The 72,089-nt window shown below is 36.9% G+C and overlaps 2 protein-coding genes and 3 non-coding genes across 5 annotated transcripts; 4 read left to right on the top strand and 1 right to left on the bottom strand.

Annotated features, from left to right (window-relative positions):
- Positions 1–15,009: 15,009 nt before the first annotated feature.
- Positions 15,010–15,113, top strand: LOC130971217 (small nucleolar RNA R71). The gene has a single exon (XR_009082449.1). It is a non-coding gene; the product is annotated as a small nucleolar RNA R71 (small nucleolar RNA).
- A 17,231-nt stretch (positions 15,114–32,344) lies between these two features.
- On the top strand, positions 32,345–35,910 carry LOC130965231 (GATA transcription factor 1). Its single transcript, XM_057889965.1, has 3 exons — positions 32,345–32,764; positions 34,217–34,386; positions 35,050–35,910. The coding sequence occupies exons 2-3, from the start codon at positions 34,219–34,221 to the stop codon at positions 35,608–35,610; spliced, it is 729 nt and encodes a 242-aa protein (XP_057745948.1). The 5' UTR covers positions 32,345–32,764; positions 34,217–34,218; the 3' UTR covers positions 35,611–35,910.
- Positions 35,911–39,579: 3,669 nt separating this feature from the next.
- On the top strand, positions 39,580–43,449 carry LOC130966757 (uncharacterized). The gene is made up of 4 exons (XM_057891581.1): positions 39,580–39,775; positions 40,268–40,335; positions 40,508–42,023; positions 42,812–43,449. The coding sequence occupies exons 1-4, from the start codon at positions 39,601–39,603 to the stop codon at positions 43,447–43,449; spliced, it is 2,397 nt and encodes a 798-aa protein (XP_057747564.1). The 5' UTR covers positions 39,580–39,600.
- Positions 43,450–58,163: 14,714 nt separating this feature from the next.
- On the top strand, positions 58,164–58,271 carry LOC130971400 (small nucleolar RNA R71). Its single transcript, XR_009082621.1, has one exon. It is a non-coding gene; the product is annotated as a small nucleolar RNA R71 (small nucleolar RNA).
- A 9,486-nt stretch (positions 58,272–67,757) lies between these two features.
- LOC130971454 (small nucleolar RNA R71) lies at positions 67,758–67,865 on the bottom strand. Its single transcript, XR_009082673.1, has one exon. It is a non-coding gene; the product is annotated as a small nucleolar RNA R71 (small nucleolar RNA).
- Between the last annotated feature and the right edge of the window lie 4,224 nt (positions 67,866–72,089).

The following is a 72,089-nucleotide window of genomic DNA, read 5'->3' as shown; positions in this document are numbered from 1 at the left end:
CTGTATTACTTGGAAGAGTACTTGGAGGGAGTTCAGTAATTTTCTTGCTCAGCTGTCCCACTTGTGCTTCCAAATTCCTAATGGAAGACCTTGTTTCAGTCATGAAACTTTGAGTGGTTTTGATTAGATCAGAGACCATGGTTGCTAAGTCAGAGTGGTTCTGCTTAGAATTCTCTGTCTGTTGCTGAGAGGATGATGGAAAAGGCTTGCCATTGCTAAACCTGTTTCTTCCACCATTGTTGTTGTTGAAATCTTGTTGAGGTTTCTCTTGATTCTTCCATGAGAGATTTGGGTGATTTCTCCATGAAGAATTATAGGTGTTCCCATAGGGCTCTCCTAGGTAATTCACCTCTTCCATTGAAGGGTTCTCAGGATCATAGGCTTCTTCCTTAGATGAAGCATCCTTAGTACTGCCAGGTGCATTTTGCATTCCAGAAAGACTTTGAGAAATCAAATTGACTTGCTGAGTCAATATCTTATTCTGAGCCAGTATGGCATTCAGAGTATCAATCTCAAGAACTCCTTTCTTCTGACTAGTCCCATTGTTCACAGGATTCCCTTCAGAAGTGTACATGAGTTGGTTATTTGCAACCATTTCAATGAGCTCTTGAGCCTCTGTAGGCGTCTTCTTCAGATGAAGAGATCCTCCAGCAGAGCTATCCAAAGACATCTTGGATAGTTCAGAGAGACCATCATAGAAAATACCTATGATGCTCCATTCAGAAAGCATGTCTGAGGGACACTTTCTGATTAATTGTTTGTATCTTTCCCAAGCTTCATAGAGGGATTCTCCATCCTTCTGTCTGAAGGTTTGGATTCCACTCTAAGCTTACTCCATTTTTGAGGTGGAAAGAACTTTGCCAAGAAGGCATTGACTAGCTTTTCCCAAGAATCCAGGCTTTCTTTAGGTTGTGAGTCCAACCATATTCTAGCTCTGTCTCTTACAGCAAAAGGGAATAGCATCAGTCTATAGACCTCAGGGTCAACCCCATTAGTCTTGACTGTGTCACAGATTTGCAAGAATTCAGCTAAAAACTGATGAGGATCTTCCATTTGAAGTCCATGGAACTTGCAATTCTGTTGCATTAGAGAAACTAATTGAGGCTTAAGCTCAAAGTTGTTTGCTCCAATGGCAGGGATAGAGATGCTTCTCCCATAGAAGTCGGGAGTAGGTGCAGTAAAGTCACCCAGCACCTTCCTTGCATTGTTGGCATTGTTGTTGTTTTCGGCTGCCATGTCTTCTTCTTCTTTGAAGAATTCGGTCAGGTCCTCTACAGAGAGTTGTGCCTTAGCTTCTCTTAGCTTTCGCTTCAAGGTCCTTTCAGGTTCAGGGTCAGCTTCAACAAGAATGCCTTTGTTTCTGCTCCTGCTCATATGAAAGAGAAGAGAACAAGAAACTGTGGAATCCTCTATGTCACAGTATAGAGATTCCTTGAGGTGTCAGAGGAAAAGAAAGGTAGAAGACAGAAGTAGAAAATTTGAACTTGTCCAAGAAGAGGGAGTTCGAATTTTTACATGAAGGAATAGTGTTAGTCCATAAATAGAAGGATGTGAGAAGAAGGGAAGTAATTTTCGAAAATTAAGTAAAAGATTTTGAAAACATTTTGAAAAACACTTAATTGATTTTCGAAAATAAGAGTGGAAAAGAAATCAAGTGATTTTTAAAAAAGATTTTGAAATTAGAAGTTAAAAAGATATGATTGAAAACTATTTGAAAAGATGTGATTAAAAAGATATGATTGAAAAGTTATGCTTTTAAAAAGATGTGATTGAGAAGATATGATTTGAAAAACATTTTAAAAAAAGATTTGATTTGAAAACAATTTTAAAAGATATGATTTTAAAGATTAATGACTTGCCTAACAAGAAAAGATATGATTCAAACATTAAAACCTCTCTCAACAGAAAAGGCAACATACTTAAAATGTTCAATCAAATCATTAATTGTTAGCAAGTATCTTTGAAAAAGGAAAGAAATTGATTTTGAAAACATTTGATTGAAAAGATTTGATTTGAAAAAGATTTGATTTTGAAAAACTTTGAAAATTTGAAAAAAATTTGATTTGAAAAACAAAATCTTCCCCCTTGTGCCATCCTGGCGTTAAACGCCCAGAATGGTGCACATTCTGGCGTTTAACGCCCAAAACTCTACCCTTTTGGGCGTTAAACGCCCAACCAGGTACCCTGGCTGGCGTTTAAACGCCAGTCTGTCTTCTTCACTGGGCATTTTTGAATGCCCAGCTTTTCTGTGTGATTCCTCTGCAGTATGTTCTAAATCTTCAATTCTCTGTGTTATTGACTTGAAAAGACACAAATTAAAAATATTTTTGGATTTTTAATAATGAGGAATAATCAAAATGCAAATAAAATCAAATAACAATGCATGCAAGACACCAAACTTAGCAGTTTGTATACTACTGACACTAGCAAAATGAGAATGCATATGAGAAACAACAAAACACTCAAGTCAATAGAATTCAAAGATCAAAACAAGGAAATCATCAAGAACAACTTGAAGATCAATGAGGACACATGCATGAATGCAATAAGAATAGAAACATGCAATTGATACTAAACTTAAGATGAGACTCTAGACTCAAACAAGACATATTTTTGGATTTTATGATTTTATAATTTTTTTGTGCTTTTTCGAAAATTAAGTGAAAAGGAAAATAAAGGTATCAAAATTCTTAATGAGAATTCCAGGAATCATGCAATGTTAGTCTAAAGCTTTAGTCTAAAGAAATTAGACATGGCCGGCCAAGCTTCAGCAGGACATTGCATTCAAGAGCTAAATTGATGAGAATCAATCAGCCTTGGTGATGATAAGAACATCACCTTGAAACACTAGAATTCATTCTTAAGAACTCTGAAGAAAAATGCCTAATCTAAGCAACAAGATGAACCGTCAGTTGTCCATACACAAGAACAATCCCCGGCAACGGCGCCAAAAACTTGGTGCGCGAAATTGTGATCACTACAACTTCGCACAACTAACCAGCAAGTGCACTGGGTCGTCCAAGTAATACCTTACGTGAGTAAGGGTCGATCCCACGGAGATTGTTGATATGAAGCAAGCTATGGTCACCTTGTAAATCTCAGTCAGGCAGACTCAATTGGGTATGGTGATAAACGAATAAAGCATAAAGATAAAGATAGAGATACTTATGTAACTCATTGGTAGGAACTTCAGATAAGCGTATGAAGATGCCTTCCCTTCCGTCTCTCTGCTTTCCTACTGTCTTCATCCAATCCTTCTTACTCCTTTCCATGGCAAGCTTATACAAGGGTTTCACCGTTGTCAGTGGCTACCTCCCATCCTCTCATTGGAAATGTTCAACGCACCCTGTCACGGCACGGCTATCCATCTGTCGGTTCTCAATCAGGCCGGAATAGAATCCAGTGATCCTTTTGCGTCTGTCACTAACGCCCCGCCCTCAGGAGTTTGAAGCACGTCACAGTCATTCAATCATTAAATCCTACTCAGAATACCACAGACAAGGTTAGACCTTCCGGATTCTCTTGAATGCCGCCATCAGTTCTCGCCTATACCACGAAGATTCCGATTAAAGAATCCAAGAGATAAACACTAGAGCCTCGTATGCTTGTAGAGCAAGAGTGGTTGTCAGTCACTTTGTTCATGAGTGAGAATGATGATGAGTGTCAATCATCACCTTCATCAAGTTGAAGAACAAGTGATATCTTGGACAAAGAACAAGCGGAATTGAATAGAAGAACAATAGTAATTGCATTAATACTCGAGGTACAGCAGAGCTCCACACCTTAATCTATGGTGTGTAGAAACTCCACCGTTGAAAATACATAAGAACAAGGTCTAGGCATGGCCGAATGGCCAGCCTCCCAAGGAGGGTTCAATCATCAAAGCATGATCAAAAGATGAAAATACAATAGTAAAAGGTCCTATTTATAGGAAACTAGTAGCCTAGGGTGTACAGAGATGAGTAAATGACATAAAAATCCACTTCCGGGCCCACTTGGTGTGTGCTTGGGCTGAGCAATGAAGCATTTTCGTGTAGAGACTCTTCTTGGAGTTAAACGCCAGCTTTTATGCCAGTTTGGGCGTTTAACTCCCAATTAGGTGCCAGTTCCGGCGTTTAACGCTGGAATTTCTTGAGGTGACTTTGAACGCCGGTTTGGGCCATCAAATCTTGGGCAAAGTATGGACTATCATATATTGCTGGAAAGCCCAGGATGTCTACTTTCCAACGCCGTTGAGAGCGCGCCAATTGAGCTTCTGTAGCTCCAGAAAATCCACTTCGAGTGCAGGGAGGTCAGAATCCAACAGCATCTGCAGTCCTTTTCAGTCTCAGAATCAGATTTTTGCTCAGATCCCTCAATTTCAGCCAGAAAATACCTGAAATCACAGAAAAACACACAAACTCATAGTAAAGTCCAGAAAAGTGAATTTTAACTAAAAACTAATAAAAATATACTAAGAACTCAACTAAAACTACCAAAAACATACTAAAAACAATGCCAAAAAGCGTACAAATTATCCGCTCATCACACAGCACCAGTCATCTCTGCACCAGACTGGACATTACCTTTTGAACTGATGTGTGATGCCAGTGACCATGCCATTGGTGCAATGTTAGGACAAAGGCATGACAAGCTTCTGCACGTCATTTACTATGCCAGTCGTGTTCTAAATGACGCACAGAAGAATTACACAACCACAGAAAAAGAGCTACTTGCAGTGGTTTATGCCATTGACAAGTTCAGATCCTATTTAGTAGGATCAAAAGTGATTGTGTACACTGACCATGCTGCTCTTAAATATCTACTCACAAAGCAGGATTCAAAACCCAAACTCATAAGATGGGTGTTGCTTCTGCAAGAGTTTGATATAGAAATAAGAGACAGAAAAGGGACAGAGAATCAAGTAACAGATCACCTGTTCCGAATAGAACCAGTAGAAGGGGCGTCCCTCCCTCTTACTGAAATCTCTGAAAACTTTCTGAATGAGCAACTCTTTGCCATCCAGGAAATGCCATGGTTTGCAGACATTGCAAACTACAAGGCAGTGAGATTCATACCCAAAGAGTACAGTGGGCAGCAATCAAAGAAATTGATCACAGATGCAAAGTACTATCTTTGGGATGAACCATATCTCTTCAAGAGATGTGCAGACGGAGTAATCCGTAGATGTGTGCCTAAATAAGAAGCACAGAGGATCCTCTGGCACTGCCATGGATCACAATATGGAGGACATTTTGGAAGTGAGCGAACAGCCACAAGAGTCCTCCAATGTGGCTTCTACTGGCCTACTCTCTATAAAGATTCCCGAGTGTTTGTACTTTATTGTGACAGTTGCCAAAGATCTGGTAATCTGCCTCACAGTTATGCCATGCCTCAACAAGGGATCTTGGAGATTGAGTTGTTTGATGTATGGGGTATTGACTTCATGGGGCCTTTCCCACCATCATACTCAAACACTTATATTTTGGTGGCAGTGGATTATTTATCCAAATGGGTGGAAGCTATTGCAACACCCACTAATGACACTAAGACAGTGTTAAAATTCCTCCAGAAACACATCTTCAGCAGATTTGGTACCCCTAGAGTATTAATCAGTGATGGGGGCACTCATTTCTATAACAAACAGCTTTACTCTGCTTTGGTTCGTTATGGAGTTAGCCACAGGGTGGCCACTCCATATCATCCACAGACAAATGGGCAAGCTGAAGTCTCAAATAGAGAACTTAAAAGAATCCTGGAACGAACTGTAATTAACCGTAGAAAGGATTGGGCAAGAAGCTTGGATGATGCTCTATGGGCATACAGAACAGCATTCATGACCCCTATAGGGACCTCTCCATACCAGCTTGTGTATGGAAAGGCATGTCACTTGCCAGTGGAACTGGAACATAAGGCCTACTGGGCAACCAGATTCCTGAACCTTGATGCCAAGTTAGCTGGAGAAAAACGATTGCTCCAGTTAAATGAGCTAGAGGAATTTAGACTCAATGCTTTCGAGAATGCAAAAATTTATAAAGAGAAAGCAAAAAGATGGAATGATAACAAATTGTCATCCAGAGTCTTTGAGCCAGGGCAGAAAGTTCTGCTATTTAATTCTAGGCTCAGATTATTCCCCGGAAAATTAAAGTCCCGGTGGAGAGGACCATATATGATTACAAGTGTGTCACCATACGGATACGTAGGACTCCAGGATAATGATTCTAACAAAAAGTTCATTGTTAATGGACAAAGAGTCAAACATTATCTTGACAGCAATTTTGAGCAAGAATGCTCAAAACTGAGACTTAACTAAAGCTCAGTAATAGTCCAGCTAAAGACAATAAAGAAGCGCTTTCTGGGAGGCAACCTGTTGCTGCATAAACTTGATATGCTACGATTTTAGGAAATTGCACGAACGGCAAAATTCCTTCCAGCAAGTGCACCGGTTATCGTCAAGTAAAAACTCACAATAGAGTGAGGTCGAATCCCACAAGGATTGGTTGAATGAGCAATTCGAATTAGAAGTTTGTTTAGTTGAGCGGAATCAACTTTTGGATGTGAATTGCATAAAGTAAATGTGGCAGGAAACGTAAATTGCAAGTAATTGAAATTTGCATAAACTTAAATTGCAAGAATTAAGGTGCGAGAAAGTAAATTGCTGAAATTAAAAGGGAATTGGGGTGATTGCATGAATTGAAATTTGCAAAATGTAAATAGAAAGTGTAGATCAGAAAGAGGGGTTCATTGGGGTCAGGAGATATTGAAATCTCCGAATCAAAAAAATTTTCATCTCTTCCTCAACCAATGCATTCATTGAATCTTGCTTGGCAATCTTATATGATTGGATCCCAATTCCTTGGCTCACCAATTCTCTCTAAAAACAAACAAATTCCCAATCCCTTGGTTTAAATGTTCGTAAGAAGAGATGATGCTTGATCACTGATTATACCACACAGTTTCATGAACCACAATTTGGTAGGATTACATGTCACAATATCCATCCAAACCCCAATCCAATTCACTGTGAGAAAGCTTCTCTAGCATGAATCCATCATTCCTTTCCCAAGGTTCCGAAGGATTCCAATTATGGGTATTTTCTTTCCCAAGACAACTACCCAATGGAATTAGATCGAGAAGCTTTCTAACAAAATTCAAGAGAAAAGATTGAAGAAGAAGATAAAAACTATTTTTGATTCATTGAATTACAATAGAGCTCCCTAACCCAATGAAAGGGGTTTAGTGAGTCATAGCTCTGAATTCAATTACAAAGTATGAAAAATAGCAAAATGATCAAAAGTTCTAAAGTGTCAAAAAGTCCCTTCTAACTTAAATTCTATCCTATTTATACACTTTCTACATTGAGCTTCTGTTGTGTTTCTTGGGCTTTGAGGCTTTTCCTTGATTTCCTTTTGCTTTGGGTTTATGGTCCATAATCCTGATGAGGCTGTGATCCCATTCTGTAACATTCATTGAGCAAACTTAGTGATAAACACATAATGACACAAGACTCAACAATTTGAAGTTCCAGACTCATCAATTCTTCAGGCCCAATCCCATAAACCATGATATTCCATTGGGTTTCATACCATAATATGTTTAAGTTAATATTTGTGCTCAAATGCTAACTTAAACTTCAATATATTTGGCCCAGAAACCCTTTCAAAATGTGGATTTTAAGTTGAAGTTTAAGTTTCAGTTTAAGGTTAAACTGAAACTTAAACGTGGAAATGGAAGAAAGCAACTATGGGTTGTGGTATGGTCGAACACGTTTAAGCTTTAGTTTAAGGTTAAACTAAAGCTTAAACGTGGAATTGAAGAAAGCAACCCTGGAGGCAATTTGTGGTCGAACACGTTTAACCTCCAGTTTAAGGTTAAACTGGAGGTTAAACGTGGGAATGAAGAAACTAGCCCAGGAGTGTGAATGGGTCGAACACGTTTAACCTCCAGTTTAAGGTTAAACTGGAGGTTAAACGTGGGAATGAAGAAGATAGCCCAGGAGTGTGAATGTCGAACACGTTTAAGCTCCAGTTTGAGGTCAAACTGGAGCTTAAACGTGGAAATGGCTTCCTGGTGCATAATGTGGTTCGAACACGTTTAACCTCCAGTTTGAGGTCAAACTGGAGGTTAAACGTGGAAATACTCCCTTGGTGCCATTCTCATTCTGGCGTTTAACCTTCAGTTTAAGGTCAAACTGGAGGTTAAACGCCAGTTTCCTCTTTTCTCAGCTTTCATGATTCTGGCGTTTAACCTTCAGTTTAACCTTAAACTGAAGGTTAAACGCCACTTTCAGCCTTGATGCATTTCTTATTCTGGCGTTTAACTTCCAGTTTAAGGTTAAACTGGAGGTTAAACGCCACTTTCAGATTCTCCACATGTGATCTTCAAGCTTCCTTTATTGATTTTGTTGCTTCCTTGCCTAGCCTCTTCTTCCCTGAAATCATCCAAACAATTGCATCAAAGTCTTGCAAAATTTCATGAGAAATCTTCCATTCATAGCATTCAAGTAATATAACTAAAACTCATGGAATTTGCATCAAAATTATACATGTTTGGATGATTCATTACTTTGTTGTTCATTTAACCATTCTTGGTTACTTTAAGCTCAAGAAAATGCATAAAACAACTAAAACTAACAGAAAAATGCTAGTGAAACTAGCCTAAGATGCCTTGGCATCACAACACCAAACTTAATACTTGCTTGTCCCTAAGCAAGTCCTTAGTTATTTGAGAAGAAAGTATGAAACAGAAAGCAATTACATTGGCTATATTAGCAAGCATTTGAAGTTCATCAGAAGGGTTTTATGCAGAAAGTTGCAGCATCACTTTTTCATTCTTATCAGGTAGGATTATCACTTTTTCATTGCATCCATCAAACACTGCTATGGCCTCTTGTTATTCTTATGTCCTTGGCACTTTTTCTTTCTTTGTTTTTCTTTTTCTTAGAGCTCCTTTGCTCTTTGTTTGCTCAGTGTCATGTGTTGCACAAGCCTTTGGCATTTTCTTTTTCTTATCAGTGCAGTACACATATCCACTACAGGCATTTTAGTTCACATTTCTTTTTGAGACATTGGTGCCCAGCACCTCTTTGTGTAACTAAATGTTTTGTAGCTAGGTTGCTCTTGATAATGGACTTTTGGTTGATAATCCCGGGTTAATTAACCCAAGTTACCAAGTGTTGAAACACTCCACAGAACCTATTCATCCAAGCAGATCCTGGTACATAAACACCACAGGCATATGTCTCAAAAGTTCAAACCATTGATGCCTAGCTTTATTTTCTTAATTCTTTTGCTTTTTGGTTGCCCTTTTTCAGTGGCTTTTCTTCTTCTTTTTCTTTCTTTTTCATGGCCAAAGACATTTATTCATCAAGATCCATAGACATTATTCAACTTCTACACAAAAAAAATGATAATTCTACACTCAATTTCCAGTGAGCTAACTAAACAATCAAGCATGCATACCACCACTTAATTCTACTTGATTTGTCACTAATTGAGCCAAGTTACTTTTGTTCAAACTTTTCTTTTAATTTTTGGAAACAGAACAAGCATGGCAAGCATTTGTTTAAGAAGGTGGAGTTATATCCAAACATCTAAGCATTCACTTTATTCAAAGCAATAAACAGACAAACATACTAAAAACTTCACATTCCAGAAAGATTCAACAATTTCAGTTTAAACCAGAACACGCATGCTTTTGTTTGCCTTTTAGAGAAAGGTCAAGTAACAACACCACCTTGTGAAATTTCTTGTTTTCTCTTTGTTGCCAGGAAACAATTTGATTTCTCCTTCTTCTACTAGTTGTTGCATCATGTTCTTTCTAAGATCCTTGTTTCCCTTCCTGCAAAGAGTGATGAAGTTGCTTGTTTCTCAAGCACTTGAATGGTTAGCTCACTATATATGGGCAAGTGTCTGAGTCTTAAGTTGGTGTGTGAACACCAAACTTATTCTCCTACTTACTCCTCTGCTCTTTGAATCCTTGAATTCTCCTTGGAATGAAGTTGCTGCTAAGGATTTTAAGCATTTCTGTGATTGCTTAGAATGGTTGTTCCTTTCATATAATTCAAAGGTTGTTGTGTTCAGTTAATATGTATGGTGGAACACCAAACTTAGAGTCACACATTCCCCTTTGAATTATTGATCCACAAATTCATTGTTTGGTGTGAAACACCAAACTTAATTCTTTGCAATGCACAGAAACTACTTCACCTTTTTATTGAAACAAATAAAAGAAACAGTAAAGGAGTATTACCTCAGGTTGGGTTGCCTCCCAACAAGCGCTTCTTTAACGTCACTAGCTTGACGGTTGTCTTCCTCAGTTGAGGTGATATTTAACCTTGTCCTTCTCCTCCACATCTCCCAAGTAATGTTTGAGTCTTTGACCATTCACAGTGAAGGTTCGTTGTGACTTTTCTTCCATGATTTCTACTTGTCCATATTGGGAGACCTTGGTGACAAGGAATGGTCCAGACCACCTTGATTTTAGCTTCCCTGGGAATAGCTTCAGCCTAGAATTGTAGAGCAATACTTTTTGTCCTTCTTCAAATTTCCTTGGGGCTATGTTGCTGTCATGCTTCTTCTTTGCTCTTTCTTTGTAAATTTTGGCATTCTCATAAGCTTCAGCTCTGAATTCTTCCAACTCTTGAATTTGCAACATCCTTCTTTCTCCAGCAGCTTTGCTGTCCAAGTTCAAGAGTTTCAAGGCCCAGAATGCCTTGTGTTCCAACTCCAGTGGCAAATGGCAAGCTTTTCCATATACTAGTTGGTAAGGAGACATTCCAATTGGTGTTTTGAAAGCTGTCCTATATGCCCAAAGGGCATCATCTAGCTTAATCGACCAATCCTTCCTTGAAGTGCCCACAGTCTTTTCCAGGATTCTTTTGAGTTCCCTATTAGATATTTCGGCTTGCCCACTTGTCTGTGGATGGTATGGTGTGGCTACCTTGTGTTTGACTCCATATTTTAGAAGCAATGCCTCTAATGGTTTGTTGCAGAAGTGGCTTCCTCCATCACTGATGATTGCTCTTGGAACCCCAAAACGGCAAAAAATTTGTTTTCTGAGGAAGTTCAGGACTACCTTGTTATCATTGGTTGGAGTTGCTATTGCTTCAACCCATTTGGAGACATAATCTACTGCCACAAGAATGTAATTATTTGAGTATGAGGTGGGAAAGGGTCCCATAAAATCTATTCCCCATACATCAAACAATTCAAGTTCCAGAATGAATTGTTGTGGCATTTCATTTCTTCTTGGCAGGTTTCCCGCTTTCTGGCATTCATGACAGTGTTTCACTAGTTCCTTTGCATCTTTGAAGATAGTAGGCCAATAAAAACCACACTGCAACACCTTAGCTGCTGTTCTTTCCCCTGCAAAATATCCTCCATAAGTGGATCCATGGCAGTCCCATAAGACTTCCCTTCCTTCTTCCTCTGATATGCATCTTCTGAGTATGCCATCCGAACATTTTTTGAACAAGTATGGTTCGTCCCAGATGAAGTATTTGGCATCATTTACCAATTTCTTCCTTTGATGCTTGTTAAATTCCAACGGCATGCTCCCAGTGGCCTTGAAGTATGCTATGTCTGCAAACCAGGGTGCTTTGTGAATTACCATGAGTTGTTCATCAGGAAAACACTCATTTATATGTGTGCTTTGTGTGCTTCCTTCTTCACATGGTATCCTTGATAAATGGTCTGCCACCTTGTTCTCTACACCCTTCTTGTCTTTGATTTCAATATCAAATTCCTGCAACAAAAGAACCCATCTAATAAGTCTTGGTTTGGATTCTTGTTTAGCAAGTAAGTATTTTAAAGCTGAATGATCAGTGAAGACAATGACTTTAGATCCAATGAGATAGGATCTAAATTTGTCAAATGCAAAAACTATTGCCAAGAGTTCTTTTTCAGTGGTTGTGTAATTCCTTTGGTTATCATTCAAGACTTTACTGGCATAATAAATCACATGTACCAAATTGTCTTTCCTTTGTCCTAACACTGCCCCAATAGCAAGGTCTGATGCATCACACATCAGTTCAAAAGGTAGGTTCCAATCAGGTGGGGCAATGATAGGTGCAGAGGAAAGTTTTTTGCTTCAAAAGTTCATAGGCTAGCATGCAATTTTTATCAAATACAAAGGGTGTATCAGAGACAAGTAAGTTACTCAAAGGTTTGGCTATTTTAGAAAAGTCTCTAATAAACCTTCTGTAAAAGCCAGCGTGTCCCAAAAAACTCCTAACTGCCTTGACATTACTTGGTGGAGGTAGTTTTTCAATGAGTTCCACCTTAGCTCTGTCCACCTCAATGCCTCTATTGGAGACTTTGTGGCCAAGGACTATTCCTTCTGTGACCATGAAATGACACTTTTTCCAGTTTAATACTAGGTTGGTCTCTTGGCATCTCTTAAGCACCAAGGCAAGGTGGTGTAGGCAGCTAGGAAAAGAATTTCCAAACACAGAAAAATCATCCATGAAAACTTCAATAAACTTTTCGATCATGTCCGAAAAGATGGACAACATGCACCTTTGGAAAGTTGCAGGTGCATTGCACAATCCAAAAGGCATGCGTCTATACGCAAACACTCCATATGGACAAACAAATGATGTTTTCTCTTGATCTCTTGGATCAACTACTATCTGATTATAGCCTGAGTATCCATCCAGGAAGCAATAGTAAGCATGTCCTGCAAGCCTTTCAAGCATCTGATCCATGAATGGAAGTGGGAAATGATCTTTTCTGGTGGCTTCATTGAGCTTCCTGTAGTCTATGCACATCCTCCACCCAGTAACAGTTCTTGTGGGTATGAGTTCGTTCCTCTCATTTGGCACCACAGTTATGCCACCTTTCTTGGGAACTACATGGATGGGACTAACCCATGGGCTATCCGAAATGGGGTAGATTACCCCTGCCTGCCATAACTTCATGACCTCCTTTTGTACCACTTCTTTCATGACGGGATTCAATCTTCTCTGAGCTTGAATGGAAGGTCTAGCATCCTCTTCTAACAAGATTTTATGCATGCATATGGATGAACTTATCCCCTTCAAATCAGCTAGGGTCCATCCAATGGCATCTTGATGAGTTTGTAGCACCTTGATCAATTCTTCTTCCTGTTCTTGGCTCAGGGCAGAGCTAATGATAACAGGATGGCTCTCATCACTACCCAAGTATGCATACTTGAGATTAGGGGGTAATGCTTTGAGCTCAGGTTTTGGTGCTTCCTTTTCTTCTTTCACTCTCTCTGGCATGCTTGGCATGGTTGTTTCAGCAGCCTTGATGTCACTAAATTCAATATCCTTGGTGAACTCCTCCTCTGCCACTTCCTTTGTTGTTTCCTCAAAGGTTTCTTGTACTGCAATGTCCACTACATCCACCCTCATGCATTCCTTTAGTGATTCTGATGGATAGCTCATTGCCTTGAATACGTTAAACACCAATTTCTCATCATGTAGTCTAAGAGTGAGTTCACCCTTTTGGACATCTATGATGGCTCCAGCAGTAGCCAGGAAGGGTCTTCCCAGGATTATCGAAGCTTTGGTTTCTTCCTCCATATCTAACACCACAAAATCGGCAGGGAATATAAAATCTCCCACTTTCACCAACAAATCCTCAACTATTCCATGAGGGAATTTAAAAGTTCGATCTGCTAATTGGAGGGCCATTCTTGTTGGTTTAGCTTCCTCGATCTTCATTCTTCTCATCATTGTTAGAGACATCAAATTGATACTTGCCCCTAAGTCACACAAGGCCTTCTCCACCATGACTTCTCCTATGATGCAGGGGATTTGGAAACTGCCTGGATCCTTCAATTTCTGAGGCAATTTGTGTTGAATGATGGCACTGCATTCTTCAGTTAACAACACAGTTTCCTCATTTCTCCAGCTTCTCTTCTTGGTCATTAATTCCTTTAAGAATTTTGCATAGAGTGGCATTTGCTCTATTGCCTCAGCAAACGGAATGTTGATTTGAAGCTTCTTGAAAATCTCCAAAAATCTGGAGAATTGGCCATCCTTTTCTCTTTTCATCAAACGTTGAGGATATGGTGCTTTGGGTGTGTAAGGCTTCAGGACCTCTTTTTCTTTTTCTTTTGTTGCAGACGGTGTAGAAGATTGTCCCTGTTCCTTGTCTCTCACATTTTCTTTTTCTTCATCCTCTGTGGTTTCCTTTGAGATCTCCTTCAGCTTCGTTCCACTTCTGAGGGTTATGGCCTTACATTCTTCCCTTGCAATAGCCTTGGCAGCATGAGAAACGCTTGGCCCAGGAGTTTGCTTAGACAAGTACTCAATTTGATTTTCTAGCTTCTGGATGGCAGCTCCTTGGTTTTGCAAGTTGGAATTTACTTCTTCCTTAAAGGCTTTTAATTCGGTTATGTCTTGACTCATGGTTGCAAGCATTCTTTCTATCCTGTTTAATTGATCTTGAAATTGTTGGTTCGGATTAGATTGGGCAGGTTGGTTATTTTGGCCATGATATGGTGGTTGGGAGTAAGTGTTTTGTGTGGCTTGGTATGATCTTTGGTTGGAGTTTTGGTATGTGGAATTGTTGTGTTGGTTGTGGTTGTAAGGTTTGTGGTTTTGTGGTTGGGTTTGCAGGTTTCCCCACCCAAAGTTTGGGTGGTTTTTCCATCCTGGGTTGTAAGTGTTGGAATGTGGATCATATGATTGTTTTTGTTGGTTTCCCACATAGTTGACCTCTTCCCAATCACCTCCTTCAATGCTTACTTCCTCTTGATCTTGTGTGTGTATTGCAGCCACTTGCTTTGTGTCTAATTTCCTGGTGAGCTCTGTTAGTTGCTTGGCAAACACCTTGCTTTGGGCTAGAATTGTATCAACATGGTTCAGCTCCATGACTCCCTTTGTTGTGCCTCTCTGAAGCATAGTAGTACTCATTCTCAGCCACTGTCTCAATCACTTCAATGGCTTCTTCCACAGTCTTTTTCCTGTTCAATGAACCTCCTGATGAATGGTCTACAGCCTTCCTTGATTCATAAGAAAGTCCATCATAGAAAATATGCAATTGCACCCAGTCAGGGAACATGTTTGGTGGGCATTTCCTTGTCAACTCTTTGAACCTCTCCCATGCCTCGTAGAGTGTCTCACCATCTTGTTGTCTAAAAGTCTGAACCTCAGATCGAAGCCTATTGACCTTTTGTGGGGGGTAGAAACGTGCCAGAAACTTTCTCTCCACCTCATCCCAGGTTGTTAGGCTGTCCCTTGGGAATGATTCCAGCCACTTAGCTGCCTTGTCCCTAAGTGAAAATGGAAACAAGAGTAGTTTATAGGCATCTTCCTGGACTCCATTGGACTTCACAGTGTCGCAAATTCTCAGGAATTTTGTGAGATGTTGGTTTGGGTCTTCATTAACACTCCCACCAAATGAACAATGGTTCTCCACCAGTGATATTAACTGTGGTTTGAGTTCAAAATTATTGGCCTGAATGGGTGGTTTCTGAATGCTGCTACCACAATTCCCAGAGGTTGGGTTTATGTATGAACCAAGAACCCTCCTCTCAGGAATGGCATTGTTTCCATCAACCCTCTCATGGTTGTGAAATTCTCTATCCATGTTGAGATCTAGAGCTTCCTCAAAGTTGTCCTCAGATTCTCCTTCAGATTCTTCTTCTCTCAGTACTCTCTTCCCTCTTGCTTCCCTTCTAAGTCTATGAAGGGTCCTCTCTGGTTCGGTATATGGAGGAGTTGATATTTCTCCTCTCCTACCTGTCATACAAGAACACACCACAAGCAACAAACAAGTGGAATACTCTTGGTTAATGGAAGAATATTGTTAGAGCAGTTGCGGAATTAATTCAAATAGTTAGTGGGTCAGTGAGTTAGTTGCTTGAATTTAAAGGCATAAAGAAAGAAAGCAAATAACAGAGTGCAGAAACTAAAATTCAACGAGTAACTTGAACTGAATTAACAAAACAAGAAAAATGCTCAATCTAGTTAACTTCCAATTTGAGAATTGTCAATCGAAAACCAATCCCCGGCAACGGCGCCATAAACTTGTTGCTGCATAAACTTGATATGCTACGATTTTAGGAAATTGCACGAACGGCAAAATTCCTTCCGGCAAGTGCACCGGTTATCGTCAAGTAAAAACTCACAATAGAGTGAGGTCGAATCCCACAAGGATTGGTTGAATGAGCAATTCGAATTAGAAGTTTGTTTAGTTGAGCGGAATCAACTTTTGGATGTGAATTGCATAAAGTAAATGTGGCAGGAAACGTAAATTGCAAGTAATTGAAATTTGCATAAACTTAAATTGCAAGAATTAAGGTGCGAGAAAGTAAATTGCTGAAATTAAAAGGGAATTGGGGTGATTGCATGAATTGAAATTTGCAAAATGTAAATAGAAAGTGTAGATCAGAAAGAGGGGTTCATTGGGGTCAGGAGATATTGAAATCTCCGAATCAAAAAAATTTTCATCTCTTCCTCAACCAATGCATTCATTGAATCTTGCTTGGCAATCTTATATGATTGGATCCCAATTCCTTGGCTCACCAATTCTCTCTAAAAACAAACAAATTCCCAATCCCTTGGTTTAAATGTTCGTAAGAAGAGATGATGCTTGATCACTGATTATACCACACAGTTTCATGAACCACAATTTGGTAGGATTACATGTCACAATATCCATCCAAACCCCAATCCAATTCACTGTGAGAAAGCTTCTCTAGCATGAATCCATCATTCCTTTCCCAAGGTTCCGAAGGATTCCAATTATGGGTATTTTCTTTCCCAAGACAACTACCCAATGGAATTAGATCGAGAAGCTTTCTAACAAAATTCAAGAGAAAAGATTGAAGAAGAAGATAAAAACTATTTTTGATTCATTGAATTACAATAGAGCTCCCTAACCCAATGAAAGGGGTTTAGTGAGTCATAGCTCTGAATTCAATTACAAAGTATGAAAAATAGCAAAATGATCAAAAGTTCTAAAGTGTCAAAAAGTCCCTTCTAACTTAAATTCTATCCTATTTATACACTTTCTACATTGAGCTTCTGTTGTGTTTCTTGGGCTTTGAGGCTTTTCCTTGATTTCCTTTTGCTTTGGGTTTATGGTCCATAATCCTGATGAGGCTGTGATCCCATTCTGTAACATTCATTGAGCAAACTTAGTGATAAACACATAATGACACAAGACTCAACAATTTGAAGTTCCAGACTCATCAATTCTTCAGGCCCAATCCCATAAACCATGATATTCCATTGGGTTTCATACCATAATATGTTTAAGTTAATATTTGTGCTCAAATGCTAACTTAAACTTCAATATATTTGGCCCAGAAACCCTTTCAAAATGTGGATTTTAAGTTGAAGTTTAAGTTTCAGTTTAAGGTTAAACTGAAACTTAAACGTGGAAATGGAAGAAAGCAACTATGGGTTGTGGTATGGTTGAACACGTTTAAGCTTTAGTTTAAGGTTAAACTAAAGCTTAAACGTGGAATTGAAGAAAGCAACCCTGGAGGCAATTTGTGGTCGAACACGTTTAACCTCCAGTTTAAGGTTAAACTGGAGGTTAAACGTGGGAATGAAGAAACTAGCCCAGGAGTGTGAATGGGTCGAACACGTTTAACCTCCAGTTTAAGGTTAAACTGGAGGTTAAACGTGGGAATGAAGAAGATAGCCCAGGAGTGTGAATGTCGAACACGTTTAAGCTCCAGTTTGAGGTCAAACTGGAGCTTAAACGTGGAAATGGCTTCCTGGTGCATAATGTGGTTCGAACACGTTTAACCTCCAGTTTGAGGTCAAACTGGAGGTTAAACGTGGAAATACTCCCTTGGTGCCATTCTCATTCTGGCGTTTAACCTTCAGTTTAAGGTCAAACTGGAGGTTAAACGCCAGTTTCCTCTTTTCTCAGCTTTCATGATTCTGGCGTTTAACCTTCAGTTTAACCTTAAACTGAAGGTTAAACGCCACTTTCAGCCTTGATGCATTTCTTATTCTGGCGTTTAACTTCCAGTTTAAGGTTAAACTGGAGGTTAAACGCCACTTTCAGATTCTCCACATGTGATCTTCAAGCTTCCTTTATTGATTTTGTTGCTTCCTTGCCTAGCCTCTTCTTCCCTGAAATCATCCAAACAATTGCATCAAAGTCTTGCAAAATTTCATGAGAAATCTTCCATTCATAGCATTCAAGTAATATAACTAAAACTCATGGAATTTGCATCAAAATTATACATGTTTGGATGATTCATTACTTTGTTGTTCATTTAACCATTCTTGGTTACTTTAAGCTCAAGAAAATGCATAAAACAACTAAAACTAACAGAAAAATGCTAGTGAAACTAGCCTAAGATGCCTTGGCATCACAACCCAGCCATTTACAAAGCTTATTTGTTAATTAATTGATTTTTACAGGTATATGTCAAGTATCTTCAAGGTAAAATAGCAACTGCTTAAGCTCACAGAGTTACAGAAGGATTCAAAGGATAAAACAGCAAAAAAGAAAGCTCACTGGTGCGAAAAAGCCAGTAAAAGCTGTTTTGGGCGTTGAACGCCCAAAAGAAGCACCTACTGGGCGTTCAACGCCAGTAAGGATAGCCATCTGGGCGTTAAACGCCAGAAAGGAGCATCTTCTGGGCGTTGAACACCAGAAAGAAGCACCTTCTGGGCGTTCAACGCCAGATTTACAGCGTCCTGGGCGTTCAGAAAAATGCCCAGTGACAAAGGAGTTCCTGGCGTTCAACGCCAGAAAGAAGCAACAGCTGGGCGTTGAACGCCCAGGAGAAGCTGCACATGGGCATTAAACGCCCAAAACATGCAGCGTTTGGCCGTTTAATGCCAGGATGGTGGGGAGAAGGTAAATTCATTTTTATTTCACATTTTTTTAATTTTTTTTATGTTTCAATTCATGATTTCTTGCATAAACATGTTACAAACTCTCATTCTTCAATTCCAAAAATTTTAATCCTAATTTCTAAAATCCCTTTTTTTAAAAAAATATCAAATGTATCTTAATCCATAAACACAAATCTTTTTCCAATCCAATCCAACTCTTTTTCAAATCTTTTTCAACTCATCATATCTTTTGAATTTCGAAATTGCCTCTCCTTCTATTCCTCTCCTTTCCTTTCTTTTGCTTGAGGACAAGCAAACCTATAAGTTTGGTGTGATTTGCCATGATCACTGAGCTAAAACTCATCAAGATCATGGCACCTAAGGGAATAGGAAGAGCAAGGATGTAACTTGAAGGAACTAAAGAGTCAGAAATTATCTCTTGAAGGACCAAGCACCCCACAGACTAGAGGAACATCCACTTCCTAAAATAAAGGTTATTGAGTCCTAATCTTTGCCTTAAGTCTGTGATAATTGTTCTTATTATGAATTTACCTTAGAAGTTATATATTAGTAGTAGTAATTAGTATCTCTATTTTGATTTTATTTCCAATTAAGTTATAATTTATTTTTCTCATCATCATCAAACATGAATAAAATAGTAGATTTTTAGAATAAAGAGGCAATTTAATTTTTTCGAGTTCTTAATAAGAAAAATTCTAATTATTTATATGTGGTGGCAATACTTTTTGTCTTCTGAATGAATGCTTGAACAGTGCATATTTTTTTATATTGAATTTTTTTGAATGTTAAAATTTTTCCTCCTGAAAGAATGATGAACAAGAGAAATGTTATTGATGATCTGAAAAATCATGAAATTGATTCCTGAAGCAAGAAAAAGCAGTGAAAAAAAAACAAGCTTGTGAAAAAAAAAAGCAAGAGGTAGAAAAAGCCAATAGCCCTTTAAACCAAAAGGCAAGGGTGAAAAGGATCCAAGGCTTTGAGCATCAATGGATAGGAGGGCCCAAGGAAATAAATCCAGGCCTAAGCGGCTAAATCAAGCTGTCCCTAACCATGTGCTTGTGGCATGCAGGTCCAAGTGAAAAGCTTGAGACTGAGTGGTTAAAGTCGTGATCCAAGACAAAAGAGTGTGCTTAGGAACTCTGGACACCTCTAATTGGGGACTTGAATAAAGCTAAGTCACAATCTAAAAAGGTTCACCCAATTATGTGTCTGTGGCATTTATGTATCCGGTGGTAATATTGGAAAACAAAGTGCTTAGGACCACGGCCAAGACTCATAAAGTAGCTGTGTTCAAGAATCAACATACTAAACTAGGAGAATCAATAATACTATCTGAATTCTGAGTTCCTATGGATGCCAATCACTCTTAATTTCAAAGGATAAAGTGAGATGCCAAAACTATTTGGAAGCAAAAAGCTACTAGCCCCGCTCATCTAATTAGAATCTGAGCTTCACTTAAAACTCTGAGATATTATTGCTTCTTGATTTCTTTCTATCCTCTTTTATTTATCTAGTTTCTTGAGGACAAGCAACAGTTTAAGTTTGGTGTTGTGATGAGCGGATATTTTATACGCTTTTTGGGGGTAATTTCATATAGATTTTAGCATGTTTTAATTAGTTTTTAATAGAATTTTATTAGTTTTTAAGCAAAAATCATATTTCTGGACTTTACTATGACTTTGTGTGTTTTTCTGTGATTTCAGGTATTTTCTGACTGAAATTGAGGGAGCTGAGCAAAAATCTGATTTAAGCTGAAAAAGGACTGCTGATGCTGTTGGATTCTGACCTCCCTGCACTCGGAATGGATTTTTTGGAGCTACAGGAATCCCATTGGCGCGCTCTCAATTGGGTTGGAAAGTAGACATCCAGGGCTTTCCATCAATATATAATAGTCCATACTTTGAGCAAAGATAGACGACGTAAACTGGCGTTCAACGCCAGTTCCATGTTGCAGTCTGGCGTCCAACGCCAGAAACAGGTTACAAGTTAGAGTTCAACGCCAAAAACACATTACAACCTGGCGTTCAACTCTAGAAACAGCCCAGACACGTGAGAAGCTTAAGTCTCAGTCCCAGCACACATCAAGTGGGCCCCAGAAGTGGATTTCTACACCAATTATCTTACTTTACTCATTTTTTGTAAACCTAGGTTACTAGTTTAGTATTTAAACAACTTTTAGAGACTTATTTTGTATCTCATGACATTTTTAGATCTGAATTTTATACTCTTTGACGGCATGAGTCTCTAAACTCCATTGTTGGGGGTGAGGAGCTCTGCAGCGTCTTGATGAATTAATGCAATTATTTCTGTTTTTCCATTCAAACATGCGTGTTCCTATCTAAGATGTTCATTCGTGCTTAACTATGGAGAAGGTGGTGATTTGTGACACTCATCGCCTTCCTCAATCCATGAACGTGTGTCTGACAACCACCTCCGTTCTACATCATATTGAATGAGTATCTCTTAGATTCCTTAATCAGAATCTTCGTGGTATAAGCTAGAATTGATGGCAGCATTCATGAGAATCCGGAAAGTCTAAACCTTGTCTGTGGTATTTCGAGTAGGATTCTGGGATTGGATGACTGTGACGAGCTTCAAACTCGCGAGTGTTGGGCGTGATGACAAACGCAAAAGAATCAATGGATTTTATTCCGACATGATCGAGAACCAACAGCTGATTAGCCGTGCTGTGACAGAGCATTTGGACCATTTTCACCGAGAGGATGGGAAGTAGCCTTTGACAACGGTGACACCCTACATAGAGCTTGCCATGGAAGGAACTTTGCGCTTTTGCATCAGAGGAATATTATGTTACAGGAATTCAGAAGACAAAGCATCTCCAAAACTCCAACATATTCTCCATTATTGCACAACAAGTAATTATTTCGCGCTCTTTTATTTTTTTTTAGTAATTCAAACTGATAATTATAATTAATCTCCTGACTAAGAATAATAAAATAAACATAGCTTGCTTCAAACCAACAATCTCCTGGGATTCGACCCTTACTCACGTAAGGTATTACTTGGACGACCCAGTGCACTTGCTGGTTAGTTGTGCGGATTGCAAAAGTGTGATTGTAATTTCGTGCACCAATATCACACCAGAGAATGGAGTGCTCCTTCGGTGGATGTCTCATTGCTTCTTGCAAGTTGAACTTGACCAACTTCAAAAGAATATGTGTCGGTAAAGGCATCCAACTTGAACTTTGAGTTCTTTAGGAAAGGTCTTCCAAGTAATACATAGGAGGAATTCCCTTATCTGTTAGAGGCATTTCAAGGATGTAAAAATCAACCGGGAACACCAAATCTTTGATCATTACAAGTACATCTTCTGCTATCCCTACTACGGTGATAACACTTTTGTCGGCTAAAACAAATTTAGCGGCCTACCTCTTCAAAGGTGCTAGTTTCAACCTTACAAACACGGAAAGGGGCATGATACTCACACACGCTTTTAAATCATACATACAATCATAAAAAGCAATGCCTCCAATCCAACAAGAAACCAAACATGGCCCAGGGTCACTACATTTCTCAGGAATGGAGTTCATCAATGACGATATAGAACTACCCAAAGACAAAATTTCAAGCTCATCATTCCTATCCTTGTATGTGCATAAATCTTTCAAGAACTTAGCATACTTGAGAATTTGTTGAATAACATCAAGGAGTGGGATGGTTACCTCGAGCTTTTTGACTTGCAATATATTGAGGTCAAATTCTGGAGTTTTCTTGGCTTTCACCATGGAAGGAAAGGGAATAGGGATAGATTCATCCATCACGGCCTTCCTCTTAGACTCCTTGAGACTCACTTCATCTTTCTCTCGCCTTGTTTCCTCCTTATCATCTTCAATTTGAGCTTCAACAACCACCTCCTCCTCATGGATATCCTCCATGGTCTTAAGAGTTACTTCTTCCAGCATAGTTCCGAACCTTAGAATGGTGGCATTAAGGCCACCGTACCCCTTGGGTTAGGAAGAGGTTGGGAAGAAAGGCTAGAACAACTAGAAGCTTGGGAGGTGTTGCTAGTGTTGGTGGGAGGAGGCAAGGACATTCTAATGAGCATCTCAGCTCTAGAAGCCATTTGGGTTTCTTGTCCCTCCACCATAGATCAGATTCTTTCTTGTTCTTGGTGGAATGGATGAAGAGATTCTTCAATAGATGGTTGGATTGTGGAAGAAGAAGGTTGATTGGCGGGAGCTTGTTGTCTTTGGTGGGGTGGTTGATATCTTTGATTGTTAGATTGGTTTTGTTGTGAATGTTGATATGGTTGATTATGGTGATTTTGGTTGCCTTGGTAAGAATTATTGTGGAATGGTGGTTGAGAAGAAGAGTAGTAGTTGTTTTGGTATTGAGAAGTGGGATGACTGAGATGATCGCGAAGACCGGACTTGAGTAGGAGGCAGATGACTTTACACTGACCCTAACCAACAAGTATTTGTACATCCCACATGGCAATTGGCTGAAAGACTACCCAGGTTTTGGTGATAGGAAGAAGAAGAAGAGAAAAGTAACCACTAGAGAATCAAGCCAACCACCAGCAGCATCATCATCCGGTCTTCATGGCCCTATGACTCAAGAGCTAGGTCTCAAGATTTTGGAGCGTTTAGAGCAACTGGATCGCCACATAAATAGGCGCTACAGGAATACAAAGCAGCAAAATAGGGATTGGGACTCGTTGCTAGATGAATTGGACACACCTGAGGAGCTGTCAGAGGAGGAGGATGCAGCTCAGGGAGATGGCGTTGAGGTATCTCCGCCGCTCGAGCACAAGACTAAAACTGGAGCCATTGGTTTTGAGGTATCTCCACTGACCCACCAGCAACCTGCTGACCAGCCTTCATCATCACCTCAAGGAGCCGAGGGCATTGAGGTATCTTCGCCGGCGCAGCTGTCCACTGGTCGCCCTACTTCCCTCTCTCATGGAGCTTCTAGCTGAGCACTGAGGACGGTATAGTTTTCAAAGTGTGGAGAGATCTTCTGATCGGCATTTTTTTTGTTTTGTGTGACTAAATTTCATGCATAACTCAATTTTAATTTCTACCTATGCTTTATTTGATGCTTTATCGGCTTTTGAGTATTTTAGATGCTTTAGTAGTTTGAATTGCTTTAGGTACATTTTGATGTTTAGTGCACTTTTTTTAACTCTTGTATATATGCCTTTCAGTTTATTATGTCTCTAGTTTAATTGTGGATTGTGATGAGAACTAGTTGATTGCACCTAGTTGAATTCCTAGATGTGTGATGAAGTGGTATTGTTTGGAAATAGGAATTTAACTTAAAATTTTAGAAAACTTGCATCCAATCAAAATTGCATACATATACATATTCAGGAATAAGCTTGATCAAATTAAAGACATTTTCAGGAGCATATTATTAAAAAACCTTATTTTCCAAAAAAAAAATTGTACATATAGAAGTACATATATATAAATTTTATTTTCTTTAGAATAATCCAGAAATTTGATTTGAGTTTGAGTTAAAGAAAATTTTCTTATGGAAACTTGCTTGGAAATATATATTTTGTGAAGTGTATTTGATGAGCTAAAACACATTAACATGTGAGTTTTGAGTCTTATTGCATGTGATTGCATTATACAATCACTAATTCATTTCTTGTGTGTTTCTCTCTCTATAATTGTGATCTTTAATTTGTTCGATTCTAAATGTCCATTGTTTCATGTACACATATATTTATATGATTGAGACCCTCTTTTCAGTCAACCTACTTACCCAAATGGCCACACTTCTTCTCTACCCTTGCTAACCAATTTGAGCCTTAATGACCCTTTTGATTCTTAATTTAGCACATTACCAACTTTAAGTGAAAAACCATTATATATGCACCTAATCTGGATTTTGATTGATTTAAGTTGGTGAGGTTGTGTAAATAGATAAATGTGAAAAATTAAGCACATTAGTAGATAGAAGTGGTTTTTGATCTCTCATTGTAAAAATCTTGGAATTTGGTATAAGTCATGCTTTCAAGGATTGAATCATATGCATTAGCATATATATATATATATATATATATATATATATATATATATATATATTATTCCATATTTAAAAAAAAGTATACAAAAAGGAAACAAAGAACCCTAACAAGAAAATTGACAGTAGCAATGCATATAGATCTCGGATTGGAAAGAGAGGATAAAGGGGTGAATTGTTTTGACATTGTATATTTTGTGTATGAGTTTTGTGACAGCTTAAGTCAATCAAAAGATTCAAATCTTAGCTCACTTGGTCATATACATTCCCACCTTAACCTTAACCCTGTTACAACCGTTAGAAAGACCTCATGATAATTGTATGCATGCATGGAATAATTGTTGATTGTTAGATGAAGAACAAATTTTAGAGAGCATGATTAGAGGAGAGTCGAGTGAATTGACCCTATACATTTGAGCGATTAGAGAGTATAACATCCGGTGAGGGTTCGATTACTCGATTTTATGCTTCCACCTACACTTATTTCATTCTTGCAAGTTGTGATTTCTTTGAGATAACTCAAATTGAATTCTTGGATTTGAATTGATTATTTTGCTATTTTCTTTATCCTATTTGTGGAGTATGCTTCCTTAGAAATTAAATTACTTTGATTGAGCATATACATATAGTTGAATTGATAGATGATAGAATTAGATAGAGTAGTTGCATGAATAGAAATAGTTATATTTTGGAAGTTGCATTGAATAAAAGGTTGATTTCCGTTCTTATATTCTCTTTAATTTTAAGCATGAGTACATGCTTGGTTTAAATGTAGAAAGGTTTGATAAACCTCAATTTTGTGGTTTATCTTATGCTAATTTAGGGTGGTTTTATCAACTTATCACACACTTATTCCTTGAAATTGTCATGTTTTGTGATTTCTTTGCGATTGAGTTTGAATGATAAAAGTATGCTTTTTGAAGTTTAAATCGGTTGATTTTATTTCACTATTTCATCCCATTGGTGCCTTGATGCGTGCATTCAATTGTTTTAGGTCATACAGATAAAAAATGGCATGGAAAGTGAAGAGGAAGCATGCTAGAGTGATGAATCATGAAGAAAAATGAAAGTTTGGAGCATTGGCTTGTCCGCGTACGCATGCACCTGGTTTGCGTACGCAGCCTTGAATTAACGCGTATATGCATATGCAAGCATAAAGTATGCGTACGCAAATTGGAAAAACGTGTCTCATTAATGAAAACATGTGACCTGCGATTTCTGAGGGTTTTGGACCTCATTCCAAGCCCAATTTAATGCCAACTAAAGGAAAATTGATAGGGGTCAACCAAGATACATCAAACAACATTCACATAAGAAAAGAAGTAGTTTTAGAGAGTTCTTTATGTTTTCTAGAGAGAGAAACTCTCACTTCTCTCTAGGGTTTAGTTTATTTTGATCATCTTTTGTTTGAATTTCTGAATTAGAGTTTGTTAATTCTAGTTCTATTGTTTTAATTTTAACTTCCTTAGTTCTAATTCTACTTAGTTCCTTTGTTAGTGTTATGTTCTTCTCTTCTCCTTAGTTTCTTTTATTTCTCATTTTGTGAACCTTGTTAATTTTGAATTCAATTTAACACATTGATGTTTTCCATGTTTTATAGTTTTAGTTGAGTTCATATTACTGATGATTGTTAGTTGGTAGCATTAATTTCTAGTTGATTTTGCAATTGTCTATGTCTCCAACTAGTGCACACCAAGTGCTTGACAAAATGTTTTCACTAGTTATGGAGTAATTTTCTTTACTCTTGGCCTACGTAAAAGAGATTGAGTGATCTTGAGTCATTGGTTCTAATTAGATTGATGATTTAGGAACCCTTATTGATCAATTTGATACTCATTAACACTAAGCTACTACTAAGCTAGTTAGTAGATAAGTTGGGACTTATGGGTTGATGTCAAGGTTCTAAAAACCGGACCAGACCGGCCAGTTCGACCGAGTTAACCGAAAACTGATCATCTGGCCAGTTCGATTGTCCTACAAAATCGTCCTGCAAAAAGTCGGTTAAAAAATCAGTCGAACCGGTAGTTAACCGGTGAACCGACCAAATCGGCCAGATTTTTTAAAGGTCCAATTTTATGATATGCTCTAGAAACGGCATCGTTTTGATGCCTAAAAAAAATAGAAAACCCACTATCAGATGCCTTCCAACCCATTAACACCTAGGTAGTCCCAATTCCCTTTCCACCCTCATTCACTCACTACCTAACCCTATTAGCAAATACCGTCGTCGCCGTCAGTCCCAACCTGCCTGCTCGTCGTGAAGCCCAACCAGCCACCGTCAGCCCCCAGCCGCCACCACTCTTCTCTTCCTCACCGTGTCTATGCTCATCGCGAAGGAACTCCTACCATCCCTACCGTCTCTGTTCTCTTCATCATTCCTCTTCTCGTCGTCGCACAGTCTGTGTTGATCTCGTGGCGCCGCCATCGCGAAGGGTTGCTCGGTCATCATTTTTTTAGCTCTCTTTGTCCAATTAGAGCGTCCCTTGTCTCGCTCTCTCTTGCTCTCTCTGTACAAGAAGAACTTCCCTTCCTCCGTCGCCGTCACTCCTTTCTTCCATCGCCGTCACTTCCTTCCCTCCCTCGTCGCCGATAAGTATTGCTGCCACAATTTATTTTTGCTTATGTGGTTAATAATGCCGATTCTGAGTTAGTGGGTTTAGGGTTTGTCATTCGGAGTTATTGATTTGGTTAATTTTTGCTTATTTTGTTAAATTTTCTAAAAAGAATTTATTATTGCTAAGTTGTTGATGTTTATAAAACAGAGTTGCTGAGTTGCTTATTTTGCTTATTCTGGTAATCTGGTGTTGAAGAGCTGGAGTTGTGGTGATGAATGCTGAAATGTTCAAGAAAAATAATATCTCGAATAATGATGCTAAGTGCTTAATGTACACTTTATTGGCTTCTTTAATTTAACATACGTTTTATCTTCACCTTTCTTCCATAGAAAGCGACTAACAGAATTTTGGGGGTGAACCTAAAGTACTGTTCCATTCATGTATGAAGTGCTCGATGAATACGTTTTTACTTGTTTTGTTTATTTGTTATGCATTTTCCTTCATTTCACTTTGAAACTTATGGTAGTGTCCAGAAAAAGCTAACCATATAGGAAAGAAGATCATGTTTTAAATTCACACTGTTTAATACTTTGTCCAAAGTGCAATATGGAGGAATTGAAACTAGCTCTATTTATATTTGAGAGTTTAGATTGATCAAGGCTTTTTAATTATGAATTTTGATGATTGAAGTTGTTTGTGAACTTCTAATATTAAATTATGAATAAATATAAAATTGTGAAATTTTAAATTTTATTAAGTTAGAAATGGTCGAATTTACATATTTAAAATTATATATAGTTTTTTAATAATTTTATTTAATATTTAATTAAACCGGTTAAACCCCGATTGAACTTTGGTTAAACCAATGAACCAGTGAACCAGTGACCTTACCGGTTTATTGACCGGCCCGGTTCTCGTAACCTTGGTTGATGTTGATTAAATCTATTTGACATACTTCAAGCATAGAAGTAAACTTGATGGGTTTGGTCCCTCACAATTGTCAATATATGGTTGTTAGACAAGGATAGTGATTTCAATTCTCACACCTAGCCAAGAGTTCTTTTGCAACTTAGTTGAAACACCAGAGACCTCAATTGTTTAATTCTTGCTTTAGTTGCTTTTAGTAGTTTAATTAGTTCTAGAATAGAATTAGATTCGTATCTTGTCTGGTTAGATTACCATTCACTTAGATCTTGTTTTAATTTTCTTGATTTAATTTCTTGCAATTTAAGTTTCTTACATGCTAGGCTTTGTTAGTTTAAATTCATGCTTATGTCTTTCAACCCTGGAATTCTAACTAACTTTAATTCACACGCTTGCCCATTCTTTTGAGGACGACCCGAAAGTAATACTCTCGGTTATTTGTAGTAAGTTGAACTTGTGACAACCATATCAAACATTGATTGCGAGAGTTATTTGTTGGTTGGGACTATACTAGCAACGGGGCTACTTTGTGAAAATCCTAACCGGCGAATTCCCTCCCATCAAGACTCTATGAAAGTAATTAAAATCATAAAGTAAACTTACTAATCGCTTGCAACTTCATAGTGAAACTTTAAATCTGTGTCACTGAAAGGGTGAAAAATTTGGGGGTGAGAACCAAACCACAAATTCTCAGTAGTGGTCAAGAATGCCATGAAAGTAAAGAATAAAAATGCAAATAGTTAATTTAATTCAACAATATTCATTTTCATTAATTATATAAAACTCTTGGAAATTACGTTGAAAAAGAATTGGATATTAGCTTATGTCAATCTCAGTATGAATAGTCAACCTGTCCCAAGCATAGGTTCATTAAGTCTATGCTGAACTAGTATGACTTTTCATATAATATCTAACCCTAAGCGCAATTCAAAAACAGGCAAATAGAACACAAACAGACAAATAGAACACAAACAAACCAAACAAGGAACAAAATAAAAGCACAAGAAATATAACAGAGAATAATACACAAACAAGATGATGCATGTCTAGCCTAGTGCAGGTAATAAGCTCATTTGTCGGTTTCTACCCGCTCCCGACATAACTAGAAGCAGCTGAAACGGATATGGCTTTTTTGATGGCAACACCCACTGCATGCAGGAAATAACCCCTCTGCCCTACAGAAATGAAACAGGTGGCCATGATACCTCTGTATACAGAAAATAACCCCTCTGCCTTACAGGAATATAATATGAATCAGTACCACAGGAAAGCGTTCTGTGGTCGTACCACTATCTATCTAACAGCCTTCATGCAGCAGATGAACATACATTAGATTAACATGCCATAAGGCTCAATTCTTTATTTTCTTTCTCATTCAGAGTCTCTTTTATAATCATAAATATGCAAGCGGGACAAAACCCACGTCCTTGCCAACAACTTCATAAACCAAATATCTTTTCTCAAAAGAATCAGTGAAGTTATCACCATTAAACAAACATTAAATATTCATTTTAATTAAATCCTTATACTTTTATAAAAATTTGGACATACTCTCCTCTAAAAATACTTAGCCATTCTTATGGGTTCCCTCTTTATACCAGCCTTTTATCAGCAATTGCCACAACAATATATTCTCAAAAACATCTGATAATAGTATAGAAAATCTATTATTAAATCTCATATTCAAGGTTGTCACCAAACAACCTCGACAGTCTAACTTCAATTATGTTTTCAAAATACCAAACGAATTCGAAATTGCACACACTTTATGTCCAGGCGGCCGTCTCGAATTAAGCTTTCTAATAAACTAAAAATCATAATTTTCTAATCACTCTAGTCTCGGGAATAGAAAGAAAATCGTGACTGCTCTGCAGTGCTTAAAAACTAGAAAACAACGGCAGCCTACAATATTCAAAATTCCATATATAATTCAAATTAAATCCAAAGACCTTTAAAATTAATATGGTTCAACTTAACTTATCCAGGTCTCTTTTCCAATTGATTACAGATCAATACCATTTTTATTGAAGGAGTTACATAACTTAGAAGTTAGGTAGAAATATGTCAACATCTGTTTTAGAAATCTGCAAGCTTAGTATCTTTCAACTTGCATAACATATACTACAAAACTTCAATTAAGCTAAATTTTGGTTTGGAGACTCTTAACTTACCTAGCAACAATTGTGTCTTGGTTGCAATTCATTCGCTGTTCAATTCTAAGAGTTACAAGTATTGGAAGTTGATGCGTAATTTGCTGAAAACTGATTCTTTCCAACTTTGATCACCAATTCTCAAAAATTCACAACTTCCAATCCTTAACTTCTAAAATTCTGAAGTTTTAGAGAAATAAACTAAATTAATCAAATTTTAAAACAAAATTGGTTTTGCTTTAGAACTCAGCTCGTAAAAGTTGTAGCAAGACAACCAAGTTGCTGCTTTGTTCGAATTTTTCTGCTGCAGAAAAATTCAACGACCTGACTTCGAAAATTCGCCATAAATTATATATTTAACGAAAATGCCTCAAATTTTCCAGTCCAGTTCCATCTATTCCCATGTTTAACCTAGACTTGGTCCCACGCAATTTCGATTATTACAGAATTAGTTATAGTTTTTAACTTTGTTTAAAAGTAATGCAGAGAATCAGATTTTTAACAAAAGGTTTAATATTTCAAGATTCAACCTTCAAAACCTCTCAAAATCAATTTCAAAACAATCACCAACCAAGTTCACCACCATTACAATATATCTAATAACCAGCTCAACAGCAATCAACCAATATAATCCATCAAGATTTAGCATTCTAAGCAATTACTCATCCACAATTCATAATTCACATCTAACCAATCAATTTCACAAAATCAACAAGCTCAATCATATTCGCAGTCACAACTCAACATCCATATAATCAATCAATTACTCACAATAATTAAATCTATTTGCAGTTATTCAATAAACTTTGTATACATTCTTAAATTAAAATCATTTAAATTAAACCCCTGCCTCGATTAGCTAAACCCAAAAAAATTAACCACGATAAACCTGCTCTTTTTGAATTCACAGCAGCAGCAAAAATTCCAACGTAATCCGGACGCGGCAGCAGCACCAATCATGATCACACTTGCAGGGGAGTGGATCCTCTTCAGTGAAAAAAAACTGGATAATATTTAGGGAAAGATCTCACTCTTGGTCTCACTTGTAGAATTAAAAGTGGGAGATTACACTTTATTCTCTCCAGTAACAAAAAAAAAATAAAGAAGATTCATTTCCCACTTTTAGCAACAACAATTTTTACAGTTCCAATAGAACACAGCAGCACTAAAACACAGGTATCGGCTACTGTAATCAAAATAAGTATATAGCAGAGAAACAAAATGCTAAATAAAACAAGAGTGGAAACGTTACAGAGTTATGAATGGAGGTTCAGAGTCAAAATGAAGAGGATGGCCCAACAATTTGTCTACTCCAGCGACGAGCTCCAATTGTGGCGATTCCAACGAATACAGCATAATTAGGAATATTAGAGGCAGAGACAGGATCATTTCAAAGCGACAAGAGTTCAGAAATGGTAACTCTAGTAGTTAGGGCACAATTGACTCACCAGTAAGGACAGCGGCGACCAGAAATTCCAGCGACAAGCCCTAGCAGCAACGGCAGCGGCGCGGCCTCCTTCTAGTCGTCGTGCTCTCCTTCTTCCTGTACGCGTTCTACTTCGCTCATAACCTCCCTTCACGCAGCGGCGTTTTTCTCTTGTAGTGGCTTGAACGGCGGCGGCGATCCCAGACAGAGCCAGCGGCGTCGTCTCCCCTTCTCTCCACGCGCAGCAGCTTCAATTGATGATGGTAGCAGCGACGGATGCACGAGGATGACGAAGTCGAAGCCTTCTTGATCATCGCAGCGTCCTTCTCCCATTCCCTTACTCCCTGACTCTCGAGCTCTCCATCTCCCTTTCTCGATCTCTCTTCTTCCCCCTTCGAGCTCCCCCTTCTCTCTTCTCTGTTTCTTTCCTTCGTTCTTCTATGTGTGTGTGCGTTTAGTGAATTTAGGGTAACAATTAGGAAATTTCATTCCAATGTATAATACCAACAATAAACCAATGTAATAAATAATTTCTGTCGAGAATGATGATTTCTTTTTTTTAATTAATTAAAACATCTTTTATGATGCAGATATTGAAATTGTTTTATTTGAGGTTTTCCTTCAATTTTCAATTGATTTCAGCAATCATAGTGCTAAAGTGATACATAAGGAATGATTATCTACTAACAATTACAATTGTATCAAGAGAAAACAAAATTAGTAAAAAGACAAAAGAGAACATGGACAAGTCTGAAATTAACAAAATGTCCCTCCCTAATCCCTACACGTGCCTCCCCATCTCTTGTTCTCAGTCCCTCAATATCTCAAAGCCTCATACCTACTTGCTCTGGGGTTTCTTTCCATTCGTCTCAGTTTCAGCTGCTGCAACAACTTTCTGTGACCCAAAAAGTTGCAAAGTTGAAAGCATTCGAGCTAGGTACTGTACTTATTTGTCCTACTCTGCTTCCTACCTGTTTTCATTTCCTTTTTTATCTTTTGCTCTCATGCCTTAGTATCAACATGTTTCTCTTGTCCTCTTTCTCTACAATACATTTATAATTTGCCTATTTAACTGAGCATGCTGCAAAATGGATTACTTGTTTTTTATGGTTTGAAAAAGTGAGTTTTTATGGTCTTAGTTGAACTTTGAAGTTGGTACAAAACCCTTAGTTGCTTGTAGTGCATGTTTCTTCATTGTTTGCTCCCATTTTGAGTAGTATTTTATGCGTCTGAGAGTGGAAACTTGTAACAAGTATCAGAAACGTGAAGTATGAACTTTTGAAATGTCCATTATCATACATATTTTAGTTCTTTTTTTTTTGGTAGTCTTTTGATTGTTTTCTTTCCTTAGGGAACATGTTGTAATGTAACCATTTTTGAATGTTGTTTTATTCTCTCCAAGTGTTGTACATAATATATTCTGTTTTGTTTTTTGATGCCTAAAGATTTACTCGGAAGTAACTTCTTTGCCTTTTTCTTATGTGAATTTACATCCCAAAAGTCTCAATCATTAAATAAATATATGACTATGTAATCCCGATTGTTATAGCTATTAATAGTGGCTCTTGCAGTTGATATGGCTGTAGTCGATAACGTTTATATCAGAGTGGCAAAAGTTTTTCAAACAATAGTGATAATAATAACAGCAATATTGATTTCTTTCTTTTATCGGGACTTGTACTGACTATGTACATATTCTTATTCATGCTCTAGACAAATCATTTCAACCAATAGTCGTTATTTTTTCCTCTTCAAAATGATATTTCTTTACAACTAAAATATCCCTAAACTTATTTTTAAGTTGCATGGGTCTGAATTGTTCTTACTCATTGGCAACCTGACTTGAGAGTGACATTTTCTTACAAAAGCAACAAGAAGAAAGAAAAAGAGAGACGTAAAGAAGAGAGAAGAGAAAACTATATTCTAAGTGATTGTGCAATAGGGAACTAGGGACCGAAAGAATCGAGAAAAATGGACAATTGACCTGTGTCAATATAGGATGGCATATGCTGCTAATTTATACAAAAATATAGCATCCTTTCTTTAAGATAAACTTTTCAAATGATCCACAAAAAGCATGGGACTTGCACAATATTTAGTGAAATCCTAAAATGATAGCCCTGTGGACGAGTGTTCACCTTACTACACTCCTTTATTAATTATGGATATACTTATCATTTAATTTGTGTTTATGATGGTGCCACATATATATATATTTATATTGGGTAGTGGAGACAAAACACATCTTATGCTTCCATATTTCGGTGTGATTTTTCATTGTCTATTACATATTTCATATACTGATGAGTTTGTACTTTGAAGTTCTAGATAACACATAATTCTGCTGCATACTTTTCACTATTGTGTTTTCAAATGTCTGTCCTTTCAGGAATGGAGGCTCTTGGTACCGTGGATGACCTCTTGGATTTCTCATCCGACGTAGGTGAGGATAATGATGTTGTTGTTGACAGACGCAGGAAAGGATTTCCTTGTAACCCAGAATGCAAACAACCTTCATTCACTCCGTTGGCCATGGATGATCCTAACTATTCATTCTCTGTAAGTTTTATATTCGATTTTCAGTTCTTTCGGAATCTTAATGCCCGACAAAAAGAGAACAAATTTTTGCTTTTTGATTGTGACTATTTCAGAATCTTGTGATTTTGAAAACAGAAATGTTAGGAAAAACGTTTATGTTTTATATGCTTATTTGGCGGGTATTGGGTGGAATTAAAATTTGGACTAAGCTTACTGAGTCAGTTGCATAGGGCATTAAGAGAAATAAGATAAGATGCATGGATTATCTTTTATTGAACATAAAAGGTTCTTGATTGGCTTTAGTTTCTTTTATAAGTGTGTACACTATACTTTTGGACAAGCTTTTACTCAAAATGTGGTGGTCATTTGTTAGTGTTAGTGTGTTACTACAGGATTTATCTTAATTAACAGGTGCTTACATATTTTTATTTATGTGTTCATCATTGCATTGCAAACACTAGATCAGGTAATAAACATTATGTAGACTATATATTTGGTCATATTTTTCCACTTACTTTTCTTCCAAGCTTTCCTTGTGGTAGAGTCATTCATTTCTTCAGTCTGAAGAAAACAAATCATGTGGTCACTTGTTCCTTTTATCCAAAGGTCTGCATTGATTACTAATTAGTTGGGTATCCACTGAGTGATGTGAAGATCAATTTGTCCCCCATTGTCATCTATCAGGAGTTCGCCGAGGAAGAGCTTGAATGGTTGTCCAATAAAGACGCATTTCCTGCTGTCGAAACATTTGTCGACATACCATCTGTTCGGCCTAACATGTCAAAGCACCAAGGGACAGCCTCAGTGCTTGAATATAGAAGGAGCATCCCCAATAATAACTGCACTAACAACATTACACTCTTAAACGGCTTTGATCACCTGAAGGTCCCTGTCCGAGCAAGGAGCAAGTGCCGTAGTAGGCCTCGCCTGGCTATTGCTGACGTCTCAAGTCATCAGTCCTGGTGGAGACTATCTAGTAGAGAAATTTCCGGAGCAGAAGTGATAAAAATCCCAACCATTGGGAGGAAATGTCAGCACTGTGGATCTGAAGAAACTCCACAGTGGCGATCCGGTCCGCTTGGGCCAAAAACACTTTGTAATGCCTGTGGGGTTAGGTTCAAGTCTGGTCGGCTCGTCCCGGAGTACCGTCCTGCAACCAGCCCAACTTTTCGTCACGAGTTGCATTCTAATTCCCATAGGAAGATTATCGAGATGAGGAAGCAGAAGCAAATGGGAATGGTTTGAAGGCAATGGATCACAAAAGGCGATTTGATAGTGTGCAGTGCTTGTAACAATCAGCAGCTCAGTAGTTTTGTTTCGATTTATTCTAATTATTTGTTTCTTTTTCTGGGTCCATTTTTTCTGTGGGGTTGGTTAGATCAAAATCAAATTTCTTGAGGAAAAATCAAACTAGGGGGGAGGTCGTAAAATTATGTATCCCATTGTTACGCTGTAAACAAGAAGCCAGCTTAGGATTATTATTCTTTTATTTTGCTGCTTTTAGGCATGTATTCTGTACTTTATTTGGGAGAAGCTCTTATACTTGTCTTGAACTAATTATAAATTTTGATTTGATTACTTGGTTGTAGTTGATTGCTGACGAACTGTGATACTATTCAGGTTGTATGTTGTGACATCATCCATTAATAAGAAAAACAACATAGTTTTTTTACCACGCAAAAAAGAATAGAAGAAAGGGAATTTTCTTTGCATCTTAGATGTGAACACTCTTTTCTATTGTTTGATCTTCCTTTAAAGTAAGTCAAAATTGAACTGATTGTGAATACTGCAACAAAAAGAGTAGAGAATATAATAGCACAAATTAAGCTTAATTCGCATCCACTAATTTACTATGGTGTGCAAAATGGGGTACTTAATACATGCAACATACAATTACATCCATGCAACATGCAAATATGCAACTACATACTCGTGAATAAAAAGGTTTATAATTTTTTTATTCACATTGACAAAGATGGGGTTAATTCATCATTGTAACCATGTACAATAATATGAGAAACAAAAAAGCTGCTCCATGTGATTCTTACCTTTGAAATTGCATATTGGCTTGCATATTTTATCTCCCTCTTTTGGAACCTGTTTTTTCAACCAAATAGAATAAGAGGTTGTTGTTTAACAGAATTACCAATTCGTTTTTTATCCATGGTTTTCCAACCATTTGATTTTAGCCTTCGCAGTTCGCATCTTCATTATCTTCCATAATTTCTTTTCTTAACCCATAAGGCTATAACACCAATTGAATGCTGCTAAATAACAAACAAATTTAATTTAAAAATTTGAATGAGTTTTTATCTAATTAGTTGTCTAAGTATGAAGTTGAATAAAGAGAAATTTTTTCTCTAAGCTAAAAAACAATCAACTGGATTTGAAATATTAAAAGGATACTCTTCTTTGTAAATGATCCTATAAGGTATATCTGGGATTCTGGGTAATCGTCCACTTCAGAAGCAAGAATATTGACTAAAATATTTTTGCATGCAAAAATATTTTTTCGTTGATTGAATGTTTATCATGTTTTATTCAAATATGAATGGAGTTCGGTTTATTGAAGTTGGTGATTTACACTCAATTGTTAAGTGTTCATTTGAGTTTATTTGCATGCAGAAATTATTTTTCTTGCTGATTGAATGTTTATCACGTTTTATTCAATCACTACTTGTGCCTGATTTTACTTTTTATATCCTTTTCAGGGGTTAATAATATCCCAAATGAGGATTTATACTGGGGCAAAACCCTTGATGGAGGACGGAGAGGGTGTTAAAGCAGAGTATATCAAGCTCAGCGGTCAACGAACAAAATTAACAAAATAAAAGACCAAGAGATTCAGGCATCTGAAGTTATAAGACTCCTCAAGTTATCTGCTGTCTTCTCAAGCCCTTTTTATAAATTCACATATGGCGATATAGATAGTAAATAGGTTGTAGTTTCTTTGACTCGTTGTAATAATTAACACTAATTTGTTTAACTTGTTTAAAAAAACAAACACTTCTTCTTTAATGTATATATGTGAATGTTAATGTATATATTTGTTAGAACTGTTTGGGCTGCTGTTTTGTTCTAGGTTCACAGTGAATGGATTCAGGGTATTTATCAAACATCAAGAGCACGAAAAACACAAATGAACTGAAATTAACACACTAGATGAACCGAAAAAAGTGTAAATAGCACCATTACAGAAAGCTAATTTGAAAAAATGTTTATATCAGTATTCAGTTTTAGAAACACCTAAACATCAAGAGTCCCTCTCTACTGCATACGATTAGTAGATTCTTAATCTCATCTCCCTTCCGAGTTGTGTTCTTTATTTTGGTAAAAAAATGACAAGTTTGGAATAATCTTTGTAGAACTTTTCAACTTCTTCTAGTGTCTTGAAAGTCATCACAACCTTTGAGACAAATTGTTCATCCACAACACACCTGGTCTGTATAATGAACCGAACACATTATTAAAATGAAACTATTATATAGTACTAAATGAACGGAATATTGTCCATTACATAAATTTAAATTCGAACAACTGTCTGCATAATAAACCGAACACATTATTAAAGCGAAACAATTGTATAGTACTAAATGAATGGAACATTATCAATTATATAAATTCAAATTCGAATAACTGTCTGCATAATGAACCGAATATGTTATTAAAGTGAAACTATTGTATAGTACTAAATGAACAGAACATTATCCATTATATAAATTCAAATTCGAACATTGTCTATATATAATCAAATTCGAAAGACCTACATCTAGAATTCAGAGATTGCATTCCATTCAATTGAATTCAGTTCAATCCAAATTAGAACACCAGCATCTAGAATTTAGCAATTGTATTCAATTCAATTCAATAATGAAAACCTTGTCCGCTTGATTCGATTCAGAAGAATAATCCAAATCGCTCTATTCAACTAATTTGAAGTTAAATCATTCATTGTTTTGATAGGCTATTAAAATCTGAAAATGAAGAAGATAAATCCACAGATCGAAGAAGAAAACGAAGAAGAATAGGAAGAAGAACGATGAGCAGCAGAGCAGATCCAAAAATTACAATTAGATCGTTAACGTTGAAGAATGTTTATGTTGAAAAAGAAACTTTATGTTACGTTAATAGAAGGGGGAGGGGGGCGCGTGTGTATTTCACATAACTTGGGAAGGGGGAGGCGCGTTAACAAAAAAGTGTTTGGATGACTTGGTTAAGTTTTTTACATAGATGTATAGCATTGTTGTAAATAAAAATGTATTGGCCTAGAATTTATTTTTATTCATTTTTATTATGGATGATATATTAAGGAATAAGGATGACGTATTAAACATGTGTCTAAGAATCTCTCAACAAGCAAATACACTTTTTATGTCAATTCCTTTCTCGCGCTCAATACTTGCCCATCCGAGTGCAAGGCCAAGATTATCGGTTTTGGCTATGGATACCCGAGGTAAGGTTGCCTTTTGGTGGTAAATGTAGATATCAAAATTACCAATAGAATAAAGATAAAAACAAGTTTTAATGGCATAGAAACATTAAAGGTGGGTAGATGTTGATGATGACGCTTTGTAACAAGGTTCTAAAATAACTTTATTGAACATCTGATAATTCTCTAATCTATCGATCGAGTTCAACATTTTTCTTGTATCCTCTGATACATGGCAGATTATGGATCGGAGGTATATCCTGCATAAGATTTCATCTTTATTATTATTATTATTATTATTATTATTATTATTATTATTATTTTGTTTTATGCTCTGCACGTTGAACTTTAATTTTTGTAAATGCCGATTGATTGTGTTATAGTTAATTCAACATAAATTTCTATAATAATTTTCTTTTAACCTTTCATTTTTAGTTTTTGTTTCTCTTGAAACTTAAAGATTTGCCTCTATTAATATGATGAAACATAATCACGATATATTCTTAATCAAGTTGACAATGTTGGAAAACTTCAATGTCTTTTGAATAATATATATGTGTTTTTCTTATACTTCTCGGAGTAAATGGTAGTGCCATTGACATAAAGTTTGATACAAAGCATGCATGAAGATTGTAATCCCATAAAAGTTGAATTTCGTTCATAAGGACCTTCAGAACTACTTCTGTTTCACATCGATTCATATATGTTTGGTGATATATGTTTCAGGGTTTTCAATGTTATTGAAGGAATGGTGTCACTTGACCATGTAAAATATTCTTAATGTTAAGAAGGGATCTTTTATAGACATGGGAAAGCATATTGGGGAGAAAGAATCTGAATTGTCAAGTGCAAGTTCTAGTCATCAAGAAAACCATCCAGGAAGAGTTTGGGGAATTTTTCATGTGATGAAGTATCATCATTGGCGCCATGTGAAAAGAAAGCATTCACACAAAAAGCATGATGATGGAAAACATGAAGCTAGTATGTACACCTTGTATTTCTTTTTTTTCAGCTTTCTTGCATTGGATTTCTTTTCTTTCATCTATGTTTGCCTCTATATTTAAACATATGTTTATCAAGGGGAGTTTCAGGACAACGGTTGAGTTGTCCCTATGTGATTTAAAAATCACGGATTCAAATCATAAAAATAGTCACTGATTAATTATACTCTCTGAATGTGGTCCTTTCCCTTAAAATTCTATGTTTATGAAAGGAAGTCTTAGAACAACGGTTGAGTTGTCTAAGTAAATTTAAAGTTGTGGATTCAAGTGGAAACATTCTTTGGGTGTGACCCTTTTCCCGATCCTGTGTTAACACGACATGCTTGTTCATCGGGATGCCACTTTTAATATAAACCTATGTTTATGTATGTGTAATTAGCTATCACAAAGCAAAAATATTTGAGTGACATAGTTTTTCTCTCAAATTATGTTTTAGCCTCATAGATGTTGCAACAATTTCTTTCACTTTCAGGAGATGAAATTCCAGTGACTTCACATGAAATGCCTGAAAATCATGGGCCAATTACAAGACCATCCAATGTATGTAAAGAACAATACCTTTGGTTACGGGCTACTATATTTTGTTTTTCAAAAATAATGATATCTGTTGTGTTGATCTTATATTCACTTTGAATTTCATCGAGCAATTTAGAACATTTACTTTTCTTATAAAGGACACACTGAAAGTAGTATCTCATTGAAACTTTCCTAGGTTGAACAACAAAAGTTAAAGTCCTCTCCACGAAGCAAACATTCTATCAAATCTCGGTTAAAGGCGCTCGTTCAAGAAGAAATATACAGAAAGAAGGGTCAACACAAGCGAAGCTCAACATGTCCATCGAAGTCACAACTAACTCGTGCCGATTCAATGCATCACATGGAAGTTGATCCACTCAATGAGGAGTTGCTGACATCTAAGAACTCTAAGGCTAATGGTGATGTAACATGCAATGAAAAATGTTTAGACTGTGGTACTGTGTTTTCTGCTGACACTTTGGAAATGAGTAAGATTCATAAACATAAGAGACATGACATAGATTCCAGTTCTCCTAATCAAGGTGTTCGAAACGAAAAGCTTAAGTCAATGAATGCAAAGATTCTTACAGCTGATGCTTCACCCCATCTTTTCAAGGATTTTCTTGATGCTTTGGATTTGATGAGCAAAAACAAGGATTCTGTGTTGAAATATATACAGGAACCTGAAGGTTCTCCTTCAATTCCGTCTCCGGTTCATAATAAACAAGATCTCAGAAGCAAATCGAAACGATCAAACTCTGTTTCGTTTCCTCTGCCGGATTCTTCATCAGGAAGTAAGGATTCTAATAAGCCTAGACAGCACAAAATAGAAAATTCTCCACAACGTTCACCGGAGGTTGCTAGCAATGTGAGAATCAAAAGAAATTTCTTGGATCTCAAAAAGAAGATAATGCAAATAATTGAAGAGCGCAAGAAAGAGAAGCATCGCATTGCAATGGATGCTATAGTGGACAAAATCCCTCAAGGAAACAAACCTTCAAAAATTTCAAAAAAGTACACACATGATCCATTGAAAGACCCCGCAATTGATATAGAAGGGAAAGAATCTATGACAAAGAGTTATAGCAATCGTCTCTCTTCTTTTTCCTTTAACAAACGTCCTCAATCTACCATGAGAACTGAATCTCTAAAAGAATCAGCTGGCAGATATTCTCAGCTGTATGAGACTTGTTTCAATGCTGAAGCCAATTGTCCTAAGGCGGCTGACACAATAAAGTTGAAGGCAGAAGAGAAGAGTTCGGTGTTAACGACCCCAAAAACCTTTCAGAGGTTCCATTCATTACCTAACATTACACCCTACCTCAACCAAAGTGATGATTCTTCTCTGTTTCTCTCTGCCCAAAATTCTTTTAGGCAGCGTGATGGCGAAAGCATTTTAAGAAGTTTGAACAATGTTTGTGATTCAGACGGTGAAGTTTTGCTACGAGCTCTAGATGACGATGCAATTCAAGAAAGCATCTTGAATGCTCTTGAACCGAAGAAAACTCTTGTAAGGAGTGAATCAATATCAGAACAAGATGTTGATGCTTCAGGAAACTTGAGTGATAGTGATGGTGCTTCTTGCTCTGAACTAGTTACTGGACATGGAGTAGAATTTCCTCATATGCTTGGAGAAGCAAACTCGGTCTTCTCTTGTGACACCAACTTCATGGAAGACACATTTGATCTTGATAAGTTAAACATATTGGACGGTATATATTTTCTTCTTATTCCTTTCCATTGCAATATACCATTAAAATACTTACATGCTTGTAAATTTATATTTACATGCATGAATAAATATACTTGAAATTAACGATAGAAAGGGTATCATGGTTTTCATAATCAAAGTATACAAGTTTGTGTAAGGATGATAGTTAAATGAGTCTTATAATAAGAGGTCTTAAAGTGAAATTTGGGGTATACATTTCTCCATCTTGACAGTTCTTCGTTTTCTGATTTTCACTCTGTCATGCCTATATTAGTTTTTCAAAAATGCTATATGAATATAAAAAGTCAGTAATCAAATCAACCATCATTTATTTGTGCTTAAGTACATATGTCGCTTAATTTATTTTTAAACTCTATTTTGTATTTTGATATGTATTCTATATGGATGTGACTGATTTGTTAGTTGATTTTTTATGTACATATAATCTATTCTAAATTTTAGAGGATAACTTTCAAATTGAATTTATTAAAAAAAATATTAGAAGACTAATATTTTTTTTATCAATATAAACTAACACTTTGGGCCAACATTTTATTTATTTACTATTATAAAATTTAGGATTTAGAAATTTTATCAATATAAGTCGACACTTTGGGCCAACATCTTATTTATTTACTGATGATAAATTTTGTTGGTCGTGTAGCATTGCTATTATTTAAATGAATCTTCTATTTGTTAATTCGATTAACCAAAATATCATATTTTCTTACCTTGCAACTTCTTCAAAATTTCAACTATGGCCTACTGATGGATTGCTATATAACACAGGTGAGCTATTTTATGACACCGAATCAGATCAGCAAGAAGTAGTTGGGAGAGGAGATTACACTCAAAAGTTCCAAACTATAAGTAAGCGCTTCAATTACAAAATTCCATGTGTTGAAGTTGATCCAAGCCATGAAGGTGCATTCAATTACGTGAGAAAGGTGTTGGAGCTCTCTGGTTTCACTGGCTCTGAATCTCTTGAAATGTGGTATTCAGAGAATCAGCCAGTAAATCCTTCAGTTTATGAAGAATTAGAAGGCTGCTTGCTTCTTGATCCTGATTGTTCTGGTAATATTGATAAGGGTGGACAATGTAACCATTTACTTTTGTTTGATATAGTCAATGAGGGGTTGTTGGAGATTTTTGGAAGATCATATTGCTATTACCCTAGATCATTATCTTCACTCTCCCATGTTCATCCATTGCCAGTAGGAGAAAATGTTCTAAGAAAAGTATGGGCACTTATTAGCTGGAACCTTAGATCAACATCTGAGCCTTACCCATCATTGGATTACTATGTGAGTAGAGATCTTGCAAAAGATGATGGGTGGATGAATCTCCAATTTGATTCTGAATGTGTGGCCCTTGAGCTTGATGACTTGATTTTTGATGATCTACTAGAGGAAATAATACGCACTTAGCTTAGCTTAACCTAAGCTTTTTTTTTCTTGTTCTTCCCCTTTATACTCTAATGCATCTAATACGATTGTTGGATTTTGATGTAATAGTGAATTATGTTGTACATTTAATTTGTTCATGTGAAATTAGTTTTTCAACAAGAAAACTTAAAGGAAAGGCATATGTATATTAAATCATTAATATTTTACAACTTGATGTTTGATTAGTTCGTACTGTAAAACATGCAAGATTCAATTCACAATTTCACATGTATTGCAAATGTAAATAAAGTTGGATCATATTCACTGCCAGGGGCGGAGACTCTCACTGGGGGAGGGTGTCTGAGGGAGGGGAGTGGCCTCCAAAATTATAATTTTTGTTAACAAAAAATGAATTTATAGAGATAGTTCCTTTAAATTATATTACACAGCTCCTTTAAAAAAAAAAAAATTAGTCTCCTTTTCAAATTATCAATACAATTCATTTATAATTTAGTGTAAACCTATAAAAAAAGTTCAAATGTTCTTGTATTATGCTAAGAAAATATTGTAGTCCAATTTATTTAAAAAAGAAAACATAAACTCTCTCTTTCGAATGCACATATTTTTCACTTTTGCAACACCATACACCCATTAACGTTTTATATTCTTCTTCTTTGTTTTTTTATCTTTTATTCTTTGAACCATTGGTTCTTGTTTCTTTTTTTTTTTTTCTGCAAATTAAAAAAAAATTCTAATTCAACAAGTGGTCCCTTACTTTGCTTTTACAAAAAAGTTTCCTTTTCTACTCTTCTTTCTACGTGAAGAGAACAATTAAACCAGCAATCAAGACACATAGTCATACATTTTATATGGATAAATAATAAAATAGATAAAATATATTTTATTTTTTTAATTTAAATAAATTAATTTTATTTTTCAGTTAGTCTTGCTTGATTATTTTTTTTATATTTTTTTATATATGTATTTATTTACTTAATTTATTATTATTCGTTATGTTTGATATAATTATTCGTTATTTTTTATTACGTTATTTAACTATTTAATTATAATTTTTACTATTGATGCTACAGTGTTAGTATTATTGTTCTAAATTTTAAATATCTTATTTTGAATTGAAATATAATTTTTATATTTCATAAAGATTATAAATTGTAATTTTCACTTTTTGCTAAGTATATTTTTAAGATTTAATTACTCTGTTGGTCCTTATAGTTTTACTAATTTTTTAATTATTAGGTCCCTATACATTTTTTTAATTGGATCTCTACATTGTTTTTATTTTTGTAATTAGGTCCTTTTCATTTCAAAAACGTTAAAATTAATAGAATATGTCTTTCAAAATACATGCGGTCAAACATCTATTTAGTTTTTTAATTATGAATACCTTTAATTTGTAAAGAAATATTCAGTTAACTCTAATATTTTTTATTCTAGAAAGGACCTAACTATAAAATTAAAAGAAGTGTAAAGACCCAATTGAAAGGGAAAAAAAATATAGAGATCTAATTGAAAATTTAGTAAAATTATAGAGAGCAACAAAATAATTAAATTTATTTTTAATTATAGAAGTTTATTCAGTCACTTAAATTATGGATAAGTTCAAAATCATTGATACATTTTCTATAAGAAGAGATCAAAGAAATAAAGATACTTCTACTGTTACTACTCCAACACTTGAGGAGCCATCAAATTTCATTACTTCAAGTTCTCTGTTGAATAGCTCAAAGTGGATGACTTCACTACAAGAAAAAGGCGCATTTGTAACAAAAAATATTGTTACAAAACGTCGAAATTTTGAAACAAAAGTTTTTTGTAACAAAAAAATGGTCCATTGTAGTAAGTTCCATTATAAAAAGTTTTTGTAACGAAAAATGGAATTGTTACAATTCAATACCATATTTTGTAACAATTTTTCCTGATACAAAAAATCAGAAGCCGTTACAAAAATGGTAACAAATTTTGATCTTGAAGGTATTTTTCGTGACAGTCAATTTTTTTCCTATCAAAAAATTTTGTTACAAAATGTAACATGATTTTGTAACATTTTTTTTCTTTAGTTACGAAAGCAAATTAATTATTTTGTAACAACTTTTTTTTATTACAAATTACATGCATAATTTACTAAATTATTTTTTAAATTAACTAATATATTAACGCTTTTAATAAGCAAGTTTACATGTATATAATATGCAAAAACATACATAAGTCAAACAAGATCCTTTTAGCTAAAATTGTCTTGAAACAAAATAACATTAGCTAGTGAGTACATTAATTAGTTCAACCAAAACATAAAAGTTCTAACATAAAAGTTCAACCAAAACATAAAAGTTCTAACATAGATTAGTGTCTCTATGTATCAAAACATTCTTGAGCCCTCAAGGTAGCATATGGTCACCATTTCAGCACTCCTATAAATAAGAAAAACCGAAACAAAAAAGTTAGAAACAAGATATAACACTAATTATAATTTTTCCACTAAGTTTTATCCAAAATGTTTAGAAAAATTTCGGCAGAACCTCCCCTAAAACTTGTATATTTCCACCGTCCACGGTTCCAACAAACACAACCAATTCACAACTTGCACCCTTTCAAACAACACAATGCAGTTTAATTGAGCAACCAAATAGGACAACAACCAAATAGTGAATAACAAAACTCGAAGCTTCCAGCTTCCAACAGCCAAAACAGTGAAGCACTTAGCCAGATAATCAATCAATTGAGCTTAGCAACAGTTGAAAACCAAAAGCAATTAAATACCAACTCAATCAATTAATTGAATCAAAGATGAATATTGAAAACAACTTAAAATAAATTCCGGCAGCATTTCAGCAGTAAATTTGCCTATTTCACAATTTCAATCAATCAATTCAAATTCCATATGAATTCTTTGACAGTTAAAAACACAAAAAATCATAATAAATCCATAGAAAGGAAGTAAATAAGCCAATTCTAGCAAGAAAACATGAGGAAACAATTAAAACCAATCCAACCAGCAAGAAGTAGAGCAGCACTCAGCAGAACAGCAATCAATGGCCCATCATACAGCACCCAAAACAGTAAAATGAACAAAGGTAATGAATTTAGGCAGCATTCTATTTATTGAAGTCAATAACTATTACACTTGCAAGCAGCAGGGGCATAGCAGTTTATCCATTAATTCAACAGAAAATCAATCAAGTCAAACTAAATGATTTCAGCAACAGATTTATCAATAAAATCAATCTCAGTTCAGCAACCATAATCTATTCCAACACAAGCAACAATAACTCAACAGCATTTTCTTTCTCATTGAATTTAACAATCATTCAATAAGCAAGCAATGAGGGGGAAAAATCAGCAGCAACCAACAGCAAGTATAGAGCAGCAATAACAACTTAATATGAGAAATTATTCAACAACAAATGCACACACAAATACAAGGATTACATAAATGACTCATCATGCTTATCCACATAAGTCTGCAGTGAAACCACTTACCGTTTCACTTAAGAGGCTTGTAAAAACAGCTTTTTTATCAACTTCTTTCTCATTCTCCCTTTCAGGCTCACTGTCAGTACTGGTAGGAGGTGGAAGTGCTGAAGCACCAAATATGGCTTCGTCATGAGTAGCTTGGATTTGTTCCTCCCTTCTTTCCTTGATAAGAAAATGGATTCGATCTATGTTTAGTCTTCCATACATAGATGATGCATGTATGTTAACAAGGAACAAAACTGACTATTCATGAATATAAGAAGAGGAATATACCTCTATTTTAGAATACTGGAAACTCTGGCCAATTTGCTTGACCAAGGAAGCATCATCTTCAGCCACTGCAGATAGGTGGGCAAATACAATTAGCTCAATTAAGTTTCAGGCTTCAAGCCAAACCCCAAACCATTACTCATTATCATTTATAAGAAAAAATATCATTGGCATTCAATAATTAAAAGAATCACCATGACTAAGCAATAAACAATTAAAATCAGTAAGTATTGGTGGTATTAACAAGCACACAACAACAGTACTCAACATTGGATCAATTAAAAATGAAATTTACATTATCAGAAAAACATAGGAAGACTAAAAAAATTGTCCATTTTAAAACAGATTGTATTTGCAATGAAGAAATCTGGGTAAATTTATTTAGAATAATGAAATTGGCAAACAAGTCCAACCTTCAACTTCCTCATCTTCAAGAGGTGTATCCTTGTCAAACTCAAATCACTTCCAGCCCTTGCCTTTTTCTGAGTCTTAAGCAGCTGCATTAAAAAATATCCCACGAAATCAAGTTAGTACAACATGTATAAACAAGCACGCTTGCACACTGTGCAGTTTTTTGAATCAAATCCTTTTTCCATGATATGTTGATGTTTTGCAGTTCCCAAATTTCATCTCATCATTCTTCTCGTGATTTTTATTGCCATCTATATGGAGTCCACATGGCCCATCAACAAGGAATGTTGTAGAAAACGTACAATCCTATCCAACTCACCGAATAGAAGCAAGTTTTACTTTTGTAGCTGTAACTAATATTGTTCGATTTCCATTAGTATGGAGCTATCCATTTATGATTTTTAGTACTTGTTCAGATTTCTATTGCAACCATTATATTAGCATCTATTGTAATAAGAATGATTTTTAGTACTTATTTTTTGTTCAGTACTTAAATTTATACACACATTAGTTAAGACGAAATGCATATCCAGCATATGCCAGCAAGACCCCATTATGGAATCTTAACCAAATCTCCTTGTATCTTTCCGTTAGTACCATTCAGATTTTATGAATACTAATAGCAAGTTCTATATATAGCTATTGTACCAATCATTTGTTTTCTGAAGAAAGCAACAATACGATCCATTTTTCCTATTCTCTTCTACTTCTTCTGTTTCAAATTTTAATTTACTTATTTCATTAAATATCATAAGAAACACCACTTAACAAAGAGATAGATATAATCCAATATAGGCTAGAGATATGTGATTACTAGACAACAAAACTAAGTTATATTGGATAATCATTATCCTCTTGGCCTAACTAACCTTCAAAATGGAAATCAAAGAAATTTCTAACTTATAACATGTGCAAAAACTTGTTTGAAATATTATTAACTTATTTTAATCTCAATCTTTAAAGTAGGATAACAGGGCCGTGCCTCAATTTTTACATTGTTTTCAAAATTAGAACCATAACAACGAATTCCAACAAATAAATCAAAATTTACAAACAAACATAAAAAAAATCTTAAGGAATCAGAACAAAGAATTTGCAAGTTTCAACAAGTAAACACAATTTACAAACATAATTAAATAAACTAAAACCTAAAGCTTGAAAATTTTAAAAATCATAATAAACAAGAAATCAGAACAAAAAATGAACAAGTGATTTGCAAGTTTCAGCAAGTAAACACAATTTACAATCAGAATTAAATAAATAAAAACCTAAGGCTTGAAAATTTTAAAAATCATAATAAAAGAATCAGAGGGGAGAACGCCCTTACCGGCAGTAGATCCCGGTGAGGCAACGCTATTTTCTGGCGACAGGGGCTCAGTGACGCAACCCCTAACAGCAGCGATGACGGTGACTCTACGAACGGCGACTGGGCGCAGCAGCACGAACATCGCCTCCTCCTTCTTCCTCGGTCTTCCTCCCTCCACGCCTTTGTCTCTCCTGCGCGTCCTCAACGTCGTCCGTGAAGGGAGATGCGACGGCGGTGGAAGCTGTAAACGACCCGCTCGAGATGAAGACGACTAAGACGGTGGCTTCCCTCGACGACAGTAGAACGCGAACTGACGGCAGCGATGGAGGCACAGCGACACTCCTTCATCGAGCAGCTCTTCCTCTCGCTCAACGTCTTCCCCTTCCTGACGGCGACACGATGGCGTGGCGGCAGTGCCCGCCGGCACCGTCCTCCCTCTTTCCCCTCTCTTTCTCTTGCTCTTTGATTCCACCTTCCCCTTTCTTTTCCTTTTTTTCCTCTCCGTTCTTCCCTTTCTCTTGCTGTATGTGTGTATTTTTGTGTTGTTAGTGTGTATTTGGGGACTTGGTGGTGTGACGGCTGGAAGGGTTTAGAGTTAGAGTGAGTGAAGGTGAGTGAGTAAGTGTGGGTTTAGTTGGGATAAAATTAGGATTAGGATTTTTAATTTGATAATTAGGGTTTGTTTTTTTAAAAAAATGTAAAATTAGATATTTTTAGATAAATTGAAATTTAGTAATTTTAATTAAATTAGACTATACAGTATTAACTATTAAGTATTTATGAAAATTATATAAGTTTTAATTAATTTTAAATTCAGAAATCTCATTACTTTGATTTAATTACTTTTTGATAAATAATAATTTGAAAACAAAATCATGAATTAATTATAATAAATCATAAATAATTTATTATTTATTTTTTAACAACAAAAAATTTTAAAGGTTTAATAATGAAAAGTGAAAGTGAGGGTTAGAATTAAGGTCTTTATTTTTTATATTTGTTTTTATTTTTTAATTTTAACTATTTTTATTTATATTTAACAATTAATTTTTTTAATTTAAAAAATTAATTTTTAGTCAATATTTAAGATTGGTTATTAGTAAAAATTATATATTAGTTTTATAAAAAAATATTAAATAATATATACCATTTTTAAAAATTAATCATTTAATCTTTAATTTTTGTATAAAAAATAATTAACTAATAGAAATAATATTTTAAAAAATTAAATTTTTAAATGAAAATAAAATTATCTTAAAGATTTTAATATTTTAAAATAATTTTTTTAGTTACAAAAATTCTTGCATTTTGTGACAAATAAATAACTTGTTACAAATAGTATTGAATTTTGTGACAAATTAATTTTTTGTTACAAAATAATTAGAGTTTTTGAAACAAATAGATATTTTGTTACAAAATATTTTGAACTTTTGCAACAACTTCATCTTTTGTTACAAAATATTATAAAAATTTATAACAAAACACCGGATTGTTACAAAAGCCAATATAATTTGTAACAAGAAAATCAAATCGTTAAAAAATAACAAAACGTTTTGTAACAAATTATATTGTTGTTACAAAACATTATTATTATGTAACAATCACTAATTTTTGTTACAAAAAAATAATTTTTGTAACAATTTTAAATTTGTTACAAAATTTTTGTTACAAATGTTCCATTTTCTTGTAGTGCTTCTTCCTAATCAATTGGATGTTTTTCATTTGAAAAAAGACGTTGGAATCGACCAATGATTTAAAAGTTTTCTCCAAATCAAAGAGATAAAATTCTTCGAGCTTATATTAAAGTTGGGCTAAATCAACCAATTCTTGATAACTATCCATTTTCTAGTGATAAAAATCATCGTCGCTTTCCAGTTTCATGGTTTAAAATTTTCCCATCTTAGTTAGAATATTTTATAAAAGATGACGCCATATATTATTTTGCATGCTTTTCTTTTGCTAAAGAACCTTCCATCAATACCGATTCAAATATGCTTTTAGCTTTAATATATTTTTGTAAAATATTTGATTGAAGTTATATATTTGGCTTTTATTTAATATTTATTATTAGAAATAGAAATATAAAATATTTTAAGAAAATTATTAAACCTAAACCCCTAAATAAGTAGTGTAGCTCTGCTCCTACTAGCATACACTAGCATATTTACTCACATGAATAAAAAAAGAAAAACAAAAAAAGTGAAACCCACAAGATATTATTTACTTTTTCTGTGTATATGTACACTCTAACTCTATTAAAAGAGAGATTGAAGTTGAGAGATAAAGATTAAAAGATATAAATTAAGAAATTGAGATTAAATTAAGTCTCTGTATTATATTTAATATAAAATATATAAGATTGAGTTATGTTTTAGTATTCTATTTAGTTCAAGATAAATATGATTATGAAATAAGAATACTTGCTAAAATATTTGTAGTTATTAAAAAAATATTATTAAAATTTTAGTCTTTGTTTGAAAGAACTGAAAATTTGTGTCCAAAACTATAATTTTAATTCCAATCTCTAACCACCAAATACAATATTAAATTTCAGTTATATATATATATATATATATATATATATATAATGAGGTAGAGTTTACGTGTGTAAGGTGAAATTGATCATACCTAGGGGAGTGATGGGACTCCCCTTTTATAGTATTGTCGAGTTATCTAATCTGGTAGGGGAGGTCTGATGACATATCATCTTAAGCGATTTTCAAAGTTCTTTTTTATTTATTTTCATCGGATTTAATCAAATTTCTTATGTTTTCTAAAAGAATTTAATATATAATCAAATATTTGGAGTTGGGATGGTATTTTTATGTTTTCAGAAGTTTTGGGCTAAAAAACTAGCAAGAATAAAGGCTTTTTCAAAGAAAAATATAAAAGCAGCAAAAGCGTTGTCCAAGGAATAGAAGCGTGCCCTAAGAAGTGGAAATAAAGCACGCACGCCTAATGGACAACACGCACGGTTGGCAGATGGGGCTCCATGCCCGGTGGTGCACGAAATTGTGATCATCAATGGCGCCATCAACATGGTACGCTCATTGCAATCTCAACTCTCTATCACAACTCCGCACAACTAACCAGCAAGTGCACTGGGTCGTCCAAGTAATAAACCTTACGCGAGTAAGGGTCGATCCCACGGAGATTGTTGGTATGAAGCAAGCTATGGTCACCTTGTAAATCTTAGTCAGGCAGACTCAAATGGGTATGGGTGATGAATGAAACATAAAGATAAAGATAGAGATACTTATGTATATCATTGGTGAGAGCTTCAGATAAGCGTATGAAGATGCTTTGTCCCTTCCGTCTCTCTGCTTTCCTACTGTCTTCATCCAATCCTTCTTACTCCTTTCCATGGCAAGCTTATGCAAGGGTTTCACCGTTGTCAGTGGCTACCTCCCATCCTCTCAGTGGAAATGTTCAACGCACCCTGTCACGGCACGGCTATCCATCTGTCGGTTCTCAATCAGGCCGGAATAGAATCCAGTGATTCTTTTGCGTCTGTCACTAACGCCCCGCCCTCAGGAGTTTGAAGCACGTCACAGTCATTCAATCATTGAATCCTACTCAGAATACCACAGACAAGGTTAGACCTTCCGGATTCTCTTGAATGCCGCCATCAGTTCTTGCCTATACCACAAAGAATCTGATCTCACGGAATGGTTGGCTCGTTTGTCAGGCGAGCGCTCGGTTGTCAGGCGATCAACCATGCATCGTGTATCAGGAATCCAAGAGATATTCGCCCAATCTAAGGTAGAACGGAGGTGGTTGTCAGTCACACGTTCATAGGTGAGAATGATGATGAGTGTCACGGATCATCACATTCATCAAGTTGAAGAACAAGTGATATCTTGGAACAAGAACAAGCGGAATTGAATAGAAGAACAATAGTAATTGCATTGATACTCGAGGTACAGTAGAGCTCCACACCTTAATCTATGGTGTGTAGAAACTCCACCGTTGAAAATACATAAGAACAAAAGTGATCATTGGCTTCGGTCCCAGAGAGGGAACCAGAAAAACCAAGATGAAAATACAATAGTAAAAGGTCCTACTTATAGGGAACTAGTAGCTTAAGAATTACAAAGATGAGTAAATGACATAAAAATCCACTTCCGGGCCCACTTGGTGTGTGCTTGGGCTGAGCATTGAAGCATTTTCGTGTAGAGACTCTTCTTGGAGTTAAACGCCAGCTTTTGTGCCAGTTTGGGCGTTTAACTCCCACTTTGGTGCCAGTTCCGGCGTTTAACGCTGGGAATTCTGAAGGTGACTTTGAACGCCGGTTTGGGCCATCAAATCTTAGGCAAAGTATGGACTATTATATATTGCTGGAAAGTCCAGGATGTCTACTTTCCAACGCCGTTGAGAGCGCGCCAATTGGGCTTCTGTAGCTCCAGAAAATCCACTTCGAGTGTAGGGAGGTCAGAATCCAACAGCATCTGCAGTCCTTTTCAGTCTCTGAATCAGATTTTTGCTCAGGTCCCTCAATTTCAGCCAAAAAATACCTGAAATCACAGAAAAACACACAAACTCATAGTAAAGTCCAGAAAAGTGAATTTTAACTAAAAAATAATAAAAATATACTAAAAACTAACTAGATCATACTAAAAACATACTAAAAATAATGCCAAAAAGCGTACAAATTATCCGCTCATCACAACACCAAACTTAAGTTGTTGCTTGTCCTCAAGCAACTAAAAATCAAATAAGATAAAAAGAAGAGAATATGCAATGAATTCCAAAAACATCTATGAAGATCAGTATTAATTAGATGAGCGGGGCTTTTAGCTTTTTGCCTCTGAGTAGTTTTGGCATCTCACTCTATCCTTTGAAATTCAGAATGATTGGCTTCTTTAGGAACTCAGAATCCGGATAGTGTTATTGATTCTCCTAGTTAAGTATGATGATTCTTGAACACAGCTACTTTATGAGTCTTGGCCGTGGCCCAAAGCACTCTGTCTTCCTGTATTACCACCGGATACATACATGCCACAGACACATAATTGGGTGAACCTTTTCAGATTGTGACTCAGCTTTGCTAGAGTCCCCAATTAGAGGTGTCCAGGGTTCTTAAGCACACTCTTTTTGCCTTGGATCACAACTTTATTTCTTTCTCTTTTCTTTTTTTTTTCGCCTTCTTTTCTTCTTTTTTCGTTCTCTCTCTCTTTTTTTTTGAATTCACTGCTTTTTCTTACTTCAAGAATCATTTTTATGATTTTTCAGATCCTCAGTAACATGTCTCCTTTTTTATCATTCTTTCAAGAGCCAACATTCATGAACCACAAATTCAAAAGACATATGCACTGTTCAAGCATACATTCAGAAAACAAAAGTGTTGCCACCACATCAAAATAATTAATCTGTTATAAAATTCAAAATTCATGCAATTCTTCTCCTTTTCAATTAAGAACATTGTTTATTTAAGAAAGGTGATGGATTCATAGGACATTCATAACTTTAAGGCATAGACACTAAGACACTAATGATCATAAGACACAAACATAGACAAACATAAGCATGAAAATTTCGAAAAACAGGAAAATAGAGAACAAGGAGTTTAAAGAACGGGTCCACCTTAGTGATGGCGGCTTGTTCTTCCTCTTGAAGGTCTTATGGAGTGCTTGAGCTCCTCAATGTCTCTTCCTTGTCTTTGTTGCTCCTCTCTCATGATTCTTTGATCTTCTCTAATTTCATGGAGGAGGATGGAATGTTCTCGGTGCTCCACCCTTAGTTGTCCCATGTTGGAACTCAATTCTCCTAGGGAGGTGTTAATTTGCTCCCAATAGTCTTGTGGAGGAAAGTGCATCCCTTGAGGCATCTCAGGGATCTCATGATGAGAGGGGTCTCTTGTTTGCTCCATCCTTTTCTTAGTGATGGGCTTGTCCTCATCAATGAGGATGTCTCCTTCTATGTCAACTCCTACTGAATAACAGAGGTGACAAATGAGATGAGGAAAGGCTAACCTTGCCAAGGTAGAGGACTTGTCTGCCACCTTATAGAGTTCTTGGGCTATAACCTCATGAACTTCTACTTCTTCTCCAATCATGATGCTATGAATCATGATGGCCCGGTCTAGAGTAACTTCGGACCGGTTGCTAGTGGGAATGATTGAGCGTTGGATAAACTCCAACCATCCTCTAGCCACGGGCTTGAGGTCATGCCTTCTTAGTTGAACCGGCTTCCCTCTTGAATCTCTCTTCCATTGGGCGCCCTCTTCACAAATGTCAGTGAGGACTTGGTCCAACCTTTGATCAAAGTTGACCCTTCTTGTGTAAGGATGTTCATCTCCTTGCATCATGGGCAAGTTGAATGCCAACCTCACATTTTCTGGACTAAAATCTAAGTATTTCCCCCGAACCATTGTAAGCCAATTCTTTGGGTTCGGGTTCACACTTTGATCATGGCTCTTGGTGATCCATGCATTGGCATAGAACTCTTGAACCATTAAGATTCCGACTTGTTGAATGGGGTTGGTGAGAACTTCCCAACCTCTTCTTCGAATCTCATGTCGGATCTCCGGATATTCACTCTTTTTGAGTTTGAAAGGGACCTCGGGGATCACCTTCTTCAAGGCCACAACTTCATAGAAGTGGTCTTGATGCACCCTTGAGATGAATCTCTCCATCTCCCATGACTCGGAGGTGGAAGCTTTTGCCTTCCCTTTCCTCTTTCTAGAGGTTTCTCCGGCCTTGGATGCCATAAATGGTTATGGAAAAACGAAAAACAACGCTTTTACCACACCAAACTTAAAAGGTTTGCTCGTCCTTGAGTAAAAGAAGAAAGAATAGAGGAGAAGAAGAAGAAAATGGAGGAGATGGAGGAGGTTGTGTGGTTCGGCCAAAAGGGGGAAGAAGTAGTGTTTAGGGTGTGTGAAAATGAAGGAGTGAAGATGGGTTTATATAGGGGTGAAGGGAGGGGTAGGGTTCGGCCATTATGGGTGGGTTTGGGAGGGAAAGTGGTTTGAATTTGAATGGTAAGGTAGGTGGGGTTTTATGAAGGTTGGATGTGAGTGGTGAAGAGAAGATGGGATTTGATAGGTGAAGGGTTTTTGGGGAAGAGGTATTGAGGTGATTGGTGAATGGGTGAAGAAGAAAGAGGGTGGTGGGGTTGGTGGGGATCCTGTGGGGTCCACAGATCCTAAGGTGTCAAGGAAAAGTCATCCCTGCACCAAATGGCATGCAAAAATGCGTTTTGAGCCAATTCTGGCGTTAAACGCCGGGCTGGTGCCCATTTCTGGCGTTTAACGCCAGGTTCTTGCCCTTTCCTGGCGTTTAACGCCAGTCTGGTGCCCCTTTCTGGCGTTAAACGCCCAGAATGGTGCCAGACTGGGCGTTAAACGCCCATCTGCTAGCCTTACTGGCGTTTAAACGCCAGTAGGTTCTTCCTCCAGGGTGTGCTATTTTTCTTCCTGTTTTTCATTCTGTTTTTGCTTTTTCAATTGATTTTGTGACTTCTCATGATCATCAACCTATAGAAAACATAAAATAACAAAGGAAAATAGATAAAATATGACATTGGGTTGCCTCCCAACAAGCGCTTCTTTAATGTCAGTAGCTTGACAGAGGGCTCTCATGGAGCCTCCCAAATGCTCAGAGCAATGTTGGAACCTCCCAACACCAAATTTAGAGTTTGAATGTGGGGGTTCAACACCAAACTTAGAGTTTGGTTGTGGCCTCCCAACACCAAACTTAGAGTTTGACTGTGGGGGCTCTGTTTGACTCTGATTTGAGAGAAGCTCTTCATGCTTCCTCTCCATGGTGACAGAGGGATATCCTTGAGTCTTAAACACAAAGGATTCTTCATTCACTTGAATGATCAGTTCACCTCCATCAACATCAATCACAGCCTTAGCTGTGGCTAGGAAGGGTCTGCCAAGGATGATGGATTCATCCATGCATTTCCCAGTCTCTAGGACTATGAAATCAGTAGGGATGTAATTGTCTTCAATTTTCACCAAAATATCCTCTACAAGTCCATAAGCTTATTTTCTTGAATTGTCTGCCATCTCTAGTGAGATTCTTGCAGCTTGCACCTCAAAGATCCCTAGCTTCTCCATTACAGAGAGAGGCATGAGGTTTACACTTGACCCTAAGTCACACAGAGCCTTCTTGAAGGTCATGGTGCCTATGGTACAAGGTATGGAGAACTTCCCAGGGTCCTGCCTCTTTTGAGGTAATTTCTGCCTAGACAAGTCATCCAATTCTTTGGTGAGCAAAGGGGGTTCATCCTCCCAAGTCTCATTTCCAAATAACTTGTCATTTAGCTTCATGATTGCTTCAAGGTATTTAGCAACTTGCTCTTCAGTGACATACTCATCCTCTTCAGAGGAAGAATACTCATCAGAGCTCATGAAAGGCAGAAGCAAGTCCAATGGAATCTCTATGGTCTCATTTTGAGCCTTAGATTCCCATGGTTCCTCATTGGGGAACTCAGTGGAGGCCAGTGGACGTCCATTGAGGTCTTCCTCAGTGGCGTTCACTGCCTCTCCTTCCTCTCCAAATTCGGCCATGTTGATGGCCTTGCACTCTCCTTTTGGATTTTCTTCTGTATTGCTTGGAAGAGTACTAGGAGGGAGTTCAGTAATTTTCTTGCTCAGCTGTCCCACTTGTGCCTCCAAATTCCTAATGGAGGACCTTGTTTCAGTCATGAAACTTTGAGTGGTTTTGATTAGATCAGAGACCATGGTTGCTAAGTCAGAGTGGTTCTGCTTAGAATTCTCTGTCTGTTGCTGAGATGATGATGGAAAAGGCTTGCCATTGCTAAACCTGTTTCTTCCACCATTATTGTTGTTGAAACCTTGTTGAGGTCTCTGTTGATCCTTCCATGAGAGATTTGGATGATTTCTCCATGAAGAATTATAGGTGTTTCCATAGGGTTCTCCCATGTAATTCACCTCTTCCATTGAAGGGTTCTCGGGATCATAAGCTTCTTCTTCAGATGAAGCATCCTTAGTACTACTTGGTGCATTTTGCATTCCAGACAGACTTTGAGAAATCAAATTGACTTGTTGAGTTAATATCTTGTTCTGAGCCAGAATGGCATTCAGAGTATCAATCTCAAGAACTCCTTTCTTCTGATTTGTCCCATTGTTCACAGGATTCCTTTCAGAAGTGTACATGAATTGGTTATTTGCAACCATTTTAATTGGTTCTTGAGCTTCTGTAGGCGTCTTCTTCAGATGAAGAGATCCTCCAGCAGAGCTATCCAAAGACATCTTGGATAGTTCAGAGAGACCATCATAGAAAATACCTATGATGCTCCATTCAGAAAGCATGTCAGAAAGACATTTTCTGATCAATTGTTTGTATCTTTCCCAAGCTTCATAGAGGGATTCTCCATCCTTCTGTCTAAAGGTTTGGACTTCCACTCTAAGCTTACTCCATTTTTGAGGTGGAAAAAACTTTGCCAAGAAGGCATTGACTAGCTTTTCCCATGAGTCCAGGCTTTCTTTAGGTTGTGAGTCCAACCATGTCCTAGCTCTGTCTCTTACAGCAAAAGGGAATAGCATAAGTCTGTAGACCTCAGGGTCAACCCTATTAGTCTTGACAGTGTCACAGATTTGCAAGAATTCAGCTAAGAACTGATGAGGATCTTCCAATGGAAGTCCATGGAACTTGCAATTCTGTTGCATTAGAGAAACTAATTGAGGCTTAAGCTCAAAGTTGTTTGCTCCAATGGTAGGGATAGAGATGCTTCTCCCATAGAAGTCGGGAGTAGGTGCAGTAAAGTCACCCAGCACCTTCCTTGCATTGTTTGCATTGTTGTTGTTTTCGGCTGCCATGTCTTCTTCTTTGAAGATTTCTGTTAGGTCCTCTACAGAGAGTTGTGCCTTAGCTTCTCTTAGATTTCGCTTCAAGGTCCTTTCAGGTTCAGGGTCAGCTTCAACAAGAATGCTTTTGTCTTTGTTCCTGCTCATATGAAAGAGAAGAGAACAAGAAAATGTGGAATCCTCTATGTCACAGTATAGAGATTCCTTGAGGTGTCAGAGAAGAAGAAAATTAGAAGGAAGAGGTAGAAGAATTCGACCTTAATCAGATAGAGTTCGAATTGTGCATTGAGAAGGAGTGGTACTCCATAAATAGAAGGATGTGAGAAGAGAGGAAGAAATTTTCGAAAATTAAGTGAAGGATTTTGAAAACATTTTGAAAAACTTTAATTGATTTTCGAAAACCAGGAGTGGGAAAGAGATCACGTAATTTTTGAAAAAGATTTTGAAATTAGAATTTAAAAAGATATGATTGAAAACTATTTTGAAAAAGATGTGATTAAAAAGATTTGATTGAAAAGTTATGGTTTTTAAAAAGATATGATTGAAAAGATATGATTTGAAAACGATTTTAAAAAGATTTGATTTTAAAAATTAATGACTTGCCTAACAAGAAAAGATATGATTCAAACATTAAACCTTTCTCAACAGAAAAGGCAACATACTTGAATTGTTCAATCAAATCATTAATTGTTAGCAAGTATCTTTGAAAAAGGAAAGAAATTGATTTGAAAAAGATTTGATTTTGAAAAACTTTGAAAACTTGGAAAAAAAATTGATTTGAAAACAAAATCCTCCCCCTTGTGCCATCCTGGCGTTAAACGCCCAGAATGGTGCACATTCTGGCGTTTAACGCCCAATGCACTACCTTTTTGGGCGTTAAACGCCCAACCAGGCACCCTGGCTGGCGTTTAAACGCCAGTCTGTCCTTCTTCACTGGGCGTTTTGAACGCCCAGCTTTTTCTGTGTAATTCCTCTGCTGCATGTTCTGAATCTTCAGTTCCCTGTACTATTGACTTGAAAATAGAACCAAGATCAATTAAACAATGCATGCAAGACACCAAACTTAAAATAAGACACTAGACTCAACAAGAAACATAAAATCTTTTTGGTTTTTTATGATTTTGAAATTTTTTTGGATTTTTCGAAAATTATATGGAAATAGAAAATAAAGGTTTCAGAATTCTTAATTTGGATTCCAGGAATCATTGCAATGCTTGTCTAAGACTCCGGTCCAGGAATTAGACATGGCTTCACAGCCAGCCAAGCTTTCAAAGAAAGCTTCGGTCCAAAACACTAGACATGGCCAATGGCCAGCCAAGCCTTAGCAGATCATTGCTCCAATAGCAAGATTGATAGAAATCATCAAGCTCTTGTGATGATCAGTTGAAACCTCGGTCCAATAAGATTAGACATGGCTTCTCAGCCAGCCAGATTTCAACAGATCATCATGAAACTCTAGAATTCATTTTTAAAGAAATTCTGAAAAAAAATTACCTAATCTAAGCAACAAGATGAACCGTCAGTTGTCCATACACTAAACAATCCCCGGCAACGGCGCCAAAAACTTGGTGCACGAAATTGTGATCATCAATGGCGCCATCAACATGGTACGCTCATTGCAATCTCAACTCTCTATCACAACTCCACACAACTAACCAGCAAGTGCACTGGGTCGTCCAAGTAATAAACCTTACGCGAGTAAGGGTCGATCCCACGGAGATTGTTGGTATGAAGCAAGCTATGGTCACCTTGTAAATCTTAGTCAGGCAGACTCAAATGGGTATGGGTGATGAATGAAACATAAAGATAAAGATAGAGATACTTATGTATATCATTGGTGAGAGCTTCAGATAAGCGTATGAAGATGCTTTGTCCCTTCCGTCTCTCTGCTTTCCTACTGTCTTCATCCAATCCTTCTTACTCCTTTCCATGGCAAGCTTATGCAAGGGTTTCACCGTTGTCAGTGGCTACCTCCCATCCTCTCAGTGGAAATGTTCAACGCACCCTGTCACGGCACGGCTATCCATCTGTCGGTTCTCAATCAGGCCGGAATAGAATCCAGTGATTCTTTTGCGTCTGTCACTAACGCCCCGCCCTCAGGAGTTTGAAGCACGTCACAGTCATTCAATCATTGAATCCTACTCAGAATACCACAGACAAGGTTAGACCTTCCGGATTCTCTTGAATGCTGCCATCAGTTCTTGCCTATACCACAAAGAATCTGATCTCACGGAATGGTTGGCTCGTTTGTCAGGCGAGCTCTCGGTTGTCAGGCGATCAACCATGCATCGTGTATCAGGAATCCAAGAGATATTCGCCCAATCTAAGGTAGAACGGAGGTGGTTGTCAGTCACACGTTCATAGGTGAGAATGATGATGAGTGTCACGGATCATCACATTCATCAAGTTGAAGAACAAGTGATATCTTGGAACAAGAACAAGCAGAATTGAATAGAAGAACAATAGTAATTGCATTGATACTCGAGGTACAGCAGAGCTCCACACCTTAATCTATGGTGTGTAGAAACTCCACCGTTGAAAATACATAAGAACAAAAGTGATCATTGGCTTCGGTCCCAGAGAGTGAACCAGAAAAACCAAGATGAAAATACAATAGTAAAAGGTCCTACTTATAGGGAACTAGTAGCTTAAGAATTACAAAGATGAGTAAATGACATAAAAATCCACTTCCGGGCCCACTTGGTGTGTGCTTGGGCTGAGCATTGAAGCATTTTCGTGTAGAGGCTCTTCTTGGAGTTAAACGCCAGCTTTTGTGCCAGTTTGGGCGTTTAACTCCCACTTTGGTGCCAGTTCCGGCGTTTAACGCTGGGAATTCTGAAGGTGACTTTGAACGCCGGTTTGGGCCATCAAATCTTGGGCAAAGTATGGACTATCATATATTGCTGGAAAGCCCAGGATGTCTACTTTCCAGCGCCATTGAGAGCGCGCCAATTGGGCTTCTGTAGCTCCAGAAAATCCACTTCGAGTGCAGGGAGGTCAGAATCCAACAGCATCTGCAGTCCTTTTCAGTCTCTGAATAAGATTTTTGCTCAGGTCCCTCAATTTCAGCCAAAAAATACCTGAAATCACAGAAAAACACACAAACTCATAGTAAAGTCCAGAAAAGTGAATTTTAACTAAAAAATAATAAAAATATACTAAAAACTAACTAGATCATACTAAAAACATACTAAAAATAATGCCAAAAAGCGTACAAATTATCCGCTCATCACCCGGCGAACTCCCATGCATGCTTCATCCATGCTTGACGGCCTATGCTCCACGCTTGGCATGCCCTCTCTCCTGGGAAGGTGAATTTTGGAATTTTTATCCAATTTTCTCTAATACAAGTCCGGATTAAACAGAATAACAACCTTCAAGAAGCACAATTAAGGCCCAAATTTAATGATCCACATCATTAGAGGCCATAATCATATAAAAAATATTAAAAACTCTAGAAGCTAAGATTATTTATTAATTCTTTCTAGAAATATAAGATATTCAATTGTTAGATTGGATTTGAATCATTGTTTTGAATTTTGAATTTACAAGTTAGTAATTAGTTAGCTTATCTTTTTATCTGAAAGATAATATTAGAATAGTTATCTTGTCTTCCTTTCTAAAAGATAAGATTATTTTAGTTTGAATTTAAATTCTAAAATTGGGATATAAATAAGTAAACATAGTTCACAGAGAGGGCATCCAGCTCTTTTGCCATCTCTTTTCATTGTTTTCTTTCCTTTTCTATGGGTAACTAATGTAATACCCTATTACCCTAAACCTTACCTCATGCCGTAAAGTAAAAGATAACAAAGTGTCAAGTAGTTCTAAAGCTCGTACTATATATATATATATGTATGAAGAAATAGTAATAATACTAGAAGCACGATAAAGAATTACAGCTCAAAACAAAAACAAAAAGGCGTAAAGCATTCACTCGATAACAGTAAGTGTAAAGGCGCAAGATACAACATAATACAATAGTAATCAAGATAGATATATAAGTATGATATTCAAAAGAGCTCTAGCTGTAGTCCACAGAGTTTAGGCTGACTTACATACAGACAATACAGAGTTTTTGAGTTAAAACAGCATATACAACTTATCTCTCAAGTCAAGCCTTTAAGGCAATGAAGATACAAAAGTGAGAGTATATATATGACAAAGTAATCCAAAATACAAAAGGTGATGAAAGATCCTCCACTCCGTCACCATCTCGTAACTCACCAAGGTGGGTTACGACCTGCATCTGAAAAATAACAACATATGGAATGAGAATCGGAGGTACTTAGTATGGTAACAATATCCAGTAATGTAAGATATAAGGTTTCGGGATGCTGAAGGCAATATTAGAAATTCACATCAAGCATAGATTCAAACTTATAAAATAATTTAATAAAGTCCTTAAATAGGTCATCTAACTTAGGGAAAATTCTAAACTATTGATAACATTGCTGTCCCACAACCTCTGCCAACCTAACCTCCCTGCGATCCCATCGCCATCGCCTACCGAGTCTCCTCAATCCCAGTAGAAAACACAAGTAAGGGTATACAAGTAATACACAATTAATTTTCATATATAGCAAGTAAATCATGAAGCAAGTAACCATGTTATACATTTAGCCAATATAGGCAAGTAAACAAGCAAGCAACCAGATAGAAAATGTACATGACAAATGCATATCCTATTGGCGGTGATATCACATTGTCAGTACAACTGCCAACCCGACACATTCGCATGGGTATGTCGCCTTTCGGTCACGAATATAAATGGGTACTCTCCCCAGGGATATAGTGCCTAACTCACTCTTGTGACTCGAATGTATGTGAGCGGGATACTTTACCACAGTCCTCACATCTCAGCGTAAGCGGGACTAACCCCTACACTTACGCCTACATTTCAGCGTAAGCGGGATGAAATCCGGCCCATATGCCTACCATATAGCATCTCATCAATATCCGCATAAAACAGTATTCAATAATTTCATCATTCATCTCTGAGTCCTAGACTCGTCATAGCCATCATTAATCCTTGATTTCACAAGTTATCGTTAACTTTTAAGTTCTCAAAATCATCACCAATATATCACTTCACCGGTCCACTCACAACTTTAGAAACCTAAGTCTCCATCTTCTAAACTTATACAGAAATTCACGAATTTAAGTCATTAACTCATCTTTATTAGTCTTAGGGCCTAATTACTAGTTAGTAATTTTAAATGGTAATTAAAGAACTTTAGAAAGCTAGAGAACCCTTGAAAAGGGAAGAAAACAACTTTTCAGCAAAACAGGGGTCATGCGTACGTGATGAGCGGATAATTTATACGCTTTTTGGCATTGTTTTTAGTGTGTTTTTAGTATATTTTAGTTAGTTTTTATTATATTTTTATTAGTTTTTAGTTAAAATTCACTTTTCTGGACTTTACTACGAGTTTGTGTGTTTTTCTGTGATTTCAGGTATTTTCTGGCTGAAATTGAGGGACCTGAGCAAAAATCTGAATCAGAGGCTGAAAAGGACTGCAGATGCTATTGGATTCTGACCTCCCTGCACTCGAAGTGGATTTTCTGGAGCTACAAAAGCCCAATTGGCGCGCTCTCAACTGCGTTGGAAAGTAGACATCCTGGGCTTTCCGGAAATGTATAATAGTTCATACTTTGCCTGAGATTTGATGGCCCAAACCGGAGTTCCAAATCAGCATAAAACTGCCCGACGTTAAACGCCAGAACTGGCACAAGAATGGGAGTTAAACGCCCAAACTGGCACAAAAGCTGGCGTTTAACTCCAAGAAAAGTCTCTACACATGAAAGCTTCAATGCTCAGACCAAGCACACACCAAGTGGGCCAGGAAGTGGATTTTTATGTCATTTACTCATCTTTGTAAACCCTAGGCTACTAGTTCTCTATAAATAGGACCTTTTGCTATTGTATTTTCATCTTTGGATCTTGGGATTTTTGGATCACTTTAGATCTTTTGATCATCTTTGGACGTCTAGTTCTTAGATTATGGGGGCTGGCCTCTCGGCCATGCCTAGACCTTGTTCTTATGTATTTTCAACGGTGGAGTTTCTACACACCATAGATTAAGGTGTGGAGCTCTGCTGTACCTCGAGTATTAATGCAATTACTATTGTTCTTCTATTCAATTCAGCTTGTTCTTGTTCTAAGATATCACTTGTTCCTCAACTTGATGAATGTGATGATCCGTGACACTTATCATCATTCTCACCTATGAATGTGTGCCTGACAACCACCTTCGTTCTACCTTAGATTGAGTGGATATCTCTTGGATCCCTTAATCGGAATCTTCGTGGTATAAGCTAGAATTGATGGTGGCATTCAAGAGAATCCGGAAGGTCTAAACCTTGTCTGTGGTATTCTGAGTAGGATTCAATGATTGAATGACTGTGACGAGCTTCAAACTCCTGAAGGCTGGGCGTTAGTGACAGACGCAAAAGAATCAATGGATTCTATTCCAACCTGATTGAGAACCGACAGATGATTAGCCGTTCTGTGACAGAGTGCGTTGAACATTTTCACTGAGAGGACGAGACTGTAGCCACTGACTACGGTGATGCCCAACATACAGCTTGCCATGGAAAGGAGTAAGAAGGATTGGATGAAGACAATAGGAAAGCAGAGAGACGGAAGGGACAAAGCATCTCCATACGCTTATCTGAAATTCTCACCAATGAATTACATAAGTATCTCTATCTTTATTTTATGCTTTATTCATATATCATCCATAACCATTTGAATTCGCCTGACTGAGATTTACAAGGTGACCATAGCTTGCTTCATACCAACAATCTCCGTGGGATCGACCCTTACTCGCGTAAGGTTTATTACTTGGACGACCCAGTGCACTTGCTGGTTAGTTGTGAAATTATGTTTAGACCATGGTGTTGAGCACCAAGTTTTTGGAGCCATTACCAGAGACTGTTTGAGTTGTGAAAAGAATGAATCACAATTTCGTGCACCAAGTTTTTGGCGCCGTTGCCGGGGATTGTTGAGTTTGGACAACTGACGGTTCATCTTGTTGCTTAGATTAGGTATTTTTCAGAGTTCTTAAGAATGAATTCTAGTGTTTCAAGGTGATGTTCTTATTATCACCAAAGCTGATTGATTTTCATCAATTTAGCTCTTGAATGCAATGTCTTGCTGAAGCTTGGCTAGCCATGTCTAATTCCTTTAGACTAAAGCTTTAGACTAACATTGCATGATTCCTGGAATTCTCATTAAGAATTTTGGTATCTTTATTTTCTTTTTTCCACTTAACTTTCGAAAAATCCAAAAAAATTACAAAATCATAAAAAACCAAAAAAAAAAAATAATTTTATGTTTCTTGTTGAGTCTAGTGTCTCATTTTAAGTTTGGTGTCAATTGCATGTTTCTGTTCTTCTTGCATTTTTCGAATTCATTCATGTGTCTTAATTGATCTTCAAGTTGTTCTTGATGATTTCCTTGTTCTGATCTTTAAATTCTCTTGTCTTGAGTGTTTTGTTGTGTCTCATATGCATTATCATTTTGTTAGTAGTATACAAACTTCTAAGTTTGGTGTCTTGCATGCATTGTTATTTGATTTTAGTTGCATTCCAATTATTCCTCATTATTAAAAATCCAAAATTTTTTTTAATTTGTGTCTTTTCAAGTCAAAAAATAGAGAATTGAAGATTCAGAACATTCAGTAGAGGAATTACACAGAAAAAGGCTGGGCGTTCAAAACGCCCAGTGAGGAAGGAAAACTGGCGTTTAAACGCCAGCCAAGGCACCTGGCTGGGCGTTTAACGCCCAAAAGGGTAGTGTTTTGGGCGTTAAACGCCAGAATGGATACCATTCTGGGCGTTTAACGCCAGGATGGCACAAGAGGAAAGATTTTGTTTTTAACTCAAAATTTTTTTCAAGTTTTCAAAATTTTTCAAAATCAAATCTTTTTCAAATCAAATCTTTTCAATCATATGTTTTCAAAATTAATTTCTTTCCATTTTCAAAAATACTTGCTAACAATTAATGATTTGATTCAACATTTCAAGTATGTTGCCTTTTCTATTGAGAAAGGTTTAATGTCTGAATCATATCTTTCTTGTTAGGCAGGTCATTATTTTTTAAAAAATCAAATCTTTTCAAATTGTTTTTCAAATCATATCTTCTCAATCACATCTTTTTAAAATCATAACTTTTCAATCATATATTCTTAATCACATCTTTTTCAAAATAGTTTTCAATCATATCTTTTTGATTTCTAATTTCAAAATCTTTTTCAAAAATCACTTGATTTCTTTTCCACTCTTAGTTTTCGAAAATCAATTAGTATTTTTTAAAATGTTTTGAAAATCTTTTTAATTTATTTTTGAAAATTTCTTCCCCTCTTCTCACATCCTTCTATTTATGGACTAACACTCCTCCTCAATGCACAATTCGAACTCCATCTTTCTTGATAAGTTCGAATTCTTCTACCTCTTCCTTCTATTTTTCTATTCTTCTGACACCTCAAGGAATCTCTATACTGTGACAAAGAGAATTCCCTATTTTCTTGTTTTCTTCTCTTTCATATGAGCAGGAGCAAAGACAAAAGCATTCTTGTTGAGGCTGACCCTGAACCTGAAAGGACCTTGAAGCAAAAGCTAAGAGAGGCTAAGGCACAACTCTCTGTAGAGGACCTAACAGAAATCTTCAAAGAAGAAGAACCCATGGCAGCTGAAAATAACAACAATGCCAACAATGCAAGGAAGGTGCTGGGTGACTTTACTACACCTACTCCCGACTTCTATGGGAGAAGTATCTCTATCCCTGCCATTGGAGCAAACAACTTTGAGCTTAAGCCTCAATTAGTTTCTCTAATGCAACAGAATTGCAAGTTCCATGGACTTCCATTGGAAGATCCTCATCAGTTTTTAGCTGAATTCTTGCAAATCTGTGACACTGTCAAGACCAATGGGGTTGACCCTGAGGTCTACAGACTTATGCTATTCCCTTTTGCTGTAAGAGACAGAGCTAGGATATGATTGGATTCACAACCTAAAGAAAGCCTGAACTCTTGGGAAAAGCTAGTCAATGCCTTCTTGGCAAAGTTCTTTCCACCTCAAAAATTGAGTAAGCTTAGAGTGGAAGTCCAAACCTTCAGACAGAAGGAAGGTGAATCCCTCTATGAAGCTTGGGAAAGATACAAACAATTAATCAGAAAGTGTCCTTCTGACATGCTTTCTGAATGGAGCGTCATAGGTATCTTCTATGATGGTCTGTCTGAAGTGTCCAAGATGTCATTAGATAGCTCTGCTGGAGGATCTCTTCATCTGAAGAAGACGCCTACAGAAGCTCAAGAACTCATTGAAATGGTTGCAAATAACCAATTCATGTACACTTCTAAAAGGAATCCTGTGAACAATGGGACGAATTAGAAGAAAGGAGTTCTTGAGATTGATACTCTGAATGCCATATTGGCTCAGAACAAAATATTGACTCAACAAGTCAATTTGATTTCTCAAAGTCTGTCTGGAATGCAAGCTGCACCAGGCAGTACTAAGGACGCTTCATCTGAAGAAGAAGCTTATGATCCTGAGAACCCTTCAATGGAAGAGGTGAATTACATGGGAGAACCCTATGGAAACACCTATAATCCTTCATGGAGAAATCATCCAAATCTCTTATGGAAGGATCAACAGAGACCTCAACAAGGTTTCAACAGCAATAATGGTGGAAGAAACAGGTTTAGCAATGGCAAGCCTTTTCCATCATCTTCTCAACAACAGACAGAGAATTCTAAGCAGAACCACTCTGACTTAGCAACCATGGTCTCTGATCTAATCAAAACCACTCAAAGTTTCATAACTGAAACAAGGTCCTCCATTAGAAATTTGGAGGCACAAGTGGGACAGCTGAGCAAGGAAATTGCTGAACTCCCTCCTAGTACTCTTCCAAGCAATATAGAAGAGAATCCAAAAGGAGAATGCAAGGCCATTAACATGACCCACATGGCCGAACTTAGAGAGGAGGAAGAGGCAGTGATTGCCACTGAGGAAGACCTCAATGGACGTCCACTGGCCTCCAATGAGTTCCCTAATGAGGAACCATGAGAATCTGAGGCTCATAATGAGACCATAGAGATTCTATTGGATTTACTTCTGCCATTCATGAGCTCTGATGGGTATTATTCCTCTGAAGAGGATAAATATGTCACTGAAGAGCAAGTTGCTAAATACCTTGGAGCAATCATGAAGCTAAATGACAAGTTATTTGGTAATGAGACTTGGGAGGATGAACCCCCTTTGCTAACCAAAGAACTGGATGACTTGTCTAGGCAGAAATTACCTCAAAAGAGACAGGACCCTGGGAAGTTCTCAATACCTTGTACCATAGGCACCATGACCTTTAAGAAGGCTCTGTGTGACCGAGGGTCAAGCATAAACCTTATGCCTCTCTCTGTGATGGAGAAGCTAGGGATCTTTGAGGTACAAGCTGCAAGAATCTCACTAGAGATGGCAGACAATTCAAGAAAACAAGCTTATGGACTTGTGGAGGATGTTTTGGTAAAGGTTGAAGACCATTACATCCCTGCTGATTTCATAGTCCTAGAGACTGGGAAGTGCATGGATGAATCCATCATCCTTGGCAGACCCTTCCTAGCCACAGCAAAGGCTGTGATTGATGTTGACAGAGGAGAATTGATCATTCGAGTGAATGAAGAATCCTTTGTGTTTAAGGCTCAAGGATATCCCTCTGTAACCATGGAGAAGAAGCATGAAGAGCTTCTCTCAAAACAGAGTCAAATAGAGCCCCCACAGTCAAACTCTAAGTTTGGTGTTGGGAGGCCACAACCAACTTCTAAGTTTGGTGTTGAACCCCCACATTCAAACTCTAAGTTCGGTGTTGGGAGGTTCCAACATTGCTCTGAGTATCTGTGAGGCTCCATGAGAGCCCACTGTCAAGCTACTGACATTAAAGAAGCGCTTGTTGGGAGGCAACCCAATGCTATATTTATCTATCTTCTTTTATTATTTTATGTTTTCTGTAGGTTGATGATCATGGAAAGTCACAAAATCAATTGAAAAAGCAAAAACAGAATGAAAAATAGAAAGAAAAATAGCACACCCTGGAGGAAAACCTTGCTGGCGTTTAAACGCTAGTAAGGGCAGCAAATGGGCGTTTAACGCCCAGTCTGGCACCATTCTGGGCGTTTAACGCCAGAAAGGGGCACCAGACTGGCGTTAAACGCCAGGAAAGGGCAAGAAGCTGGCGTTAAACGCCAGAAATGGGCACCAGTCCGGCATTTAACGCCAGAATTGGCATAAAGAGCATTTTTGCTCGCCACTTGGTGCAGGGATAAATTTTCCTTGACACCTCAGGATCTGTGGACCCCACAGGATCCCCACCTACCCCACCACTCTTTCTCTTCTTCACCCATTCACCAATCACCTCAACACCTCTTCCCCAAAAACCCCTCACCTATCAAATCCTACCATTCTCTTCACCACTCACATCCATCCTTCATAAAAACCCACCTACCTCACCATTCAAATTCAAACCACTTTCCCTCCCAAACCCACCCATTCATAACCGAACCATACACCCCCTCTCCACTCCTATATAAACCAATCGTCACTCCTTCATTTTCACACACTAAACACTACTTCTCCCCCTTGGCCGAACCACAAAGCCACCTCCATCTCCTCTATTTCTTCTTCCTCTACTCTCTTCTTTCTTCTTTTGCTCGAGGACGAGCAAACCTTCTAAGTTTGGTGTGGTAAAAGCATTGCTTTTTGTTTTTCCATAACCATTTGTGGCACCTAAGGCCGAAGAAACCTCTAGAAAGAAGAAAGGGAAGGCAAAAGCTTCCACCTCCGAGTCATGGGAGATAGAGAGATTCATCTCAATGGTGCATCAAGACCACTTCTATGAAGTTGTGGCCATGAAAAGGTGATCCCTGAGGTCCCTTTTAAACTCAAAAAGAGTGAATATCTGGAGATCCGACATGAGATCCGAAGAAGAGGCTGGGAAGTTCTTACCAACCCCATTCAACAAGTCAGAATCTTAATGGTTCAAGAGTTTTATGCCAATGCATGGATCACCAAGAACCATGATCAAAGTGTGAACCCGGATCCAAAGAATTGGCTTACAATGGTTCGGGGGAAATGCTTAGATTTTAGTCCAGAAAATGTAAGGTTGGCATTCAACTTGCCCATGATGCAAGGAGATGAACACCCTTACACTAGAAGGGTCAACTTTGATCAAAGGTTGGACTAAGTCCTCATAGACATTTGTGAAGAGGGCGCTCAATGGAAGAGAGATTTAAGAGGGAAGTCAGTTCAACTGAGAAGGCATGACCTCAAGCCCGTGGCTAGGGGATGGTTGGAGTTTATTCAACGCTCAATCATTCCCACTAGCAACCGGTCTGAAGTTACTATAGACCGGGCCATCATGATTCATAGCATCATGATTGGAGAGGAAGTAGAAGTTCATGAGCTTATAGCCCAAGAACTTTATAAGGTGGCGGACAAGTCCTCTACCTTGGCAAGGTTAGCCTTTCCTCATCTCATTTGTCACCTCTGTTATTCAGTTAGAATTGACATAGAGGGAGACATCCTCATTGATGAGGACAAGCCCATCACTAAGAAAAGGGTGGAGTAAACAAGAGACCCCACTCATCATGAAATCCCTGAGATGCCTCAAGGGATGCACTTTCCTCCACAAAACTATTGGGAGCAAATCAACACCTCCCTAGGAGAATTGAGTTCCAACATGGGACAACTAAGGGTGGAGCACCAAGAACATTCCATCCTCCTCCATGAAATTAGAGAAGATCAAAGAATCATGAGAGAGGAGCAACAAAGGCAAGGAAGAGACATTAAGGAGCTCAAGCACTCCATAAGATCTTCAAGAGGAAGAACAAGCCGCCATCACTAAGGTGGACCCATTCTTTAATTTCCTTGTTCTTTATTTTCCTATTTTTCGAATTTTCATGCTTATATTTATCCATGTTTGTGTCTTATTACATGATCATTAGTGTCTTAGTGTCTATGCCTTAAAGCTGTGAATGTCCTATGAATCCATCACCTTTCTTAAATGAAAAATGTTCTTAATTGAAAAAGAGAAGAATTGCATGAATTTTGAATTTTATAACAGATTAATTATTTTGATGTGGTGGCAATATTTTTGATTTCTGAATGTATGCTTGAACAGTGCATATGTCTTTTGAATTTGTTGTTCATGAATGTTGGCTCTTGAAAGAATGATGAAAAAGGAGACATGTTACTGAGGATCTGAAAAATCATAAAAATGATTCTTGAAGCAAGAAAAAGCAGTGAATATTCAGAAAAAAAAAACGAAAAAAAGGGAAAGAAAAAGAAATAAAGTTGTGATCCAAGGCAAAAAGAGTGTGCTTAAGAACCCTGGACACCTCTAATTGGGGACTCTAGCAAAGCTGAGTCACA

This window comes from Arachis stenosperma, chromosome 3 (assembly GCF_014773155.1).
Source record: "Arachis stenosperma cultivar V10309 chromosome 3, arast.V10309.gnm1.PFL2, whole genome shotgun sequence".
Taxonomy (NCBI): domain Eukaryota; kingdom Viridiplantae; phylum Streptophyta; class Magnoliopsida; order Fabales; family Fabaceae; genus Arachis; species Arachis stenosperma.
Note: the sequence above shows the minus strand (reverse complement) of the source record. Positions and strands in the feature narration are given on the sequence as shown.

What these genes read in the sequence shown, in the direction of transcription:
- LOC130965231 (XM_057889965.1), top strand. Translation starts at nt 34,219, where the DNA reads ATGGAGGCTCTTGGTACCGTGGATGACCTCTTGGATTTCTCATCCGAC. An exon ending in ATCCTAACTATTCATTCTCT is followed by an intron (nt 34,387 to 35,049) that starts GTAAGTTTTATA and finishes GTCATCTATCAG; the next exon opens with GAGTTCGCCGAGGAAGAGCT.
- LOC130966757 (XM_057891581.1), top strand. Translation starts at nt 39,601, where the DNA reads ATGGGAAAGCATATTGGGGAGAAAGAATCTGAATTGTCAAGTGCAAGT. An exon ending in TGATGGAAAACATGAAGCTA is followed by an intron (nt 39,776 to 40,267) that starts GTATGTACACCT and finishes TTTCACTTTCAG; the next exon opens with GAGATGAAATTCCAGTGACT. An exon ending in CAATTACAAGACCATCCAAT is followed by an intron (nt 40,336 to 40,507) that starts GTATGTAAAGAA and finishes AAACTTTCCTAG; the next exon opens with GTTGAACAACAAAAGTTAAA.